Source organism: Gossypium raimondii, chromosome 8 (assembly GCF_025698545.1).
Source record: "Gossypium raimondii isolate GPD5lz chromosome 8, ASM2569854v1, whole genome shotgun sequence".
NCBI classification, from domain to species: Eukaryota; Viridiplantae; Streptophyta; class Magnoliopsida; order Malvales; family Malvaceae; genus Gossypium; species Gossypium raimondii.
The window spans coordinates 25,082,346-25,154,434 of NC_068572.1; the positions used below are offsets into that span (position 1 = coordinate 25,082,346).

Below are 72,089 nucleotides of genomic sequence, written 5' to 3' on the forward strand. Positions count from 1 at the left end.
AGCTTCCAACTTAGGTAGTCCTACAAGATTTTTCTAGTGCCTCATGGCCCTGCGAAATTCCATTACTTTCTATTTCCTAGCAGACTTTATTGATCATTCAGCCGTGAGTTGAAATTTCCTCCCTTGAATACTGTGGTCGGTCTACTCATTTTTTAGCTACCTTTTAGTTGTTTACCCAATTAAGATTTTATCTGCTTATAATTTATCTTATATCAACTTAACCACTACGGGTTCCGCGACATCTCTGGCAGACTTTTTTTGGTAGACATCATGTTTATCATTTTGTTCTAAAGAATCTCTTCCTCCGTTCATGCATAGCTAGGTTAAGAAACTTCTTAGGCTTCGCTCATCATTCCTTTTTGAGGAATCCCCTTATTATCATGTGTTCCCAACGTGCCAAGTCCATTTTGTCTAATGAATCATCACGCGAGTCACACTGTGACTTCTTCTTTATACCCTGACGAGGCTTCTGGTTTATTGATCTGTGAACTCCATATGTTGTTATAGTCGAGCTATGCTCCTACACATTATGAACCCACGTTCAATGTCCTATCGGGATCCATATGTTGCCATAGTTGAGTTATGGTCTTACATAATATGAACCCATTTTTAATGTCCTAGTGGATTCCATATGTTATCATAGTCGAGTTATGGTTTTAAACATTACAATCACATGTTTAATGTCCTGGCAGACTCCATTGGATGCCATATTTGCGCTATGGTCTTACACATTTACCCCACTTTGAGGTGTTGCCCCAAAAGACCTTACCACTATCGTAGTGTCGCCCCATAGAGTCTGCTGACCGTCATTGCAGTGTTGCTTTACAGAACATAATAACTATTGTTACAGTGTCGCACCGAAGGACCAGCCAATAATCATCATCAAGGTCACTCTAGCAAACTAATAGATAACTATTCCGTGATGCCGCCCAACCACCCTAAAATTCCCTTATTACACTAATTATTCCTATATTCAACTATCTCGTCAAGGTAAATTCCCTCCTTAATCTGCATATGTTACTCAAGCATATCTTTCAACCATCATATCTAATAATCAATTAACAATCATAAAACAGTCAACAAATAATCTCACAATGTTCATACAATTATTGTGCATACCCAACCTTTCCTTTCATCAAGTGAACTAACACGATGAACTCAAACAAACTTTGTGCATACCCAATGTGATTCATGCAAGCAACAAACATTATCTATCACCCGAAAGGTCAAGGTATAGAGACTCACTTGACTTCCTTTATCCTCACCAGCTTAGCTTGTTCAACTGCCATAGCCTCCTCTGTCCTAGCAGCTAAGCATGAAAAACATTTATCGATTAAACTAAAAGTGGTAAGTCTTTACAAGCCCAAAATCTTTAAATTTTACAGAAGCTTTTAAGAGTCCTTACTCTACTTCTTCTTTTAATCCACAAGCATAGAGAGATAAGGAAGCATACCAGTCCCCCAATTTCTCTACTTCTAGACTTCAATTTACTAGAAGGTTGCCACATGCAGAGCTTTCTTCAGCTATATCCTCTTCTTCTTCGAAGTGATTGAAGAAGACGATGCTACAAAGAAAAAATTGGTAAACATAAATGTGAATAATTTTTTATCCACGTGATCTGCAGCAATTGGGTGTAGCAGATTAAACTAATTTTGGCGTTATAAGAGCTTGAAAGTAAGCATTTTCATTAGGTTTCAATTATGTTGTTTTCTAGTTTTCTTAAAGTTAATAAAATGTACAAATTGAGTCTTTTATTTACCTTAGGGGCTAAATGAGGCCTAAGGGGAAGCTAATGAACTATGTAAGTGTGTAGAAGACCATTACAAGGCACAATAAATAGATGCTAGTCGTTATGTCGTAATAAGGAATGATCAATTTCGCAACATCAATAGTAGAATGGAGAAATCACGAAACTACCTTCGATGCCGCGACATAGACTAACGGTGTTGCGACATACCCCTGAAGGTATCCCAAGAGGAGTGTATTGACTCCTATGTTAGCTCACCTAGGGTTAAGGACGAAGTCCACCTACAATCTATAAATAGGCTCCTTTGTCACATGTTATAGACATCAATTCCTTAGTGTAGTTTTCTATTTCTAATTCTAGTTCAAATTTTCTTTCTTCTAGGTTTTTAGATTTACTTCCAATATGCTCTTGTTTTATCTTGAGAGATATGATTTGTCGAGACAATCAAACTCTATGGATTCAAATTCATCTTTAATACAAATAAGACATTTTCTTAAAGCTTTACACTTCAATTAATTTACCATGTTCTCTCTTTACATCAATTCCATATTGTTTATGAAAACCATGAGGAACTAATCTCTCTATAGAGGATTAGTGAGTGGAGGTATGATCTGTTAACTATTTTATAGGATTATTCAATGAATCAGTTGTTTCGAAAATGAAGAACCTAAAAGTGGTATGGCCTATTTGTGAACACATTGATCATCCAGACTGTGAGGTCAGAAGATAAGTAGTCCTTGCTAACTCATTATTTTAATGGAAGATCCGAAGATCCTACTGGAATAGTGACTAGTTGATTGATAAGGAACATGTAGCAATAGATGATGGGGATTATTGAAGCGAGCTAATCACCCATAATCAAATTTGATTTATTCTATTCTTTGATCTCTTGAATTTTATTTCTTTATGTTTTTTTTATTTTGTTATTATAAAAATCTTAAAAAATCCTTTTATTTTACTTTTTTACTATGGCTAAATTAAAGTACTAATTAGTTCTTTTGGTGTTTAGGTTAAAATTGATCTACCACTCACCTCCCTTAGGTACAATCCTCGGAGTACTCACCTACTCCGTTGTAACTATATTACAATTGGACCCGTATACTTGCAGACACTACCTCATATATCTATATCTTTACTGTAGTATTCACACTCTAGACGTTAGTACGTCTAGAGGCGGTTAAGTTGTTGGCACCGTTGCCGGGGAGGCAACGTCACTAGTTTAATTTTAATTTATGCACTTCAAAAATACTAATTAGGAAATTTTGAGGTTATAGATATGATCTTTACTTTATTAAACCAACTAACCTCACCATTACTTATCTATTTTTCTTAGGAAGACCTTAGCGCAAATTCTAAATTAGAACAACAACCGTCGCAAATAAAGGAGACCATTCAATAGGAAAACGAATCATTTTTATTACATGTAGTCAGACGAAGACTTAGATTCTGATTTTAATATTTACAAAGAGAAGCCTATGAGGACTGAGAGATACAGGATAATCAACAATTATTAATGCTAGAATTAAGTCAACTCTGAGGAGAAGCTTCAACTCTTTCCGAAGATGATAACGACCACATTGGTACACCATCAAAGAGGCATCTAGATGTGTTAAGTCTGGAACTAAGCATAGGTGGGAATACCATTAGAGAGGCTTGAGGGGGAAAGGAACTCTTAGACTCTTATTCGTTCTAGCAAATAGAAGAATATCCAAATAAGTTAAACGAAACAACAACAAAAGAGGGTATAGAGCTAGTAGGAGAAATGGCTAGTGAACCAAATAATCATATAAGCATGGAACTCATTGTTCCAGCAATTTCAAGTCCTATTGATAAGGCTGGAACACAAGAGCAGCGTAACATAGACTAACTAATATAGACAATGGTAGCCATGACCAATCTAATAGAAGAATACATATCGATTTAGGAATTCATAGAGCAAAAAAAAAAAAAAAAAGCATTCCAACTGATAAGCTTGAATTGACTATCTTTTGCATGTCCTTAGTTTTAAACTAGGCACCCCAGAAATTCAATGATTTAGGAATTTTCTAGATGCTGAAAAGAGTTGAAAAAATATATATTGAGAAGACTTACAACCGTCTAACAGGCCTCAAATCAACTGGACAATAGACGAGCATAGACATCAAGCTGTGGGCACTACAAAATGTTCGATCCTCACAATAGCCATTCAAGAGAATTTGCTGCAACCACATTGACATATTCAGAATCCTGTAGAGTCAGAATCCAATTGACATAGTGCAAAATTCTTTGTCAATCCCTTTTTCAATCATGTAAAATAGTACTCCTGAAAAGCCATTCTTGATTGGTGAGATGGACAGAAACACAACGAGTGACAAGAATGAACCACAATTGTCAACCTTCTTACGAAGCAAGAACACTAAGCACAAACTAAAGTGGTTGTGTGGTTATGTGGTTATTCAAATAATTAATATGATTTGTAAAAATAATTGTCAATGATTAAGGTAGGTAAAAAAGGCAAGTTCAGAGAGAGAGACAATCGTAGATGAATAGAATGGCACGATGGGTGTTGGACAAATATAGACAGAGATAATATAAAGGGAACACCTAGGTGTATATTGATGGAGCTAACAGATGAGTCCGGTAGCAAGACCTAACATTTTTTTATGTACAAGTTCTTACTGACTGTACAAAATAGTATATTTTACGAACCAATTAATTAAAATATTACAGTTAGATCAAAAATAGAGATACCAGACACTTGAAAGCACTCTGAAAATAAAAAATTTGGGAAACCAATATCAACGTCCTGACACAAACATTTTGTGTCGTAACACCTCGGACAGTAGTGAAGAATTACAAAAATCATATCAATATCGCGACACCACTATGCTATGTCGCGACATGGAAGACAGTCTCCCAAAGAATTTCAAAGCTACAGGGTGTGTTACGACAGCGAACCTCGGTGTCGTGACCTGAGCAATCTGCTAGGGATGTCGCGACATGGAACCCCTATGTCACAACATTGCTGTAATTTTCTAAAGGGCCAACCAGACCCAATTACACAACCCGACTTTTTAACCATTAAAATACCCAGATTTTAACCCTAAAAACAATAGTTTTAAGCATGAAAATAGCCTATTAAATTAACCAAACATAATTTCAGCACCCAAACCCTTCTAAAACCTCTCTAAAGCCTCTAATTTCCAAACCCTTTTTCTACCAAAAACCTAGGTTTTCAATCCTCCATCCCAAATTTTAAAGGTCACATTGGAGGAAGCCATCATTGATCGATCGAAGAGAAAATGCATACAAGTCCAAGGAGATTAGGGTTAAGTACTCTCGATTCTATTTTAGTCTTCCATTGATTACTATTCATCTATATTGTTAGAAACTTTGATTGTAGAATGCCTCCATGTAAGATAAAGAGAACTATGGTCCAACAAACACCAGATGTTTCAGACCCAGAACGGTTCCATAATTTAATTATGGAAAAATATTTAATGGAATTGCAAGGTATACCATTAAGTTAAGAACGAGGGTTCAAACTCTCCATGGTCCATTGAAAAGAAATTTGGACTTTGGTGCAATACCATCAATAGGAGCAGTTGTGTCACTCCCACCGGCAATACAGTAATACCCGTAGTACAAGAATTTTATGCATCCCTCAAGGATCAAATAATTAGGGGCGGGTATGGTGAGATCACAAGTGAGGTAACAGTGTAAGGGGAGGAAGTCCAAATATCCCCTAGTGATATTTGCGAATTTTATAACATACCGTATTATAAAAAAAGACTTTATTGATGGTGTAGACTTAGACAAATTACAAAAGATTGATATGGAAGATGTTATGAAATATTTAACTCAGGGTATGGGTAGCTGAAATTATAGGCAAGATACAAGGCTGCCAACAAATTTCAATCAGGCGATTATGTTTCCTGTCACCAAGATATGGATGCAATTCATTGGCACCAGAATTGCACCCGCATTAAATGTTTCTAACATTAATGTCTTTCAAGCTATTTTGCTATATGGTATTTTACAGCGTAAACAAATCTGTGTAGGATGTTCGATATTCTGGGAAATGAAGCGATGCATACAGAGCTAGAAAGTTGGACTTTTGTTTCCTCATCTTGTGACAGCACTATGTTGAAAGGAAGAAGTGCCAATAAGCAAAAATGAGCAATTCATGAAGCCAACAAGAAGCATAATTTGAGATACATTATATACACAATACATTGAGCTTTAACGAAAGCAAATTACCAAATGGAACCAAAGGAGGATGGAGAGAATATAGACATTCCAAAATTGCTAAAATGGAGAGAACAGTCAAAGGCTAGAAAAAGAGCTCGGGGAAGCATAGAAGCAAAGGTCAACGGAATGATTAGATGGATGCAAGAGACAAGACCAATGCTCCAAGATTCATGAGAATGAATGGGTTATGAGCTTCGAATTACTCTCCGAATATGTTCAGTCCAGTACCAACTTATCACAATGTGGAGGCTGCTCTTAAGGAAGAACGTGCTGCTCAAGAGTACCCCGAGATAGAGGCCGAGTATGAGGTAGCATTCTGGCCACAATACTCTACAGAAAAAGGGCTTGTTATCCAAAGCCCGGCAAGACAAATGCATTCGAGTGGTGGGAGCTCCCACCAACATTACAACTCAGGCAAGGGTAAGGAATCGATGGAGCAAAGGCGTGCTCCTCCTTTAAATGATTCAGAGGACGATTGAATTTTAGTGACATTTTTTACTAGATTATACTAACTTTTATGGATGATTTTTAAATTTATTTTTTGAGTGAGTAGGAGTAATAGTAAATTTTTAGTTGCTTTGTATTTTATTTAAATTTTCTACGTAGGAACCCAACACAAAGGAGACAACAATTTGAGCTAGTAACGAACAAAAGAGGAAGCACCAACCATTAGCAGTTGGAACTACCACAATTAATTGGGTAACCATTAGCAGTAAATTTTTAGTTGCTTTGTATTTTATTTAAATTTTCTACGTAGGAACCCAACACAAAGGAGACAACAATTTGAGCTATTAACGAACAAAAGAGGAAGCACCAACCATTAGTAGTTGGAACTACCACGATTAATTGGGTAACTTCTTTCCGTATCTTTTTATGGGCTATAATTGAGGACAATTTATCAACTTAAGTATGGGGGGTAACATAGAAAATTTTCTTTAAATTTGTATGTTTTTCTTTGATTTTTCTTGTCTTTTGTGTGCTTGAGATTGTAGAAATACAAGCGATTGGTTAGGAGCATGTACATAGGTTGCTTATGTTTACAAATAAAGTTTGCATGATGATAGGTGATTTTAATTTTTTTTATTAGGCTACTAAGTTCTATATATTACATTATAAATAGGCATTAAGTAATAAATTGTACCAAATGATAGAGAAAATACAAGGAAACGAGCATGCTAGTATAAATAATAAATGCTTGAATTTGAGTTTATTTGGTCGATTAAATTTGTGCCTCTTGAGATACTAAGGGATGACCTAAGGCATTGTTTGGAACACATCCAGAGCCCAAAAATGTCCTATAATTCATTCATCTTTAGTACCAATTTTTGAGCCTATTGACACTTCTTGATAAACCTTATTACAAAATCTGAGCCTGAAAATGTTAATTTGTATTTATCATTTTTCTTTGGTCTTGCACTACACGACTATAGACATTTTACCATACGTATTGAGGGTTAAGTAGATACATTAAGGCAAATTTTGTAAAAATAGAGTGAAATAGGAAAGATGGGTGTGATATAGCAACTATAGGTTAGCTTAAAAGTACGAAACAAAAGAAAAATCCATAAAGAAAATCAGTATGAGTGAAAAATTTCTTGAATAGAAAAAAGCATTCGTGAGTGAGATAAATTAAAAAAGAAAAGTGGCAAAATCACAAGAATAAGAAAAACTCATCTGTTAGTGTATAGAAGCTTGTAGGCTAGCTGTAGCTACTATGTCATGTTATGATTTCCTATGTGGAGAAACAAGGAATGTGAGAGAAGGAGAAATAAGACAGTGAGCGGGTAATGGTCACTAAGGGGGAAGAATAGGGATTGAAACAATGTGCCAAACTATTTTTATGTTTGTAACCTATTTTGATGCTTACTATTTTTGAATTTCATACATGTCCTAAGCTTCAGAACGTTACAAGTCGAAAAGTCCCATGTGACCTAAATATCTTTATGCATGAGTGAACATTATGTTAAACAATTGTATAAATGACTAATTATATTCTGCTCAGATAATCAAATTACTTGTATGATTTATTGATGGATCCCTACAGGTGAGACCCTTAATGTTTGTATACTTTGTAATATACTAAACTTAGATGTTTGTGGTCAAAACTGGTAAGTCAATTATTCATCATGTTAAATTTTTTTGTGAATATGAAATAACTAGTCATGTGCTCCAAAGTAAATACTTGTATGCTATTTGCTCAAGGGACGTCTTTTTTATTTTGTGTTGCTTGAGGACAAGCAATGACTTAAGTGTGGGGGGTTTAATCTACCATAATTCGGTGTAGAAGATTAAACTAATTTTCTCACTCTAAGAGCTTGAAAGCAAGCATTTTCATTAGGTTTCAATTATCTTTTTGCAAGTTTTCTTAAAGTTAACAAAATGTACAAATTGAGTCTTTTTTTTACCTTAGGGGCCGAATAAGGCCTAAGGGGGAGCTAATGAACTATGTAAGTGTGCATGAGACCATTAGAAGGTGTCATAAACAGATGTTGGTCATTATGTCACAAAAATAAATTATCAATGTTGCAACATAGGGAGCAGAATGGAGAAATCACGAAACTGCCTTCGATGTTGCGACAAAGACTAATGGTTTCAAGACATACCCCTGAAGATATCCCAAGTGGAGTATATTGACTCCTTTGTCGTGACACAGGTCCTAGTGTGTCACAACTATAACACCCTATACCCAGCCTAGTCGCCAAGCCCAAATACGAGATGCCACACCACCATCTCATGTCACATACATCAAATAAAAGTTCATTCTAAATGAAATGTCTTCCATTTTAGTATTCGTATAGCTTTTAAGTCAATTATACTTGTTAGTTATCAATGTTACATGCTAGCCATACATCAAATAATATTATAAACAATTTTAAACAAGCATAAGGTCCATTTAGCAAAATTCCTAAAATATGTTCATAAGTATCGATACTAAAGGAGTGGTATTGATATTTTCTTAAAGTGGTATTGATATTTTCTTAAAGTGGTATTGATACAGCATGAAAAATCGATACCAAACATGCATTCTGTTTCTCACCAAAATTCTTAAATGTCGAAAACTATTAGTACCTTTTGCAATGTATTGATAAATTTACCCTAAGTATCGATACTCGAGAAAAGGTATCGATACCAAATCTCTATTTTGATTTCTTGTATGTTTCAAAACATAGAGGTATCAATTTTAAAACCCGATAATCGATACCTTTGCACTAGACCTCAAAAATACAACATTTTTAAGAATATAAGTCATTCCAACTCGTACCAGTTCAACATGCTATCATATCATCATCAAATAAACATTGAAACGGTCAAAATAATAGTTTCAAACATCAAAAGCAAATCCGAGCAATAGTCAACATATTGCGAAACAAATCCCAAAATCCTAAGAGTAACTAAATCATAGAGACAACTCAAAATATCATATCCAATAGCAGCACAAAGGCTACCACATTGCCTTATTCCTAAAACATAACCAAATAATAAACACCTATGAATAATGAAAATGGACTTGCTTGGATCACCCCTCGGAAAGCCACACCTCTCACACCGGCACACTACTGATCTGCAATGGTTTAAAAGGAGCGGGTGAGCTTAACAAGCTCAATGAATGCCTAGAACAACTACCATGCAAACAGTTCATCAAGTATTAACGAAACAACCATCTAGCATAACCTTAGCAGTTCCAACTTTAATGTCATAATATACTTACTCATGCATTGTTTTCTAGTTCTTTTATATGGTAAAAATATTCACCTTTAAGCATATACCATAATACACATATAATCACCTAACATAAAAGCATACCATAATACTCATATAATCTTATGACATTTGAGCATGTCACATTACTCGTAAAATCACATAACATTCAAGCAAATACCATAATACTTTAAAATGTCTTTTGAGATAATTTGCATAATGGTAACACTTCATATAAACATATCAAAATACACACATATTCATAAGTTAAGATAATTTTCATAGCAACCACATACTCATTTAGGCTTATATCACATCACACATATATACATTTTAAGATAGTTTGACACTTGAGCTATGAAACATAAAAGTAAGCTCTACCATCACTCATCAGATACGTGATCTCCAGCACACCAAACATAGACTCATAGAGTCTAGCATGTCCCAAAAATGAAGCATAAAGCTAACACTTTCCTTTTTTTCCCCTCACATGTCTCGTTGAATGGAGCTTAGCTCACATTCCTTTATCCCTCCAACATGTCCCTGGGCTTCAACGCCCAAAATCACTATACATATAGGTGAGTACTCACAATCCTATGGCATGCTGACTATATCCAATGGTTTCAATAATCACAAGACCAAAATATCTGAAATCAAACACACATCACTTGCCTATTATCCGTGCACAATCACTTCATATTTGCATATTTATCAAAACACTGTCACTAACGTTTAACATATACATAACATGTACATATTTGCACTTTCACAATAGTTATCATAAGCACATATCACATGCTATATCTTCTCATCTTAATTCACATATTTACAAACACAAAAGCAATTTATTCACAAGATAACATAGGAATGAGAAAGCTTACACTCAAAATTTAGAGTAGCCATTTAGGCAACTACAAAATTCCCAAATAACACATTGAATCATGCCCACAAGCAATTATCTCAAATACTCATGATTAAACTTTCATCTAAAGACAGAAAGCTAAAACTAGCTTTTCCTTGCCTTTGTCTCTACTCGTAGAAGGTTTTATCAAATTCAAAACTTCAACACAAAAAATTCACACAATAATACATCTAAAAATCAGTCAAGGACTAATTACAAGCATACAAAACATAAGCCTAAACTATGTTCTCATGTAATCGAAACCTTTAACACAGCCAACTTAAAACTCAAATGTCTCGGTCTATATTCAATCTTTTCACGTAAAACCAATTCTTTTCATCGTATAATGCACCTACGACTAATTCCCAACCTTTAAAATACAATAAAATACTCAATTCATAGTATTTACTTTTTTTGACATGTTTTATGGCTATTTTTTGAAAATTCATTAAAACTCAAGAGTTCTTTAACAAAAATTCAAAGCAAGTTTAGAAAGCTTGTAATTTGGTTAAAACTAATTGAAAAACACTTTAAAATCACGTGTTTATGCAAAATCCCTAAATCCACCATTAACGATCTAATTTTCAGCTTTTATTCAAAACATGTGATTTAATAGCTAAAAACTTGGTTTTAAAGACCAAATAACATTTAAAACTAATAAAAAGATGAACCATTACCTTTTTTGAGAAAAAATTGAGTGTTTGATTAAAAACCCAAAAACTTGACAATAAAGGAACTATGGTATTTTTGGGTGTTTTTCTTGGTCTTTTATAAAGGTTTAAGGTTCAAGGGTGATAGAAATCAAAGAGGATTAGGAATTGGAGTTCAAAATTGATTGAAATAGCAAGAGAGAGTCAAGGGGTAGTAACACTAGTTTTGGGGAAAAGTTGGCGTGAAAAACTATAGGTGGGAAGAAAGAAATAGGTTGGTTTTTAAATTTTGGTCTAATTGCTTCTTAAAAACTCAAAATTTTGACACTTTTATAAATCAGTCCTTTTTCTAAAATTTAATATATTTACAATTCTTTTTCACAAATTTATTTAATTTTCTGAAAAACATAATTGAAAACATTATCAGTATGCCATGTCACAAAATTTCGAACACTCTAAGGCTAAAATTCATAAAATAGCCCTAAAACTCTAAGGCCCTATTTTGGGGTGTTACAACAACATCTACTCTGAACGGAAACTCACACGAGCCATGGGGCATTTTGGTCTGGACAATCAAACATAAAGCTCAAGAACGTCAGTTAACCTAGGGTTAAGGACGACGACCAGCTGAAATCTATAAATAGGCTCATTTGTCACATGTTATAAATATCAATTACTTAGTGTAGTTTTTCATTATTAATTCTAGTTCATATTTTCTTTCTTTTAGGTTTTTAGATTTATTTTCAAGTCGTTCTTGTTTTATATCGAGAGATCTGCTTTGTGGAGACAATCAAAATCTATGGATCCAGATTCATCTTTAATACAAATTAGGCATTTTCTTAAACTCTACACTTCGATTAATTTATCATGTTCTCTCTTTACATCAATTCTATATTGTTTATAGAATCCATGAGGAACTAATCCCTCTATAGGGGATTAGCGAGTGGAGGTATGATCTGTTAACTGTTTTATAGGATTACTCAATGAATTAGTTGTTTGGGAAAGGAAGAACCTAACCCTAGGCCTGACAACCATAGGAAGTCTTCAACGTAGGAATTAACCCAAAATTGGTATGGCCTATCCGTGAAAACCTTCACTCCAAACCGGTCTAGAGTGAGGTCGGAAGATAAGTAGTCCTTGCTTACTCATTCTTTTAGTGGACGATCGGAAGATCCTACTGGAATAGCAACTAGTTGATTGATGAGAAACCAGAGGCGACATATAATGGGGATTATCGAAGTGAGCTAATCACCCATAATTAGATTTGATTTATTCTATTCTTTGATCTCTTAAATTTTATTTTTTTATGTTATTTTATTTTGTTATTATAAAAATATTAAAAACTCCTTTTATTTTACTTTCTTACTATAACTAAATTGAAGTACTAATTAGTTCTTTCAGTGTTTAGGTTAAAATTGATTTAGCACTCGCCTCCCTTGGGTACAACCCTTGGAGTACTCACCTATCCGGTGTAACTATATTACAACTGGACCCGTATACTTGCGGATACCGCCTCGTATATCTATATCTATTATTTCAGTATTCACACTCTAGAGGTTAGTACGTCCGGAGGTGGTTACCATGCAGCTCGGTCTTCACTTACCATTACAATCATTCATCCATAATCATTTTGTCTCCCACATAGGGCCAACCTGTTCAATCCTAACCGAACTAGAATTGTAATTTAATTATTTTCTTGTCAAGCACAAATCTTTCCCAAAATTTCTTATAGAGTCCATCATCTTACCATGTATTCGATTGGATCCCGAAGTTTCTCTAAATTTGGGTCCTTCAAGATATCCGGTTGTGATAGATTGAATATTATTCAAAAGAGATTAAGGATATCCTATGAGCTTAACACACTTAGAACAAGGTCTGGACAAGCAATAATCAAGTTACTTTAATAACAGTATGCTGTTGGGGAGAGCCTAATCACAATACTATAGTGGAATGGCTTCGTGACTAAATGAGTTTATAATTAATAGGCGAAAAACTTAAACTTAATTATAAATTATTTAAGTCTTAATTGCATATGATCAATCGATCCCTCCGTTAGCTCCTTGAAACCAGAAATGAATTGCATGTTGAATTGAATGAACATAAATGAATAGAAATTGTGAAAATGGAGAAATAAGAAACATTTGGATATGATTATGGTTTTCTCTGAAAATGAACCTGAAAATGAAAAATGTACATGACCTAAAAAATGAATTTATGTTTTTTGAATTAAATAAAGTTTGAAAATGGAAATAAATCATTTGGTTATAGTGAATCATTAAATGAAGAAATATTAAATTTGTTTTCTCATAAACTTGTTTACGATAAAGTTGTCATGATTTTAACGGAATTGGAATTGGGTTGAGTAGATTATTTAATTGGAAATACATTGAAGTTTATTTTGGGAAATAAAAAAATAAATTTTGGGTTGGATCAAATTATAAAGTATTGAGTTAAAAGTCCAGGAAGTACTTGTAATTGGACTTGATATGGGAGAGGCCCTGAAGCCTCTCCTGTTAAAATTGGTGGACGACAAACCCTAGTAATATTAACTAGGGTTGCTACCACCCATACTTCTGGTTAGACTAGGAGTTCCTCTTTCTAGTTGAAATAAACTTCTAAAATTCAACAAGGGTTTTACCTTCTCTCCCTATAAATAGATTCCACGTTAAGGTTATTTACACAACTTTCAAATATAGTTATTCTACTAAAAAATAGAGACTTCTATTCTCTAAGAATTACAGACGTTTTCTAGAATAACAATTTTTACTACACCAAAACAGGTTTTTAGCGGCGCTTTTCCCACAAACGCTGCTATAGACCATGACCTTTCGCGGCACTTTTCCCACAAACGCCACTATAGACCATGACCTTTCACGGCGCTTTTTCCACAAACGCTGCTATAGACCATGACCTTTCGTGGCGCTTTTACAACAAACGCCGCTATAGACCATGACCTTTAGCGGCGCTTTTACCACAAACGCCGCTGAAGAACATGACCTTTAGCTGCACTTTACCCACAAACTCCGCTAAAGAACATGACCTTTAGCGGCGCTTTACCCACAAATGCCGCTAAAGAACATGATCTTTAGCGGCGCTTTTATCACAGACGCCGCTAAAAGTACATTCTTTAGTGGCGTTTATGGAAAAACGCCACTAATTTTGGCAAATTTGTAACATCCGATTTTCATCCATATACAGATCCTTCTTGTAACATAAAATCCAACCAAAAACGACAAATTTAAATGATACTTCAAATTCAATGAAAGATATATGATATAAATTGATAACTGAATTCTAATTCACAATAATATTAAAATTAACAATGTTAAAAATATTCTTACAATAACTAAAGCACACTAAAATGTTTACACAATCACCTCCCAGAAACAGGTGCAGCAAAACCACAAGAAAAAAAGAAGGAAAATACACAAATCCAGAAACAACAGTTTTTGGCAATCATATTTTCAGGAGTAATACCGAAAAAATAACCCCCTGGTTTCAACAAAAATGACACATTACTTAAGAAGTCTCCTTGCTTTGTCTTTAGTTTCAAATCTTAACTGCAAATAGAAGAATAGAAATGCATTTCAGATTCATCATATTTGTCACATGACAAATCAAAACCCAATGTTCACAACTTAAACTACACAAAATACCTGCAAATGCTGCAAGCAACATACTAGATCAGCCTGAATGTCCTCTTGCAACAAGGTTTCCAAATTATCCTGTCAAATGAATGTGCTGTCAATCAAAATCTTGTTAGATGAAACATATTTCAGTAGGTCTTTATGGGAGAAATGAATGTAGTTTGTAACTCATCATTTTTCAGCAAGCCAGGCAGTTTGACTTCAATAATGAATTTTTTTATGTAAAGTCTAATTGAAGGTTGTGCAGTGAACACCTAGCTAATTTCTATTTATGCAGCAAATTATAGTAGACTAATGCATGCTTCAACCCTAACAAACTTTTAAGAAGACATTTATATAATGTATTAAACAGGTTTTTAAAAAGGCATAACCTTTATTTTCAGATAAGGTATATATCCCACATAGGTATGCTCAACTTTTTAAGGATTTTCATATATTTAGAGGATCGTGTTCATGTATCCATGTCCAAATATGCATCAAACACAAGTGTCAAACATTAGCACTTCAGAAAAAATGATGAGTTAGAGTAACATATATATAGTAGCATAGATCCCCCATGTCAACACTCAATAATGATTAATGGCTAAGAAGGAAAAAAAGAATTAGGTACCTTAATTTCAGATATTGTGCCTTTTGTCAGATTCAACTATTCTAGAATGAATTCTTCAAAAACCTCCATTGAGACCTTATTAGTCACAACTGAGTATCTGACCATAGATGAAAAGCTAGAAGCAGAGAAGCTCAAAAAATCCAGTAGCAGCTGCAAAATTAAGTTTACCAAGATAAACAGAACTTTTAAGATAATAAGAGATATTAAAGTAATTTCAGAATTGAAGAAATATCTTTACAAAATTAATGTTACTATAGGTGAATATATATATATATATATATATATATATGAAACAATCATGACCAAAATCATCAAAACTCCTAGTTGACAGCAAGCACTCTTCATTTTATTTAAAGCACCCGTGTCCAGTACATATGCAAACAAAGGTACTGGGATATGATCCTCCAAGGACATATCCAAGTCTGAATAACATAGCATATTATAAAAAATATATTGATTTTAAACAACTGAACTGGGAACCCAATATAAAGTCCTCAGTTAATCATGGATTTCTAAAGCTTAATCCTACCATATTTATTAAATCATCCAAAAAAAGCATTTTAGGAAGGAAAAACAAAAATAACCTTAAAAAATCCAAATCAACAGGAAAAATATTTTCTGAAAACTTAAGATGATCAATGTAAAAAACCCCACTATTTTAACTTGAAGCAGAACCACTTTGAAGTTTAACTATAAATCTAAAATGGAAAAATGAAAAGAAAAGACAACATAGACTCCATATCCAATGAGGTTAAAGAGACAAATAAAGAGGATTGAGGCAACAAAAACAATATAATTTTTTTCTTTTTAAGAAAATGAAATTTGTCCCACATTAGAAAGAAATATGAAAATGCTCAAAAACTCAATGTGAAAGTGAAAACTGAGAGCTAAAGCTAATATTATAAAACATATATATAATATAAAAAGTTAAGAAAGAGAGTAATTTTGTGATATATGTGTCTTTTGCATAATGTGATATATGTGTGTGTACAAGTCCAAGTAAAAAAGAAACCTGAGTCAAGAGCTGAAAAATTTTATTTGGTGTCATTGAAAAATCTTAGGAGGATGGTGATATATGAAGCAATATTTCTCCCTCCAACTCACAAAAATTTCAGAAGCATAAGAGCAAATAGAAAAGCCAAGAATACATGCCTGCATTTTAGTGTGAGGAGAGGAATGGCAACTTCAAATGAGTTAAAAGTGAACAAATATCAATTGGATGCAGAAACTAGTAGTTAATGGAATATGCAGATTACCATGTCAACATTGAATCGTTCAATCCCAGCTAGAATCTGTGGTGCTAGAAACAGATCTGCCTGCAAACAAAGTCAACAGGCCATATTTATGTATTATTCAGAACATTTTAAAATAAATAGTTTCAGATATTTCTTATTCTACAGTACATTAGGAGTGAACTTCTAAAAGGTTTTCATAACAAGCAACAGATGATGATATTAGCTAAGTCAAACAGAACTTAGAACTATGGCTAACTCATTTCATCTGAAATCCAAAGGCATATATAGTTCAGGGGCAGAATGGCATCTAGATGATGCCTGATTTACATTTTCTTAATCACATATTGCTGCAGGAAGCACCCCCCTCAAAAATAAAAATAAAATTAAACCACATTAATTCAAAGGCATGTATAAATAGGAGAGAATGAAACTAACCATGGAAACTTCATCTCCAGTCGCATATTTTCCAGCATGATATTTTAACAGCTTCTCAAGCACTGAAACAAAGAAGCATTAATCAAATCGATAAGCTAGATCTATTAGAGGAAATAATAATCCTGATGGCATTTAATCTTAGTAAAAGAGTAAAAGTAGAAAACTATGAGACCCAAGAATAACTTGAAAATTGTAGAACAAAACAAAAAGAAAACAAAAAGAAAAATGAGGAAAATAACATTCTATCTTTACCCTTTGTTTGGTCAGTAGGAAAATGGAAACAAAAAGAAAATCAACGAAGCAAAACCCAAAACTTTCAGCTACTTTTTTCCTACACTTCCCACTTGATTTCACCACACCAGATGAAGGTAAAATTACACCTGAAGTAAATGAAAGCATAGCTTCTTCGTTGCTCCCTCTTGAATTAGGCGACCTCTTCTTGTTCTCCACGAAGAATAGAGAGTTTCCTGTGAACAAATTCCCATTCCCACTTCTCTTACTCTTACCAAAATTCAATATCTCTCTGGGTTCAGGTTTCAACAAATGAGAAGATGAATTCCCATTCCTCACACTGCTACTCTCATCAAAGAAGATGAATCGTCTTTGGTGCCTCCATTTTAGGGGGAAATTTTATGATTTTTTCGTTTTTGGGTTTTAGGGGGGAAATTTGGGGAAAAATCAGCGCAAATTTTTTTAAGTAAAATTATTTCATTTGGAATAAAACGATACTATTTTGCTATATAAAATGACGTTATTTTTTTAAAGTAAAATTAAACGCCGCAAAAAATTATTTCATTTGGAATAAAATTTTTATTATTTTTTTATAAATTGAATTTTATAAAAAAAATCAAGTACTCTCAAAATAAATATCGATCTTTTAATAAGAAAAAATGATTAAATGGTCAGTAATTAATTATTAAGTTAGAATTATCCAATGTAAGCAATTAATCTCGACATATCGATTTCTATTAAAGATTGAGACGTTAATCATGATTTTATATTATTCATTTCGATCTAATCTCCATTTTATTAGAGATATTTCTTCCTAACTAAAATATAATTGTTTTGCTAGATGTTCGATGTGGAATGATTTTAGTTTTGTATTTTATTTTTATTTCTTATAATTCGGTCCTATATATCCAAAATAGATAGTTACCTATCCGTATCAATTTGTTACATTATTTATTTATTAATTTTTTAAATCTAATATTTAAATATATCAAATGGTTTAGATTAAATATTTTTAGTCATAAACACCGCTAATGTTACATTTTCCAAATACATGTAAGAAACGCCACTAATAAATTAAATTCTTGTAATGAAACGACACCGTTTTGGAAAATTCTAATACATATTAGCGGCGTTTTTGCTATATTTTACAATTTTTTATATTAAATTATTGTATATTGCATATCAATTTTAAATTAATAAACGCCAAAGCTCGCGTATTTTACAATTTTTTATATTCAATTATTGTATATTGCATATCAATTTTGAATTAATAATCTTTACAATTTATTATTATCTCTTTTACAATTATATAAGAACTTATTTAATATATAAATTAAAAAATACTAATTAATCTAAACCTTAAACCCTAACCCGACCCCGAATCTTTAAACCCTAAATCACTAACTCTTAATCCCAAACCCCAAACCCCAAACCCCTAACCCCTAAACCTTATTTAATATATAAATTAAAAACACTAATTAATCTAAACCCTAAACGCTAAGCCAACCCTAAATCCCTAACCCCTAACCCCTAAACATTATTCAATATGTAAATTAAAACACACTAATTAATCTAAACCCTAAATCCTAACTTAACACTGAATTCATAAACCTTAAATCTCTAACTTTAACCTCTAACCCCTAACCCATAAACCTTAAATCATAACCCTTAAATCGAAATCCCTAATCCATAATCCCTAATTCCATAATCTATAAACCTTAAAATTGTAACTCTTAAACCGACCCTAAATCCTAAATCAACCATATATATACCCTAAACCATATATATTAAACCCTAAACTATAATGATAATTAAATTAAATATTTTAAAATTAATACTATCGTATCTTCTACAATTATATTTGAAATTATTTAATATATAAATTTAAAATCAATCAATCATGTACCCACAAATCTTAAAATTATTTTAAATAATAGTATTTTAATTTTTCCATTTTTAACAAATATTTTTCTATGTTTTTTATTTCAAATTATTTCTACGTGTCATTATTCAAATTTATCCATTTTTAACAAATATTCACTTAAAAATAAATTGAATTTTAATTAATATAAATAAACAAACTAAATAGTAAATAGACAGATAAAATGTTTTTGTGGTGCTTTTTCAAAAACGCCGCTAAAGCCCTGAGCATTAGTGGCGCTTTTTCAAAAATGCCGCTAAAGATCTGAGCATTAGCGGCGCTTTTTTTTAAAACACCACTAAAGCCCCGAAAGGTACAAAACAATGTTGTTGGGCTTAGGTTTTTCGCGGCGTGCTAATGCTCATTTTTTAAACGCTGCTAAAAATGCCGCTAAAAGCCTGTTTTGCTGTAGTGTTTATCTGTTTCTATTTGAAAAGAGAATTTTCACTTTCACTCTAAAAATAAAGAAAACTAGTTCTAGTTCTTTGTTTTTATTTGAATCATTCGAGCCCACACTCGTAGCAGTGTGTGGTACAAGAATAGTGGAGAAGACCCTTTGGTTGAAAGCCGAGAATGAAAAGTATCTGTCTATCCAAAAACACGTGTGCAAATTAAGTCTAGGGTTTATTGTTATAAATGTCACAGACCGAGTTGATTTTCAAAATTTTTATTTTCTGCTGTGCAAGAAAACTATTTTTGAACTGAATTTTTTTGAACAAATTTTCATTTAATTCTCCAATACAATGAGTCATTTTATAACCATGTCAGCCCTTAAGGCTCATAATAAGTAGGTCATATGATCTTTCACACACCAACTTTTACTCACTTAACATTAGTATGCATGATACACATTTCATGAATACATTCCATGTCAAATGTGAATAAACAAGGTACATGTTTTTTAATACCTATTAACAGGACACAGGCTCAAGATGGATACACAAATCATCTGACCATCACACTAATATATTTGGCACTCAGTGCCTCATCGGTACATCCAAAGTATAATATGTGATCTACACCTCACAGGTATTAACTGAAGTATATAAATGTGCTTAGCACCTCATCAAAAAGTCAGAAGTATAATATGCACTCCGCGCCCCATTGGTATAAACCAAAGTAAAATCATGTACACTAATCATATGGCATGTCAACTATACCTGACTCTGCCCGAGACCGTTAATAGGATATTCAATTATTCAAACATATATACATGGTCACATATCATAGTCTAACACATTAGCAATTCACATATACTCAAATCAATTTCATACCATTACATACCACCATATGCATACTATCTTGTTTTTCATAATTTACTAACAATTTCATACTTACCTATTCATGAGACAAGTGAGATCATTACCTTAAACAAGCTAGTTTTAACAACCAAGTACATATGAATGACACTCAATCATGAAAGCACAAACCGAGATAGCTACTCATCTACGACCTTTGCCTTTCCTTTATCACGAGATGGCCCAACATCATCTTTACCTACGTACAATAATTTAGTTATAAAAATAATATCAGTTTCACAAAAATACATGAAAACACAACAATTTAACAAAATTTGCATTTCTTTCATTTCAGTCATATATTTGAAATGACCATATTTTCCAATATTTAGTATCTAATCAAAATTAAAATTCATATTATTTCATTAGGGACCTTGTATTTCTAATCAGTAGCACAATTTCTTATCAACTTTCAATTTATTCATTTATCCCATAATGTCATAAAATTAACTATAAAGCTTAGTTAAATTTCTAATCAAATCTATCACTTTTCACTACCTTCTAACTTAGTCCTAACATAATGTTAAACTAAGCTTTATTTGATAAATGTTTTGATATAGCAAAGATAATGTTTTGAATAAAACATGATGAATTTCAAGTGGCAATTTATTTCAAAATATTTCTATGAGATAAAATTTTAAATCTAATCTTCAAATACTTAGAAAATATTTTAAATAAGTTCAATTGAATATCAAAATTTTCAAACATGTTTTTAACAAGTAAAAATTTCTCCCTAACCTGAAGTATCAATACTTCTACCAAGTATTGATACCAATTTGAGCTTCAAAGTTCAGAAAAAGAGAGCAAAAATCAAAAGTATCGATACCCATGATCTGGTATTAATACCAATTTGAGCATTGATGTTTTCGAAAATTGAACAAAAATCAAAAGTATCGATACCCTTAACAAAGTATTGATACATTTAAAACATTATTGGTACCCCTGCCTAATACCGATACCATTTTAAAGTTCGATGATTTGAAAACTCAAAGAAAAATTACCCGAGTATCGATACCCTCCCAAAGGTATTGATACCTCATAGAAAGTATCAATACAGTCCTTATTGTATCGATATTATATGCTTTAATAGTCACTAAATTGAGACAACTTACTCAATTATGAATTTTTAGAAATAATGTACATTTAAGTGAACTTTTTTAAAATTTTTATTTTATATAATTATAACTTTAAAATTATTGTTTATAATTCGATAAAATAAATTATGAATTCTTAGATTTTTATAATTTATTGATATATTTAAATTTGTTTAGAATTATTGTTAAACAAAAGTTGTAAAATAATTGAATATTTTAGCTATAATTCAGCGGTCAAATTAGATATTAACCCTTGAGTTAATGTGTCGTGTCATCATTCGTTTAAGGAGGATAATGATAGTTAATAGATGAGTGATTGAAACAACTTAATAACGTGGATGAACATATTGTAATATTTGATAGTTGGGTGGCAAAAATAAAAACTTAGCCTTTGTTTAGTGATTAATTTTCGTAGTTTACCTTTTTTTAATGTGAGTAGGTGATGACATGGCAAGATGCTCAATTATGAGTTTTAAGATTAATCTCATTTTCTGCAAACTTAGGCCTCGAAGGGATTTTCTAATATTTGTCAAGTATTAGTATCTGGCTTATGTGTTGGTGCTTTCAGTTTGTCGAAAAGTTTATAGATATTGATGTTTTGTGATGTTAAGGAGTGTGCTTGATTTTTTTTGGTGTTATTTTAATTTTGCGTCTGTTGTTATGTAATTGAACTTTGGGCACTTTTATAGAGTATTTTTACTCCAATGTTTTGTTGCTTTCCAGAGTTTTCAAGTTGTTTATATTAAGCAACGGCTTGCTTTTTTTTTTTTTTCATATTTAGCATAACGTCTTCAATACGTTTTAGCATTTGTCAAGTGTGATTATTACAATATTTCTACTAACCATTTGGTTAGTTATAACTTTTTATTTTAATAAAATATTTAACATTTTTGTTACAATAACCATTTGATTATTACAATAACTTTTTATTTTAGTTAATTAAAATAACGAACTTCAAACTCGAGTAACGATATTGCTTTAAGGAAATAAAAGCCTAAGCACACGTTTGTTAGATTCTGTTTTTGAGGGTATATGCTTACATTTTCTATGTTCATGTCATGGGGCAACAATTTACATCCAATAAAACGTCTGAAAATGGTGCAATCACTACACCAAAACAGGCTTTTAGCGGCACATTTTGCGGCGTTTAGATAGAAAACGCCGCTAAAAAATGAGAAATAACGGCGCTTCATATAAAACGCCACAAAAATATAATTAGTGGCGTTTTTTTAAAAAACGCCGCAAAAATCGAAACCCAACGACGCCGTTTTCTGACTTTTCGGGGGCTTTAGCGGCATTTTTATGTAAGCGCCGCTAATGTTCTGGGCTTTAGCGGCGTTTTTATGTAAGCGCCGCTAATGTTCTGGGATTTAGCGGTGTTTTTATTTAAGCGCCGCTAATGTTCTGGGATTTAGTGACGTTTTTAGTTAAGCGTCGCTAATGTTCTGGGCTTTAGCGGCGTTTTTATTGATGCGCCGCTAATTCGCAGGCCTTTAGCGGCGCTTTTTTAAAAAACGCCGCTAATGCTCTTCATTTAGTGGCATTTTTGGAAAGCGCCGCAAAAAAAATTATTTACCTATTTATTATTTAATTGATTTATTTATATTAATTAAAATTAGATGTTTTCATTTAAGTTACCATTAAGCTGTTAAAATCGACGCCGGCCATATGGCTGTCTCAAAACCCTTTAACCCTAAATTCATAATTCTTAAAACCCTAAACCCCTAAAAATTTCAAAAAAATATATTAATGTAAAAGCTTATATATGTTTATAAACATGATGTACATGTATATTCATAGATATATATATTAATGTAGAAGCTTGTATATGTTTATAAAAAATTGTGGAAGCAATACTTAATATTGATTATAAATTTTGGGGTTTAGGGTTTAATTGATGGTTTAAGGGCTATAGTATGTAGTTTAAGGGTTTTATAGTTTAAGGTTTAATGTTTACTATAGTATGTAGTTTAAGGGTTTTATAGTTTATGGTTTAGGGTTTGTTATATTGAGTTTGTGATTTAGTGTTTTAAAGTTTGGAGTTTAGTTTTTATAGTCAGAGTCTTAGTGTTTAATTATGGTTTTAAGGGCCGGTTAGGGTATTAGGGTTTAAGGGTTAGGGATTTTGGTAAAAAATATAAAGTTATTTTAGGGTTCAAACAAGCAATAAGATTCTTTTTAATTACTTTTAATTGTAACTTATAATATATATTTATGGTTTAAAGTTTATGGTGTTAGGGTACATTTTGTGTTTAGTATTTTAGGTTCAGTGGTTAATGTTGTTATTTGGATTTAGGGTTTACGATTTAGGGTATGGTTTATGGTATAGTTTTTAATTGTTAGTGTCTTATTGTTTATGGCTGTAATGGTTTAAGGTTTATAAAAAATGACAAAAATTAATTTAATATTAGTGTTTATGCATTAGTGGCGTTTTAGTAAAAAATGCCACAAATATGTCACAGTATGCAAAACGATGACGTATTATTTTGTGTTTCTAGTGGCGTTTATAGAAAACGCCGCAAATTTGTTTCAGAAATGGCAAAACGTTGCGTTTTGATATGTGTTCTTAGTGGCGTTTTCTACAAAACGCCGCAAAAGGATAGAAATTAGTGGCGTTTTTTTAAGCTGAGCCACAAAATTTGTGCCTGATACTGCAAAACGGTACGTTTTGATGCAAAATTTTAGTGGCGTTTTTTCGTAAAACGCCGTTAAAGGACTATGCTTTAGTGGCGCTTTAGCAGAAAACGCCACAAAATAGGTTTTAATAGTTTCTCAAACGGTGCCATTTGTTCCTATGATTTTAGTGGCGCTTATTAAGAAACGCCACAAAATTCAATTAAAACTAACATAAACGGCATCGTTTTATTAACCCTGAATTTCCTTTAATTTCCCCCATGTCAGATTTCCCCGATTTTGAATGTTCACTGCTTGTTTGAATATATGGAGAGTAATTTTAAAAGTTGTTTTGTATTTATATATATATGTATACTTTTATAATATAAAAATGAAATGAATAATAATAATTTAATAGGGATGAATCTAGTTTAAGTTTAAAATGGCATTAATAAGGTAAATTATACAATCGGTAATCCAATTTTTATAAGTTTTCATTTTAATATCTTATTTTATCTTTTTTCAATTTTAGTTTTTATGTTTTGGCTTTAATTTCAATTTTATTTTTTTATGATTCAGAATCAAAAATAAAATCGTTCAGGATCGAATTCGAGTCCTCATGTCTAAAAATGAACCAAAGTCAAGGGAAACCTTGGATTTTATAGGTACAAACTTGGATTTTACAAGGAATTATTTGAATTTCTACAGAAAAACCAATTTATATACGTATTTTTATAATTTCCCTTTTTTTAGAAATAATTTTATTTTAGTGTTTATTAAAAAAGACATGTGGAATTGATTTTATTTTAGTGTTGATGCATTAGTGGCGTTTTAGTAAAAAACGCCACAAATATGTCATAGTATGCAAAACGATGACGTTTTAAATTTTGTTACTAGTGGCGTTTATAGAAAACGCCGCAACTTTGTTTCAGAAATGGCTAAACAGTGCGTTTTGATCTGTGTTCTTAGTGGCGTTTTTACCAAACGCCGCAAGAGGATAGAAATTACTGGCGTTTTTTTAAATTGCGCCGCAAATTTAGGCCTTGATACTGCAGAACGGTACGTTTTAATGCAAAATTTTAGTGGCGTTTTTTGTAAAACGCCGTAAAAGGACTATGCTTTAGTGGCGCTTTAGCAGAAAACGCCACAAATAGGTTTTAATAGTTTCCCAAAGCGGTGCTAGTTTTCTTATGCTTTAGTGGCGCTTTTAAGAAACATACAAAATTTAATTATACTAACCTAAACGTCGTCGTTTTATTAACCCCAATTCCTTTACTTTGTCCCCAATTCAGATTTACCGATCGACAAAATTTCCCCATTTCCTTTCATTGTTTCCCTAAATTTCCCTAGGTTATTCTTCCCAAATTTTTTCCCCAATCCCAAACTTGCAATCCCATTGTGATCCAAACCTCAATTCCCCAAATCCCATTATTTCTCATCCGGTTCGTCCATGCTACTTCCATTTTCTCCCAAACCAAATCTGTTTCCTTTCAAAATTTAAATCTTCCAATACGCCAGTAAAGCTCGAATCTTTAACCCGAAGGTGTTGGGCTGCGTCGCATACAAGACAGAACAACGCCACATTTCTATCTCGTTCTGCATTTGACCCTTGCTTATTCTCGATTTTGGGGTGTAAGTGTTCTTCCTTCTTTTTCCTTAGTATAGAATTTTAATTTAATTTTGTTGAATTAGTATTATCATTATAATAATCCCTTCTCTGTTATAAATATTGGTTGCAGTTAATTAGTTAAATGTTGTACTTAATTAAATTATTATCTACAACAATCCGTTTGTGTAAAAGTTTATTTTTATTGCAATGAAAATATAGTTCATCTAATATTATAAGTTTAGAGCGAGTTAAGCGCATATCAATTTTGAGTAAATTTTATCAAAAACCTAATACTTTTACGATTTAAAAATTGAATTGTAATTTGATTTTTTAAATTTTAAAAACACCTTAGAAACACTTCTAAGCATCTGTGGACAAAAGTCAAACCTCTTATATTTCATTTTCGGTAAAATGACAAGTAAGAAAGGTTCAAGTAAGTTGTAGCATGGTGCCTTGCTTTCTGCTTTAATGTAATTATTTTGCTGATGTTTAAGGAAATTGTTGGTTCTATTTATAAAACTGTATTTTGCTGATGTTTAAGGAAATTGCTGATGCTTTAATTGTATTTTGTATTTTGGAAATCGTAAAACTGTTTATTTGTTATTGGCTATTGTTATTTACCATGTGTAGGTCTAAGTATATCATAAAACTAGAGGCATTCAGATGTCTATTTTATATGTTAATAGGAATTATTATTGAAGTTGCGATTGTTTATGCATCGAACTACCGAAAACAAATACTATTTTCGTTTGACTAAGTTTTATCTTAGTAGTTTTCTACCCTTAGATTTGACTAATTTTTATCCTCTATAATATTTTTCTATTCTTGTATATATTCGACTTGTTAATACTTGCTCTGACCTCTCTCCGCATTTAATCGATTCTCGCTTCTGCTCCTCCTGCAACTATATTGGTTCAACTGAAGCTGGCATTTAATCTTCGAATTGTGGAATGGTAGTGATATTAATAAAGTTTTTATATTTGGTTCAACTGACTTACATAATATTTTCATGTGCTAATCGTATAATCTTACATCTGTTCTAGGTACTATCGAGCACCTGAATTAATATTTGGTGCAACCGAATACACCTGAATTAATATTGCTTGGGCAGGTACACGATTCGTTGCAAAATTTATTTGCTTATTTATATGCATTTTCCCTTTAAATTACTCAACAAATACCATTTTTCTGACTGCAGCCTCTGTTTGCCAGTGAGAGTGGAGTAGTCCAGGGTGTTGAAATTATTAAGGTACCTTTTAGTTCAAAATTCTAATCAATAATAGTTTTATCATGATGATTTCTAAAAATTTAATCTTTTGGGGCTCCGATTATGTATAGATTTAATTGTTGGATTTCCTTTCAATTATTTGGACTAATTGATATGGTGGTATTATGGTGGTGCATGCTGCTGCTGCCGCTTCTTTTTTAATATATAATCATTCATCTATTACAAGTCTCTATTTAATTTATTTAAGGAAAGAATGCACATTTATTTAATTCACCCAAATACTATAAATATTTTGGGAAAAAATGTCTCAGATAATGGAGCAAATTTAGACAATAGTATAATGTGGAATATTTGATTTGATTTTGTATAGATTTTGTATATTAATGTATAGGGACTAATTGATGATACTTTTACTAAAGGAATCTAAATATAATGTTTTCATGTGCCCTGCCATCAGCATTGCCGTTAATTACGACTTGATTCTTCGTGCATAGGATTCAGATGACCCAAATTAAATAAATAATTAAATTACATAATTGTATAAAATTGGGAGTATCCTTTTCTAATCTAATTTCTTTTCACATTTAACTTTCATTCATATCGATTATGATACCCTGTTTAAATCTTCTTCCATTTGTCAACTATTTCATTTCCAAAATCCATTTGTCAACTATTTCATTTCCAAAAATATATTTTGGTTTGTTCTCTTTTATTTTTATTTACCTAATTAAATAAATTTTATTTAAAGTTATATTTTAAATATTTTAATCACGAATTTTTAAAATATATTTTTTAAAGTTCAAATTTCAGTAACTTACGTATTTTACATAATTTACATAATTCATAATTTACAAAATTTAAATATATAATACTTGGTTCTACATAACTTATTAATATTTATATATAGTTTTAATACATATAATTTTAAAATTATATATCCTACATAATATCCTAACTTACATAGTATCGTATATAATAACTTACAAAAATTTACATAATAACCTACATAAATTAAAAAGTTCTACGATAACACACAAAAACAATAACTTACATTACTTAAATAACTTAAATAACTTACATAACTTACATAAACTTGCATAAATTAAATAACTTGCATAAATTAAATAACTTACATAACTTACATAACCTACATAACTTACATAAATTAAGTAACTTTACTGAACTTACATAACTTACATAACCTACATAACTTACGTAAATTAAGTAACTTACATAACTTACATAACTTACATAAATAAAATAACTTACATAACTTACATAACCTACATAACTTACATAACTTACATAAACTTGCATAAATTAAATAACTTACATAACTTACATAACGTTCATAACTTACATAACTTACATAACTTACATAAACTTACATAACTTACATAACTTACATAAACTTACATAAACTTTCACCATGAATCAATGGAACCATTACGGAAGTAAGTTGTAGAAATTTGATAAATATTCATCAATCCAAAATTGTTTATATTCTAACAAAGCGAACATTTTTTTAACATAGTTAGTACAAACAAATATTGAGATCTCGTTCGCGCTCCTGAAGAACACAACATCGAGATATCAATAAGTTGTTCACTGAAACTTTTCATGAATGGTTAAGCCAAACGGTATGTAATTGGAGCTTCATTTAAAAATAATAAAGTTTTCTCATTACATTTTTAATTACTTAGTTTACTTTCCATTCAATAGGTTTGGAGTGGGAAGAATGTGAATGACGAAGTTAAATGGCTTTCCCAAGGTCCAAATCGAGTGGTTAAAAGATATAGTGCGTTCCTCATCAACGGATTCAGATTTCATACAAAATATCGCGAGAGATTGAGGAGAACGCAAAATTGTGGAATAGTGGTTAATTCCTCAATTACAAGTTATGCTAGTGCTAGGGACAATAATCCTGTCCAGGGAAATGTGGAATATTTTGGACTTCTTACTGACATAATTGAGTTAGATTACTACGGCAAATGGAAAGTTGTCTTATTTCGAGGTGATTGGGCCGATGTTAATACTGCTCGTGGAATTAAGCAAGATCAATTTGGTTTTACAATGGTCAACTTCGCTCGATTGATTCACACAGGACAACAACTGATAGATGAGCCGTATGTATTCTCATCTCAAGTCAGACAAGTTTTTTACTCAAAAGATCCAACCGACGAGTGTTGGTACGTTGTACTTCGTAACATCCCTAGAGAGTTGTTTGACATGGGCAGTGGAAGTAGAGATAATATCGATGATAGATCAGAAACTGTGCCCTTTCCGGAACAACACTTAAACGAAAATATCCCTAGTACTAGTACGCAATTTCAATGGGTTCGCCAGGATGCAGATGAAGATATTTACGAATAATGATGTAGTAAGAATATATGATTGTTTAATTATATGTATATCATAATTTAAATCTTGGTCTTATTATATATTTCGACTATTTGATATTCACTGTTACTGTTGTAATTAGTTACTAAGTTTTCAACTATTTTATATGTATTACAGAAAAAATGCCCAGAAGAAAAATGCGAGAGGTAGGCATTGTTCAAAGTGCTCCAAACTCGGCAGAAATAAATAGTGAAGAACAGACAGGAATTGGATCTTCGAATGTTCCGATTATACCTGAGGATCCTACAGAAGTTCAAAGTAATTTTACATTTAATTTACATACGTGTTGACTTGTAATTGGTTTATTTTTCAATTTATTTATATTATAATATACCATTTTTCAGCTGAAAATGGTAGGACGCCTTGAGGTCGAGGTCGATGCGCTACTTAGCGAGTTCTACGAGTTAGATCCAATGGCGTGTCAAAGTATGCTGAAAGCAGCTTTTGGTCACTGTTGGAATGTAAGCTCGACTATTAGCAGGATACATGGGCATTTTAGCACGAAATGCGAATATGTTGCCTATCAACTACGACTCATGGCATCAAATGCCCGATAGTAACAAAAATCAAGCCCTCGATAATATTAAGGTAACAAAACGTTAATGTCATCTGTAATACTTGGGAATTAGTTTCACTTATATTTACTTTCTTAACTTGTGTTCTTTTTAGGCGAGGTTTGCCTTAGAGGTCTCGGATGCCTATGTAAAGAAGGCATTGGGAAAAAGATGGAGAGACCATAAAAGTACTTTAAAGAGAGATTATTATAAGGTAAAAACAACCCTCGATGAGAAATTGCAAAATGTCCCGCCGGGTATACTGAGGTACCAATGGGAAGATGCGGTTAGATTTTGGCATTCGAAGAAAGGCGAGGTATGATGTACTTCTAAACTCTTGTAATTATTTTGGTTTATTATATTTACTATTTACGTACTAATAATTTCATAACGTAGGATCGTGAACGGGTTGGAAAAAATAGCAGGGAGAAACAAAAATTCACGCACACAGCCGGGTCGAAAAGTTTTGCTTGTGTAGCTGAGGCTGAGGTATTTTTAATTTTTTAATACTGTCAAATATGTGTTACTTTCCATTAAATAATATTTTTACTACTATATTGTAGGAACGGTCGTCCGGTCAAAAAGTTGGACGCCTTCAACTTTTTGAGATTACACATAAGAAGAAAGATGGATCTCCTATGACTCCTGAAGCTGCAGAAATAATTGTACGTTTACTTAATACGATTTTGTAATAGTTTAATTCATTGCTTGTAATGCTACTATTGTTAACTTGTGTTGCATTTGTTTTTTTAATATATATTGTGTTCCTAAATATGTGATTTATTTATTAGGAGAAACTAAATAATAAAAAGGCAGAGTACGAAGCGATTGCTTCTAGTGATAGTTCTGTTCATCTTGAAGACATTGATAACCGGATTATTACTGAAGTTATGGGTCCTGAAAGGTATGGCCGGGTTCGATTTCAAGGATCTTTTGTTAAGCCCAACTCAATATTTTGGATCCAGCTTGCAGCAATACATGCGTTCGGGGAGTCAGGCTCAAGCTGAAGTTCAGAGGTTAAAAGACCAGATGGCTCAGATGCAAGCGACCATAGTTGAGGTTCAAAAGAAATATGAAGAACTCCACTACAACTTAGAGCGAGATCTGGCAATGAGAGAAGCAGAGGTTCAAAAGAAATATGAAGAACTCCAATGACAACTTAAAGTCGATCGGCATCCAGAGAAGCAGAGGCTACAAGAGAAGCGAGCGAAGTAAAAGTATGATTTAACTCCAACAACAACTTGAGTATGATGAAGATGTTTCAAGACTCCCAACCTCCGTCGTCATAGTGTATTGTATAAATATTTTATCATTTTAACATTTTGTGAAAATAATAGAATATTGATATTAATATTATATTATTCGTTTAATTTGAAATATTATCTAAATTTATTGCTATTGGTGGTATAGATTTAGTTGCTTTTGATTTGTTGCTACGGGAGGGTTGAAAAAAATTTGGTATTTTTAAAAACCCCAAAATTAGTGGCGTTTTTAAAAAGCGCTAAAACAACCAAACAAAAAGTGGCGTTTGTGTAAAAGCGCGCTAAAGAACATTAGCTTTAGCGGCGTTTGTGTTAAAGCGCCGCTAAAGAACATGTTCTTTAGCGGCGTTTAGAAGTGCCGCTAAAGAACATGTTCTTTAGCGGCGTTTATCAAAAAGCCGCTAAAGAACATAGTCTTTAGCGGCGTTTATAAAAGCTACCGCTAAAGAACATGTTCTTTAGTGGCGTTTGTATAAAAGCGCTAAAAGAACATGTTCTTTAGCGGCGTTTATAAATGCTTGCGCTAAAGAACATGTTCTTTAGCGGCGCTTTTAAAAATAAACGCCGCAAATATTTGTGGCGTTGTCATTAGCGGCAATTTTAGTGGCGCTTTAGGAAGCGCCACAAATACTTTTAGTGGCGCTAAAAAGCGCCGCTAAAGGCTTAAAAAACGCCGCTAAAAGCCTGTTTTGGTGTAGTGAATCAAGTCGCACCACTTGGCACGACCGCAACTTTTGTAGTGGACTTTATCGGACAAAAGAATGTAACATGTCTAGTTATAGCAGCTATCAAGAAAGCTGGCTTATTGCATCCCGTCTTTTTAGTGGTTGTAATGCAAAACTACATGGTTTGAAAGGATGGAAATTGAATAGAACTAGAAGGCAAAACCTAAAGGCGAATTTTTGGATTTGCACTTAGTTGACTTGAAAAAGAAATAATTACATTGTGTTAATTTAGGAAGTGAAATGAATCTAGTCATTTTATTCGTAGCTTTAGCATCTAATTACTACTGCTTTTTAAGTTTGCATTTGCTTTACTTATTATGACAAAATTGATGTTGCTGCCTCCACTTTGTCTTTGTCTGCTGCTTTGGATTTTATCAATACTTTTGACAAATTGGAATCAATAATAAAATAAATAAAAGTTGTCGAGTGAAATTTATTAGATTTCTTTACATGAATCAATAGAATTAAGTATAAGTAATCATTTACTTTATCTTCATACTAACCAAAAACGAGTTTTCATTTGAAATTTTTCTTCAAATTCAGTTTATGCCTTTTCCAAAATGAAACTGTGAATTGAAGACCACTTAAGCCTGGGTTTTTTTATGCAAGCAATCCATTACAATAGCAGAAAGAGGGAATAAATTACAAACAAAAAAAAATCGAATGGTTTTAAGTTCAGGTTTTAGTGTGAAAGATGGCACTGTCACCAAATTAAGATGTCCATCGATCAAATTAGAGGGAGCATTTCGACTTTTTGGAGACTTATCTGATAGTGCTTTTTTTTTTTTTGGGGGGGGGTTCTCTTTTTGGGTTTTTTGTCTTTAGTAGAGGAACGGGGAATGGCAATTCAGTTGAGAATTGTTTTATTGGTAAATGGGACCCCCTTTGCACCACTCTAACATTGGCCCAAACTTGAAGGCACATTTTGGATTCTTTTGGTTGTAGAAGGTTGAATTGACGTTGACTGTTGAGGCCGATGAAAAGTCGCTTCAAGTATGTAAAAGGAGACGTGGAAAATTGGAATCTTTTAAACCGTTAACGAGAAATTACTAAAATAGAGTTTTCTATAAATACTCTTGACCAATTTTTAACTGATGATGTATCAATTTACATGAAGAAAATGATGGTGTACCAACTCACATACATTTTGAGTTTTAATTGATTTTTAATTATTTTAGAGTGTTTAAGTTATTTTAAAGATTTAAGTAAACAAATTTTAAAATATTATTAACATATTATGTAAAACTTAAAAATTATAAAATTATTAATATTATAAATAGAAAAATTAATAAAATGATAAAAAGTATAAAAATTGATAAAAATTATAAAAATTATTAGAAAGTTATAAAAATAAAAGTTTTATTACTCTGAATGCTTGGAGTCTTTGGTTTAGGTAATAAGGAAACAGGAAGCTTGAAGGACAATGGCTATGTCACTTGTAAAGGGCATCAAGTGAGGAGTTTGAATGACAATAAGTTTAGGGTTTAGTGGCTTAAGATCGGCGATGAGTAAGTACTAATTTTTGTTGAAGAAAATTGATAAGGGTCAATTAAGTCTTCTATGTCGCTTCCACATTAATGTTACGTTAGTCATCATGTCAATACTTAACGTCCCGTCAGAAGCTTCGATAAGAAACTATTTTAGAGACTCAATTTATTACAATTTTTTTGTTAGAAACTTAATTGATTTTAAATATTTTACAAAGTTCTAATTAATGCCTCCACATTAACTGTTGACGTTGAAATAAAAAGATTTTTAAAGGATGACAATAGTTGGATTCTTTATAACAATAATACTAAAAAAATTAAATAAAAAATGATACTAGAAATAGATTAATTATGAAAATCGGGGTGTTTGTTATAGTGTATATCGATGACGCCAGCCAGTCAGATGGCACCACCCTACTCTTTCCCAAGGGCAAAGCCAGAACAATTTTTTAAGGGGGTCGAATGAAATTTTAATTTTTCATAGTGTATATCTTTATAATGTTTAAAGGATTAAATTGAAATTTTATAACTTTAGGGAGGCTAAAGTGAAATTTTATCTTTACTAATTTAAAATTTTTAAAAAATTTAAAGGGCCTAAATGGTAATTTTTTATTTTAAGGGGGTCGAGGCCCATGCCAGCCCCCAAGAATTGCATTGCTCTTTCCTCAATCATCATGCAATCATATCATTTACAAAATTAATTTTTTATTTGTGTTGCCTAACCAGTGGTAGCACTGGTATGTATTCTTTAAAAATACTTGAATTTTCACGGGTACATATAGTGGTCTAAAAAAAATAAAAAATTATTGGTGTCATGTGACGCATCGGCGACACAACTTTAATTTTTTTAAAAATGGCTGAAAAAAAGGTTGTTGAACTAAAAAAAAGATTGGTTGATGTTAGATGGTGCCGCCGATGTGTCAGGCAGCATCAGTTTGAAAATTGAAAATCTTACCATTTAAATAGGTTCCCCACACTATCAGATGGCACCAACCCTTTATATAATACCCCATCCCCGTACCAAAATACGATTTTCGTCAGTTTAACAAAAAAAAAAAGAAAAAGAAATTGTGTTTAGCAAAATGGGAGATAATAGAAAAAAAAGTGAATTTTTTTTCTTGTTTAGCAACAGGGGATAGCAAAAAAATTAGTTTAACAAAACGAGAAAAAAAAAAGAGTTGTTAGAAATCAAAATTGAATATCAACAAATTTCCTTTTATTTTAGATTTCAAAAATCAAGTTTGAGTTTATAAGGTTAGCTTGTAATTATTTTTTGTAATTTTATTTTATTTTATTTTGATAATTAGTAATATGAGATGCAACTTACTTATATTGTTTGATAAAATGTTTTCTTTTTAAATGGTATGGATTGTTTTATTAAGAACTAATATTTTTATTTTTAATTTATTTTACTGATTTAGTATTGAAGATGAATAGTCAATTCTTTGTATACTTTCATTTCGATGGGATAATTTTACAAATAATAGTTGGTTGTATATTTGAATCGTGCCATCAAATAGGAATGATCTTTAACAAGAATGTAAAAGTCAATGAAACAAAACAAAAAATTACTGCAAAAATTTCTCGACGTTATGGGAGGAGGATGTCTAGACTATTCTACAAATTTCTAGTTTTGTCAAATCTATGCAAATATAGGAAGATGAAATTTGTAGAGGATGATGACATGGAAACCATGATCGCATTATATTTCTTGCCTTGGAACGTTGAACCAGTTGAGTTGTTCACTGAGTTAGCGGATGTTAAGTTCGTTCAAAATGTCACTCCATTAAATCAACAATATGGAGTTCAGTACTTGAATATAGAGGTTTCGAGATTATCAGTCAATAGGTGATCGATCGTCTGTAAATGGGTTTGACTTTGATATAAATGTTGGGTGGGTAGAATGGTGCGATTATAAAGTGACATCAACATGGGCCGAGAATCTACACAATGCTTCGACTATGTATAACAACCCTAATTCGGGTTCTCGTTTACAGATACATTCATTGGTGATTGGTTCCAATGCAGATGGTAAAGAAGAACTCGATGATGATGGTGGTTTTGATCACCAAGGTGAAAATTTTAGTGACTCCGATCTCGATAATGTCCCAAAGTCAACAATGAAGGCACAGGTGGTGATGATAATGTATACATCCCTCCGCTCAAGAACCCGACTCGTTTCATTGTCATATGGAAGGACCCTAGGGCCCACATGTGGAGCGTGTAGATCTTGGTGTTGCGCATGCATCTGAGTTCCCAGAATAACTAGATATAATACCTTTGCACATGTTGGTGGTAGATTTCGAATCAGAAGAGTTGGTTGTAGGTCAATAATTTGCAAAGAATGAGGAATGTGTATTTATCATCAAGCAATAGAACATTGATTGCCACTAAACGTGTTATCGTTTATAGAGAAATATCACAAAAAAATATATATTAAATTGAATCGGTGGTGTCCGCAAGCGTACGAGTCACATTGTAATATAATATCTGTTACTACAGAACACATATAAGTTTTTCGAGGATCGTACCCAAAGGATTGCAAATTGGAGAAACTATTATTAAATTAATTATAGAAAATAATTACTAATATAATCAAGTCGTAAATTAGTAGTGTCAATATAATTTGGGATTTTAGTTAAAATAATTAAATTAACTAACCTATGAAATTTCCTATTCCTAGTGTCGACAATGAGAGCCACTAGTCTATGATTGATTAAATTCCTAATTAATAAACAAAAGATTAACTAATTTCAAAATTCAGGTTTTAATGTGAATTAGCTATTAATTAACTAGTATTACCTCCCAGGTCTGCTAATTTATTAATTGTTGGATACTTGCTTATCTCCCGACCTCATTTTCTCCATCAAGATAAACTATGATTTTCTCGGATTGACTAGTCTCCCCACCTCGTCTCCTCTATGATTACTGTAATACCCCTTACCCGAGACCGTTCCTGGAGTCAAGCACGAGGCGTTATCTGATTTAACTTACCAGTTTGGAGCATAAAAATTTGCTTTTAAAATTAATTCGCTCACGTTCAATCAATATGTCCCTAAAAATGACCCTCAAGACCCTAAAACATGCAACAAAAATGATTTGGGTCCAAACCGGAAACACTAAAAAATTTCCGAATACTTAGACAAATCAAAAATAACTTATATCACTATTCACAGTAAAGCTGTCCACTCGTGCGATAGTCACTAATTTAATTATAACTTGAGTTACAAAACTAAAAAATTAGATCCGTAAATTTTCCCTGAAACTAGACTCATATATCTTCTTACTATAAAATTTTCAGTATTTTTGGATTAGCCAATTAGTACAGTTTATTAGTTAAAGTCTCTCCTATTTCTCTACTCGATAGTTCTAACCTCTCTATACTAAAACTCAGTTTTCTCATTGTACAGAATTCATATAATGTTTTCATTTGTTTCTTTTGAAAATAGGCTCACTAAGGATTCTAGAAATATAAATTATGAATCATAATTCTTTTTGTATAATTTTTAATGATTTTCTAAAGTCAAAACAAGGGACTTCAAAAACAACTCCGACCCTGTCTCACTAAAATTCAAATATCTCCTAATATAAAATTCCATTTGCCTACACTGTTTCTTTGTGTGAAAATAGACTCGATAAGCTTTAATTCTGTATCTCATTCACTCTTTAATTTCATTTCTACTATCCTTGGTGATTTTTCAAAATCACATCACTGCTGCTATCCAAAAACTGTTCCATTGCAAATTTTTACTCTTTTATAATTTCTTTGTATTTACTATCATTTAGGCATCCATAACACCAAACATGTTCTTAATTAGCCATTTCAATAGCTAACCATTAGCCATACCATATAAACAAACTGAAAATGACTAAGTCCCTATACATGCCATAGCTTTACACGTTTCAAAATCACATAGTACCGAGATTTCTGTAGATAGTGTGGGACGAACTCCGACGTCCTTGTGATCCTCGAACTGACTTGGCGATACAATAAAAATAAGGAAAATAAAGAAAGTAAGCATAAAGCTTAGTAAGTTTACAAGTAAATAAATAATAACATTTATCATAAATAATCATACTCATAAATTTCATCAAACATTAGAATCTTTACTCGCTTCTTTACTTACTTACTTTTTTACTTACTTGCTTACTTAAATAACTCATGATTATAACTTACTCCTCCCTTACTGAAATTTCTTTCTCAACTGATAACTGAGATATTCTCAATCCTTGTAACTCACCTAAATTTATTATTATGCTTTTTTCTGAACTTTCATGTAACATGGTCTATTTACTATCCCGTTGAATCACTTGGAATACTAAGGATACTCGGGTCTCCTGTCTGATAAAACATGCCAAAGCTGTGTCCCAGACATAGTCTTACATGAGATGTTTTCTGTACTACCAATGCCATATCCTAGATATGGTCTTACATGGGAGTTCTCATATCGGTGCCCATGGCATGTCCCAGACATGGTCTTACGGGGGACCTCTCATCTCGGTGCCAACGACATGTCCCAGACATGGTCTTACATGGGACCTCTCATCTCGGTGCCAACGCCATGTCCTAGACATGGTCTTACATGGGACCTCTCATATTCTCAATGATGCCAATGCCATGTCCCAGACATGGTCTTACATGGGATCTCATTCCCTTAAGGTCATGACATTTGTATCTGATACATTCCCAATGTTTCAACGGGGCTTTTATCACTGATTCTCTATCATCTCATACTTAAGTCAACATTAAATAATTTTATGAAGTAAATAAATAATTGCTGGAAAATAACAATATTAATAATAATTATTGAAATATTGCATTTATTTACCGTAAAGTTACCTCGGTACAAAATATGATCAAATCTAGCACTTTAGTCTTCAACCTTTTTCTTTCCCCGGTCTAACTCCGGATTTAGTTCTTCTTAATCTATAATAGCAAATTTATCTTATTTAATAGTCACATTCATCAAAATAATCATTGACTCGAACTTTGGAAAAATTACGATTTTGCCCCTAAACTTTTGCATAATTACACTTTTTCCCCAAAGCTCGAGAATTAAATTTCATCCCTTATTCTTATGATTTATGACATGCTGAACATTTTTCCCTTCTATGGCAACATCAAATTCCCACTCTAACACTTACTTATGAACATTAGGAATTTTTACCAATTATGTCGTTTTACTCGTTTTCACTTAAAATCGCTTAGCAAAAGTTGTTTAACATAATTCCAAGCTTCATATTCTACCATAAAACATCAAAGTAAACACATTTCACCTATGGGTATTTTTCCAAATATGAACCCTAGGTTAAATTATTGCAAGAATAAGCTAAATCAAGTTACTAGGACTCTAAAAACGTAAAGAACATTAAACACAAGGCTTGTGATCACTTACTATAGAGCTTGGAAGCTTCAAAACCTTAACTATGGCTTCCCCCTTGCTAAATTCGGCCAAATGAAGAAGATGAGCATATTTTGCCATCTTTTCCCCTTTTTAATTCTTTTTTATTACTAAATGACTAAAATACCCTTCACTTAAAAATATCCTATTTCACTTATCTCATGTCCACTTTTGTCCACAATTTAACCAATAGTCTAATTGCAATTTAAGGACCTCCAATTTAAAATTTCATAACAATTGGACACCTCTAACATGTAAAACTCAACTTTTTCACTTTTTACAATTTAGTCCTTTTCACTAAATTGAGTGTCCAAACGTCGAAATTTTCACAAAATCATTTTGTGAAATTGTAGACCATAAAAATATAATAAATTTTTTCCTCATCAAATTTGTGGTCCCGAAACCACTGTTCTGACTAGGCCCAAAATTAGTATGTTACAATTACTTCTTATGATGGTCAAGTTTAGGGGTGAATGGAATTCACTCATGAAGCTAAAACTTTTAACGTAGAAGATGGATGGAGTAAACAACTACCTCCTTAGATACTCAACTTGATACTATAGTGGAGTGCCTCTAATTGTCTTTTTTCTTTATTATGCTTTTCTAGCCAACAGCACAATGGGGCAAACAAAGTGTTGCTGACCTATTTGGTAATTATAAGCATTTGAGTGTCTACTGGTAATTCTTTAAGTAATGCTTTGGCAATTTTACTAAGTTTAGCTTCAAGAATCTCCAAAAAAAATAAACTCGCTATAGTCTAATTATAATTGAGGTTAGGATATCTCATTTTTAGGATACGATTCTCAAGCAACCTAACTTAAACTAAATTCACCTAATCCACTGTCCCATGTTCTCAGTTTACTGAACAATTAAGCTCATCATCGAACATCACAAGTGAAAATTGTACTCATCATAGTCTAACCAGTTCTTGGTAGTTACGTGGCAAAACAAATTTGGCTATACTACAATGCCTATACTAAAATGAGCGTACTTACAAAATACATAATGCATCCTAAAAGCTCGATACATCCCCAATCCTAAGGGATGTATTGTCCTCAATGCATGAACATCTATGTAACATGAATGCAGGAATATACATATACAGAGAATGTCATAGTAATAAAAAATAAAAAATGCATGAATGGAGTGGGTGATTGTCTCTTCATTGTTTGTGGGTGGATTTACGTGCACTGTGCTTATAGCGCAACTTCCTTTTTATTGAATGGAGTGGCACATCCTTCCCTTCTTTATTAGACTCAGTGATGTCATTAATGATGCGATCAATTTCATAGTCTTGGGTAGTCATTGGTTTAGGTGGTGTGGGTGGAATAGTTTCTTTGCCCTTCTTGATGGCTTTAGCAGTAGGTGTGGGACCATTTTGCTTATGATTGTCACACTCAATATTTAGAGATTTTGTTTTCTCAGGCTCCTCCTGAGCTAGTTGCACTGTGTCAGGAGTAGCTTTTATGTTTGAATATTCAGCCTTGTCAAAGTGGGTTTTAACTAGTTCCTCCTCAACCTTGGAAAATTGTAGTAAAGCTTTTGGGAAATCAGGGAAGTCAAGCATAGGTTTTGTGAAGTTCTTCTGCAAGGACCATTTTAGATCCACATTTCTATCCCTCATATAGGACTAGTAGCACGCCTGATGTTCTTAGGCCTTTGTCATCTCCGCAGCAAGTTGAAATTGCTGAATTTCAAACAGGGACTTTCTTTGCTCCAGTTGCTCTAATGATTGCAACATTTGTTTTCAAATGAGCCCTAAGTTGGTAAGGCTTCTGCTGTGGGAAAGTACTTAGCAGAGGAGGTGGGTGCCTTACTATGCTGAGGTTGTTTTGATGTCTCCACTCCTTGGATTTTGGAAAATATATCCCTTGATATTCCTCCCTTGTTTGGTGTGACGTCCTCATTGGCATTTAAAGGTACTTGAGCTATTTTGCAAATAGCATTGATGAGGGAAGGGAAATTAAGGCTATCGACATTCTTCTCTGCACTTCATAGAAAATGACCTGACTAATTTAATTCTTCGATCCATAATGATTGAATGCAATAATAGAATTTTTTCCTTTGATACTATGGTGTTGTGGGTGGATGGCAGTAGTCAACTTTTGAGGAAGTGGTACCAAACTTTACTTATGGGCTTCAGGGAAGCCCTTTCAATTGTATGACATTCTTGGCTTAAGATGGTCTATTGAGTGCTTGAAACACACAAATATTTTAATACCTAATTTAAGCAGTCAGCAGTGATGGTTTCAGTGAATGGAGTATTCGTCTTGAACATCATTTAACCCAAATCGGGCATTAATGCAGTCTTCATAAAATGGGATTGAGGTTCGATGAACATAGATAGAAGGATTGTTAGGAGAAGTGATGTGCACATAGAACTCGTGAATGAATTTCCTTAAAACATCATTGGGATGTAAACAGAAAATTTTTCATCCATGTTTCTCAAAAATGAAGGAAACTGACTCATCATGTAACACCCTTAACCTGAATCCGTCGCCGGAACAAGGTTACAGAGTATTACCAAAGTTTACAATTTAAACGAACAAAAAATTAAAACATTTCATAACATATAGCATTCATGTCAGAAACCAATCATAATTATGCATATTGTCCTTAATACGAGCCCTCGAGGCCCAAAATACACAATAGAAATAAATCGGGACTAAATCAAAACTTTAGATAATTTTTCAAAAACTTATAAAATTTTCAAAACTACAGGGGTCACACGGCCATATAGCCAAGCCGTGTGACTCACATGGCCAATAGACTTGCATCTGTCTTAGGCCATGTAGACATTTGAAATGGGGACACACGACCGTGTCCCAGCCCGTGTTCATGCCCGTGTAACTCATTGACTTATTCCACACAGCCAAGCCACACGCCCGTGTGTTAGGCTGTGTAAGCATACTGACTTGTGCTCTTTAAAAGATATAAGGGACACACGACCGTGTCACTTGGCTGTGTGTCACACATGGCTGAGACACACCCCCGTGTCTTTGCTCATGTGGACGAAAATAGGTCATTTTACAAGCCACATTTCTCACCCAATTTGGCATCCACCTACATTCAACATCTTGCATATAAACAAGTCATAATTAGGCATCCAAAACGAGTCAAAATCAAGCCTTAAACATGTAAAATAATCACATATAGCCAATATGCCCATAGGCACCTCAAATGACAATATGCAAACATGTCAACCATGTATCCAAATTTACCTAAGTGGCCAAATAAATATATACTTAATTGTAGCAAAACCTATCATGTAGGTCACTTATCAAGCTCACCCATTTGGTACCCAAAATACCAATTCACAAGGTAAATCATTTTGCATCATTTCATGTCACTTAACTTACTTACCAAAACATACCAATATTTCCAACTGGTACCAAATATACCATTCTAACTAACATCAATATACATATAAGTTTTCCATAACAAAGCACTAAATCACACCAAGGTATATAACATATCTTATATGCATATTCAAACCACATTTTACATTCCATCATTCTACCATAACAAACACACATCAAATATGATAAGGCGACATATATATACACATCAACACAAGCCATATAAGTGACTAATCTCAGCAAAACACTTACATACCAACATTGGCCAAATTAACCTATACATGCCATTATAGTCAAAATTAAATAACTGAACGTACCAAAAGAGCTGATGGATAGTGTGATATAGCTCCGACAAGATTCCAACCTGAACGAGCTTTTGAATCACTATAAAACACAAAAAATAAGTGTGATATAGCTCCGACAAGCTTCCAACCTGAACGAGCTTTTGAATCACTATAAAACACAGAAAATAACACAAAGTAAGCATTGAAACTTAGTAAGTTCGTATAATAGAGAATTCAACTAACCATTTTAATCACATTTAGGGTAAGTAAACCCAAAGCATATCTCAACTCAATTTTGCCAAAAGGCTAACACATATTCATCAACCATGTTAGCCATGTAATTCATATAAGGACTGATAATCATGTATGAGTTCAACAACTATTCAAACTCCATATACATGTAACATCTATACCATGTATCCATATATCATATACAAACCATTTCCATATAATTCATGTAAATATACTAGTTCGTATCGAAATCATATGAACTCATAACAGAACTGTGCCCTTTGAACCATTTAGAATATCGTTGGATATGCGGGTAGTACACACGAGGTGTACTGAACTGTAATTCGTCAATTCATGTACATGAATGCTCATATGAGCTGTAAACGGTAAGCTCCTCTGAGCTGAATAACAATAAGCTCATATGAGTTGAGTATTGGTAAACTCATAAGAGATGAAATCGATAACCCTAATGACATGTCATTTGTATCCTACGAATTCCTAAGGTTCAACAATTTTACCACAAAATTTATCACATTTTTCAATTTAATCCCTAATTGATAATTTCATCAAAAATTCCTTTGGAAAAGTTATTTATCTAACAACAACCATTTATTTTCTACCATTAAACTTGAAAACCCTAACATGTTAATCAATGGAAAAACTCAAATACTTTAACAATTTTACAAATTAGTCTCTAGGCTAGCTAGATTAAGTTACAATGATATCAGAAACAAATAAATTATTGAAAACGGGACAAATATGACTTACCAATCAAAGAAATAAGACTAGCCAAACCCTAACTCAACAATGGTTTCCTTTTTCTTCAACTTTTGGTTCAAAAAAAGAAGAACAAAATGATACTTCACTTTGGTTTTATTTAATTTAACATGTAATTGCCTTTTTACTAATTTAACCTTTTAAAATATTAATAATTACACAATTGCCAAGCCATGTACATCCATTATCAAATTAAATGGTCTAATTACCATATAAGGACTTCCACTTTAAATTTCTATAGCTATTAGACACCTTTAGCTATTAGAAGACAACTTTTGCACTTTATGCGATTTAGTCCTTCTTATCAAATTGAGCATGTAAATGGTAAAATTTCTTAACGAAATTTTTATACGGTAATGCTACCATGCTGTAGACCTTAAAATAATAATAAAATAAATTTTTTGACTTCATATTTGTGGTCCAAAAACCACTACTCTGATTTCATTAAAAACGAGCTGTTACACATCATATCCCATATAAAACTCATCTTTGAACAGAAAACCTTGTTCGAAGCAAAATGGTCATTTGGAGATGATATTGTTGTACTTCGTAGCAACATCACTGTTGAAGAAGGCTTTAGGTTGGGTAGCACCTGCTTGTGAAAATTCAGCACCTTTGAAAGTAGTTTTTACTCTTGCCATTGAAGAATGTTTACAAATATTTAAGAATGGGATTTAATTTAGACGGGAAAATAACACTAATCAAGAGAAGTTAAAGGAAGTTGAAAGTGCAAGAGGAAAGACTAAGGAAGTTTAGGAAAAAGAAAGGGTAAACGCGAAAGAATTGTGGAAAATGAAAGAGGCATAGCCAGTTGAAGAGAAGTAAATGAGCGTAGTGGTGTTGATGATTCAGAAAAACTTGCAGAGTAAGTTTTGTGGAATGGAAGAGGAAAATAATTTTTTTGGAGGGAACCCTAGAATAACCTAGCCCTAAATCAACACGTTTGGCATTTTCTTCATGGGCTACCTAATTGACAGAATGCTCCGAACTGTCTAGAATCTCTTCCTTGAACAGTTTTTTTGTCAACCCTCATTTTCTCTTGCTCCAATATCCAATAACCCAGTTTACCGTAGCATAATTCTCTTCGAAATGTTGGGGCAAACACCCTTTGGTATTACATTAAACAAGCTTGCACCTTTACTCTTTCCCTACAATTCTTGCTAAAGCTGTAATTTATCGAAATTATAACCAGAAACAAAAATAACTTTAATTAATTAAAGAAACTAAAAAAAATAAAGATAGAAAAGATTTTGAGCTTAAACATCTCGAAGGTTAATGGATTGTTTGTCTCAATCCACATGTGCACCCCAGTAGTGCTTTAAACGTTGTCCATTAGCCTTAAAAATTACCCAAATCTTGGTATATTTGATGTCCACTACGCCATGAGGACAGGCTTTGATCACATCAAAAGGCCCCAACCATCTTGATTTCAACTTACTAGGGAACAATTTCAATCTTGAGATAAATGGCAACACTTGTTGCCTCTGTTCAAATTGCCTTGGCATGATCCTCTTATCGTGCCATCGCTTAGTCTTTTCCTTATAGAGCTTAGCGTTCTCATAAGCCTGGTCTTTGAATTCTTCCATTTCATTCAACTCGAGAAGTTTATGTTCGGTGACTATCCAATCCATATTCATCTTTTTAATGGCCCAAAATGCCTCGTGCTCTAAATCAACAGGTAGGTGACATAAATTACCATAAACAAGCTTAAAAAAACGACATTCCTAACGATGTTTTGAAGGCAGTACGATAAGCCTACAAGGCTTCATCCAATATTAAGGATCAATCCGTTCAATTTGGTTTCACCACCTTTTCTGGAATTTTCTTAATCTCGTTGTTAGAAATCTCAACTTGTCCATTTGTTTGTGGGTGATATACTGTCGCAAGTTTGTGCTTCACCCCATACCTATGCAAAGCATTAGCGATGAGTTTGCAATCAAAATGAGACCCCTCATCAGTGATGATGGATGAAGGTGTACCAAATCTCGTGAGGATGTTCTTGTACAAGAACTTCATCACCGACTTGGCATCATTAGTAGGAAGGGTTACAACTTCTACCAACTTGGAGACGTAGGCAACTGCCACTAGTATGTATAGGTTTCCAAATAAGGGTGGATGTGGACCAAGAAAGTCTATTCCCCATACATCTAACAACTAAACCTCTAGAATGTTTTGTAACGGCATTTCATGTCTTCTTGAAATATTACCAGTTCTTTGACATTGATCACATGCTTTATAAAAGCTATGGGCTACCTTGAATAGACTTGGCCAATAAAATCATGAATGAAATAATTTTGCAGCAGTTCTCATTCCTCCAAAGTGTCCTCCATAAGGGACTGAATGGAAATGTTGCAAAATCTTGTGTATTTTGGAACGACGAAAATGTACAAGTGTACATAATCGCAACAAGTAATAAAGTGACAAGCAAATGTCGAGTTATCCTACCCACAGGGACTGTGAAAAGAATTATTTATGAATGCTATTTAAAACAGTTTGGTGAAGAAAAATATTTTGTTTGAAGAGGGTGATTAAAAAATAAGATTTTAAACTAAGTGAACTAAATAAATAAATCTCAAATGCACGATTTCAAAATACAATTTTAATCAAAATGACATAATTGTGTTAGATTAATTACATTTGTTAACTTAGAATTATTAAACTCATGTTTATATTGTTATGAATAAGTTCACGGCAACTCGCTAATTTGCTAACTTATGAACATACTCACCTATCAAAACCCATTTATCTGACTATATCTCTATGTCAATTGAATCGATTGAAGAAATCTTAATAGGCAAATATGTTATTGCACATACATACTTATTAAATCGAAATAATCTCTTGTACATATCCCATAAAAGACTATGTGAGGTAACAGAGTATCCTTACCTTGAAACAGTTTAATCACAATAATTTTGCAAGTTATGCAAGGCAAATGTATCGTCAGATACCGTTACTAATCTAACCCTCAGCTACCTTAGATGATTAAACATGCACTGATTAAGTACTCTATCCACTAATTACAATTTCAATCAGTTTAAATAATTAATTCATTAGTTACCTAACAATTGTAATGCAAGAATAACTTAGTCATGATTTTACTTAATCAAGCATCTTACCGATGCCTATAACAACATAAACACAATTTCAATAATTTTAAAAAATGAAATGCAATCAACCTAACACGAATTAAATTCAAGCTAAATTGTTTAAATTAACCATTCTTACAACATAAATATTCATAGATATGTTAAGCATAACAACAACAAAAATTAAAGAGATAGGGAACAAGAATCAAATTCGGTGTTTCTCCGTGGCTTGACTAGTTGCTCTGTTCTTCCTTCTCCCTTGTCCTCGTCGACCAAGGCTACTATGAACACTTAATTACTACTCCAAAAAGCTGATGAATGCCCTTTTCCCAACAGGAGAAATCAACAAGAGAGCAAGGGAATTTTTAAATGGAAAAGAAGAGAGAAAGTGGAGAGAAGAGAGGAAAGATGTGAATGCTTGAGGTGTGTTTCTAAAATGACCATCCTATGGGGGTTTTTATAGCTGAGGAGGGATGCTAAAAATAGCTAAAATTATTAGCCAAAGAGCCCTCCCTTGGCCGGCCACACATGTGGCAAGGTTGATAGTTTCAATTTTGCTAATTTAGGCTTGGGGAAAATCTATAAAGCCACCAATTGTGGAGAGGTTTGAATGCAACTTGAACAAGTCTTAAAGGGCCTTTTTGCAAGCTTAAATAATCAGCTAATAAGCTAGTTTGGGTCAGCTCTTGGGACAATTTTTGGGCTGTACATTTCTTAGTTGGTTCGGTTCACTCGGTTCAGTTCAACTGGACCACTTTTTCAGAATTAATTAATAATAATTTATTAACCGAAATTAAATTGGATATAAATTAAAATTAATTAAATTATGAATTAATAAATATAATTTTGGACCGTCTTAGGCTGATATTTAGTACACCTCGATACTTCAAATTGCTTCTCAATTTTGTGCTTCTAGCAGTGTCTGCCGAGCCATTTTTTGCCCTTTGTGCAAATCTGTCGAAAATAACCAAAAGTCATCAAAATTAATTATAAAATTAACTAAAATTCAACATGTTCATATTTTAAGTGCACTTTAATTATTTTGTAAAAATTAATTTTTTTGACAAGTATTTAATCGAAACTGTATAATTTTATGTTAAAAAGGGGTATGTAAAAATGTCTAGCTTTCTGTATGCTTGTCATGCCATTTCTTGAGTCCCTTCTTGAGTAATTTGGCATTCTCGTATGAGGACATTTGGAATTCTTCTAACTCGTTAAGTTGAAGCATCCATTTCTCTTTGGCACTTTTAAGATCCAAGTTGAGTCGTTGGAGAGCCCAGTAAGCTTTGTGTTCTAACTCCAAGGGTAGATGAAAGGCTTTCCCAAAGACTAACCTATAGGGTGACATCCCTAGAGGTGTCTTGTATGCTGTTCTGTAAGCCCATAAAGCATCATCCAGTCTTTTGGACCAATCCCGTCGGTTCGGGCAAACTACCTTCTCAAGTATGCCTTTGATCTCCTGTTTGCCAGTTTAGCTTGCCCATTCGTTTGTGAATGGTAAGCTGTAACGACCTTGTGTTTCCCTCCATGTTTATCTAATAACCATTTCAACCAATTGTTCACAAAATGGGACCCTTCATCACCGATGATGGCTCTTGGGGTTCCAAATCTTGTGAACACATGTTTCTACAAAAACTTTCTTACAACCTTAGTATCGTTTGTCGGATATGCCTCTGCCTTAACCCACTTAGACACATAGTCTACTGGTACTAATATGTACTTGTGACCAAAAGACGGAGGGAAAGGACTGAGAAAGTCAATACCCCAAACATCGAAAAATTCTACCTCAATGATATTTGTTCGAGGCATCTCATTTCTATTGGTGACAATTTCGACCCTTTGACATTGACCACAACTCTTTACGTAAGCATATACATCTTTGAATAGTGTTGGCCAAAAGAATACGGCTTGCAATACCTTGGCTACAGTACATGAACCTTCGAAGTGTCCTCCACTTGGCGCTGAGTGACAATGGTATAAAATCTTATGTACTTCATGTTCTGCCACGCATCTCTTAATCATTTGATCTACACACTTTTTAAACAAATATGGTTCTTCCCAAAAATAGTACTCCACATCATGAAGAAGCTTTTTCTTTTGATGATATGTCTTATCAATCGGCATCAAACCACAAGCGAAAAAGTTAGCAATATCAGCAAACCAAGGGGTATTATGGACATTATTTACCTTCAGTATTTGTTCATCTAGAAACGTCTCTCAAATTGGTATAAGAGGAGAGTTCCCTTCTTGCGGCTCCAATCTGGACAAGTGGTCTGCTACTTGGTTTTCCACTCCTTTTCGATCTTGAATTTCTAGATCGAACTCTTGAAGTAGAAGTACTTATCGGATCAGTCTTGGCTTAGCGTCTTTCTTGGCAAGTAAATACTTAATTGTCGAGTGGTCCGTATAAATAGTCACTTTGGTACCTACAAGATAAGATTGAAACTTGTCAAAAGAAAACACAATAACAAGTAACTCTTTTTCTATTATTGAGCACCTATCAGAGTCCGACTCGCATAGTAGATGGGATGAAAAACTTTGTTCCTTCGCTGACTCATGACAGCTTCGATCGCGAAGTCACTTGCATCACACATCAATTCAAATGGCAAATCCCAGTCTAGTGTGACTATTATGGGTGCCGGGACTAACCAACTCTTCAAATCGTTGAAAGCTCTTAAGCACTCCTCATCAAATTTAAACACCGTGTCCTTCTCCAATAATTTGCATAAGGGTTCAGCAACTTTAGAGAAGTCCTTGATGAATCTTCGATAGAAATCGGCGTGGCCCAAAAAGCTCCTAACACCCTTTACATATATTGGAGGTGGGAGTTTCTCAATAACATCTACCTTTTCTTTATGTACCTCGATTCCATGTCTTGTTATCTGATGCCCTAGAACAATACCTTCTCGTACTATGAAATGACACTTTTCCCAATTAAGTACAAGGTTTGTTTCTTCACATCACCTTAGTACCTTGGCTAGATTGGCTAGGCAATCATCATATGTATCTCCGAATATTGAAAATCATCCATAAAAACTTCCAAATATTTCTCAACCATGTCAGTAAAAATAAACATCATACATCTTTAAAATGTAGCAGGTGCATTAAATAAACCAAATGGCATGTGCCTAATGCAAATGTACCGTACAGGCAGGTGAATGTTGTCTTGTGCTGATCTTCTGGTGCTACTGTAATCTGATTATACCCCGAGTATCCATCGAGAAAACAGTAATAGTCTCGCCTTGCGAGTCTATCTAGCATCTGGTCCAAAAATGGCAAAGGAAAGTGATCTTTCCTAGTTGCCTTGTTCAGCTTCCAATAATTGATGCAAATTCTCTATCCCGTAACCGTTCTAGTTGGTATCAACTCATTATTCTCATTTTCAATGACCATGATACCTCCTTTCTTTGGCACGCACTGGACCAGACTTACCCATGAACTATCTGAGATGGGGTAAATTAGACCCGCATCTAACCAGTTGATGATTTCTTTCTTAACTATGTCTTTCATGATGGGGTTCAGTCTTCGTTGTCCATCACTCGTCCCTTTTTTTCCATCTTCTAAGATAATCTTGTGCATGCATACAGATGGACTAATTTCGTGAATATCAGCAATGGTCCATCCGATAGCCTTCTTGAATTTTTTGAACACTGGGATGAGTTTCTCTTCTTGCTCAGTAGTTAATTCGGCTGAAACAATCACAAACAGAGTAGAAGAGTTACCTAAATAAACATATTTCAAATGTGAGGGAAGTACCTTCAGTTCTAATTTAGGTGGCTCTTCGATTGACGCTTTTGGTTGGGCATAATCCCTTTTTCTCTAACTCTAAAGATTCAAAGCGGGATTGCGGATTAAATCCCCTTTGATTAGCTTCTAACAAAGCTAAGTATTCATCATCTTCTTTATCATTTAGAGGATCTGATGTCAAAATTTGTTCCAATGGGTCCTTAACATAATTGAGTTCCTTCTCCACGATTAAATCCTCTAAATCGGACACTGTAGAATAATCCTTAATTGTGTCAGGAAATCGCATCGACTTAAAAAAGTTAAATGTTACCTGATAATCCTGAACAAGCATTTTAAGCTCGCCCTTCTCCACATCAATAAGGATCCTCCCGGTTACTAAGAATGGTCTTCTTAAGATGATTGACACCTCTTTGTCTGCTTCAAATTCTAGAATCACAAAGTTAGCAGGAAAAATAAATTTGTCTACACATACCAATACATCATTGATTTTACCTTTTGGATGTGCTAATGACCGATCTGCTAATTGAAGTGTAACCGTAGTAGGTCTAACTTCACCTATCCCTAACTTTTTAAATATTGACATGGGCATCAAGTTGATACTCGCACCTAAATCACATAGTGCCTTACCACAATATGTTACTCCAATATTGTAAGGTATGGTAAAACATCCAGGATCCTTCAATATTATGCACTACGTTCCTTCGTTAGGGCTTCCGTCTCAAATTCTCCAAGCCTTCATTTTTTAGACAGGATATCGTTTATGAATTTGGCGTAGTTCAGCATTTGTTCAAGTCCTTCAACCAACGGGATGTTGATATGAAGTTGCTTGAGTACGTCTAGGAACTTCTTGAATTGAATTTCCTACTTCTGCTTCTGAAGTCTTTGAGGGTAGGGTGGTGGCGGTTTCTTTACTGGAACTGGTTGATTCGTTTTTTGTGGCAATTCTGCATCTAACAGAGTTATTAGTTTTTTAGAATTAGCTGGTCCAGAAGTTACCTTGTACGATTTTGCAGATTCAATTTTTGGTGAAATTGGAATTTCAACACTCGATTGAACTTCCTCTGAGTCTTGAGCATCAGCTGGCTCCTTCTCAACTTCGACGAAATTGGGCTCTAATGTCTTTCCGCTCCTCTATGTTAACGCTTTACAATGCTCCTTCCCTGGATTCCTCGAATTCTCCGTATCACTAGGTAAAGCACCTTGTGGTCAGTTTCTGAATTCAGTTGCAAGCTGGCCCACTTGATTCTCCAAATTCCTTAGAGAGGCATCAATTTTCGCCATGTATGCCTTCAATAGATTCTCTAGGCTATTGGATGGTTCAGCTTGGGTTGGTTTCTGAGCTTGTTGGGAAAAACTTTGTGGCTGGGTCGATCTAGGTTGGACATAATTGGAAAAATTCAAGTGGTTTCGCCATGATGGGTTATAGAAATTGGATTGCAGCCCTTGCCTTCTTCAATTTTGGTTATGGTTACCCATGTAATACACTGATTCTGGGTTCGATAGACATTCTTCGAACAAATGTCCTTCCCCACAATAAAACAGGCTACATTTTCAAATTGATTCAGTGGCTGTGCTGCAAAACTATTACACCCATTAGTAGTAAGATTTTTTAACATTGAGGATATTGATGATACTTGAGATGCGAGTTAAGTAAGAGTGTCTACTTCATCTATTCTAGCAACTCGTCTTCTTGACGCTGCTTGATTGGCTGGCCATTGATAATTGTTGATGGCAATCCTCTCAATGATTTCATAAGCCTCATTATAAGATTTAGAAAGGAGAGCACCATTAGCAGAAGCGCCCACTACCATCCTCGTGTGAGCATTGAGACCATTATAAAATGTCTCAAGTTGTATGCAATGTGGGATTCCGTGATGAGGGCACTTTCATAATAATTCTTTGTACCTTTCCCATGCCTCATATAATTACTCATCATCCATTTGTTGGAAAGCAGTGATCTCGTTCCTCAACTTAGCATTCTTGCTAGGCTAGAAATACTTTATAAGAAATTTTTCTGCTAACTCTTGCCATGTTAAAATTGAGTTTGGTGGTAATGAGTTCAACCAAGCTCGAGCTCTGTCCTTTAGTGAATATGGGAACAACTTCCATCGTAATGCATCTTTGGGTACTCTGGCTAACTTAAAACAATTGCTTACCTTCATAAATAGTCTTAAGTGTAGGTGAGGATCTTCGGTAGGCATTCCACTAAATTGACCCACTGTCTGAAGCATCTAGAACATGACTGGCTTCAACTCGAACTGTTGTACCTTAATTTCAGGTCTCCTAATACCCGGATTAAGATCATGAAATACTAACACGACATATTGTCTCAAAGCTCTATCACTATCATCAGCAATAAGGATAGGATTTTGAGCAAGGTTTCCTTCTCTGACTTGCTTGTCTTCTTCACTGTTGAAAAGTTCATTCCATCTCAGGGTCTACAGGGAGTGAATTGATGATTTGGTCAATACTCATAAACACCTGAAATAATCAAAGAAAAATTAACTAATTTATAATTTGAACAGAAAAATAAACCAAAATGCAAAACTAACAACTTCACAAATAATGACTTTTTTTAAAACACAGTCCCCGGCAGCGGTGCCAAAAACTTGGAATGATGAAAATGTGCAAGTGTATACAATCACAAAAAGTAATAAAGTGACAAGTAAATGTCGAGTTATCGTACCCACAGGGACTATGAAAAGAGTTATTTATGAATGCTATTTAAAACACTTTGGTGAAGAAAAATATTTTGTTTGAAGAGGGTGATTAAAAAATAAGATTTTAAACTAAGTGAACTAAATAAATAAATCTCAAATGCACGATTTCAAAATACGATTTTAATCAAGATGACATAATTGTGTTAGATTAATTACATTTGTTAACTTAGAATTATTAAACTCATGTTTATATTGTTACGAATAAGTTCACGACAACTCGGTCATTTGCTAACTTATGAACATGCTCACTTACCAAAATCCATTTATCTCTTGACTATATCCCTATGTCAAGTCAACCGATTAAACAAATCTTAATAGGCAAATATGTTATTTCACATACATACTTATTAAATCGAAATAATCTCTTGTACATATCCTTATGTCAATTCAAACAATTAACTCGATTCAATAAGCACATAAAAGACTATGTGATGTAACAGAGTATCCTTACTTTAAAACAATTTAATCACAATAATCTTGTAAGTTATGCAAGGCAAATGTATCGTCAGATACCGTTGATAATCTAACCCTCAGCTACCTTAGATGATTAAACATGCACTGATTAAGTACTCTGTCCATTAATTACAATTTCAATCTGTTTAAATAATTAATTCATTGTTACCTAACAATTGTAATGCAAGAATAACTTAGTCATGATTTTACTTAATCAAGCATCTCACTGAGGCCTATAATAACATAAACACAATTTCAATAATTCTAAAAAACGAAATGCAATAAACCTAACACGGATTAAATTGAAGCTAAATTGATTAAATTAACCATTCCAAAAACATAAATATTTATAGGATATGTTTAGCATAGCAACAACAAAAATTAAAGAGATAGAGAACAAGGATCAAATTCGGTATTTTTCCGTGGCTTGACTAGTTCCTCCGTTCTTCCATCTCCATTATCCTCATTGACCAGGGCTACTATGAACACTTAATTGCTGCTCCAAAAAGCTGATGAATGCCCCTTTCCCAAGAGGAGAAATCAGAAAGAGAGCAAGGCAATTTTGGAATGGAAAAAAAGAGGGAAAGTGGAGAGAAGAGAGGAAAGATGCGAATGCTTGAGGTGTGTTTCTAAAATGACCAGCCTAAGGGGGTTTTTATAGCTGAGGAGGGCTGCTAAAAATAGCTAAAATTATCAGCCAAAGAGCCCTTCCTTGGTCGGCCACACATGTGGCAAGGTTGATAGTTTCAACTTTGCTAATTTAGGCTTGGGGCTAATAAGCTAATATGGGTTAGCTCTTGGGACGGTTTTTGGGCTGTCCATTTCCTTTTCGGTTCGGTTCACTCAGTTTAGTTCAACTGGACCACTTTTTCATAATTAATTAATAATAATTTACTAACCCAAATTAAATTGGATGTAAATTTAAATTAATTATATTATGAATTAATAGATATAATTTTGGACCGTCTTAGGCTTAAATTTAGTTCACCTCGATACTTCAAATTTCTTCTTGATTTTGTGCTTCTAGTAGTGTCTATAGAGCTATTTTTCACCCTTTGTGCAAATTTATCGACAATAACAAAAATTCATCAAAATTAATTATAAAATTAACTAAAATTCAACATGTTCATATTTTAAGTGCACTTTAATTATTTTTAAAATTAATTATTTTTTGGCAAGAATTTTATCGAAACTGTATGATTTTAAGTTGAACAAGGTATGTAGAAATGTGTAAATTTCCATGTTTTCATATTTCATTATCAAGGACATACTTTCTAATTATATGATCAACACACTGCTAGAAAATGAAGGGTTCATCCCAGTAATAATATCTTGCATCATAGAGGAATTTCCTTTTTGTTTGGCTTTTGAGATCAAGTGGCAACAGGCTACTTACTAAGATGTTCACTATATCGGCATACCAAGGTAATGAAGTGGCAGCCAATAGTTGCTCATTTGGGAAGTCTTCTTGAATAAGCTTCATATTGCCATTCTCATTTCCAGCTTCTGACCTGGATAGATGGTCTACTACTTGATTCTCTATTCCTTTTCTGTCTCGAATTCTTGTAGTAAAAGAATCCACCTGATCAGTGAAGGCTTTGCATCTTTCTTAGCAACTAAGTATTTAATTGTAGGGTGATCGGTATACACTATGAACCTAGTGCCTACTAGATATGATTTAAACTAATCAAATGCAAACACAACAACCAATAAATCATTTTCAGTGGTAGTGTAATTTAACTGTGCTTTTGTTAGAGTGCGATTCACACAGTAAATACTGTGAAAATTCTTACTTGTTCGTTGCCCAAGCACTACTCCAAGAGCAAAATCACTCAATGTACATATAAGCTCAAATGGCAGGGACCAATCTGGGGCAACTACTATTGGAGCAAGCACTAGTCGCTTCTTCAGCTCCTCGAAAGCAAACAGACAAGCGTCATCAAAAAGGAAAGTTTTATTTTGCTCCAACAAGGTACACAAGGGCTTAGAGATCTTAGTGAAATCATTGATAAATCCCCTATAGAATCCAGCATGCCCTAAGAAGCTTTTAATTCCCTTAACACTCGTTGGAGGTGGCAGCTTCTCAATTACTTCAATTTTTTCCTTATCAACTTCGATTTCTTTATGAGAGACCTTATGCCCTAGCACGTCTTCTCGTACCATGAAATGACACTTTTCCCAGTTTCGAACTAGGTTAGTCTCCTCACAGCATTAAAGTACTAGCTCTAAATTGCGCAAAAAACCTTTGAAGTCATTGTCGAACATAGAGAATCATCCATAAACACTTCGAGGAACTTCTCAACCATATTTGAGAATATTGACATCATGCACCATTGGAATGTTTTTGGTGCACTACACAGAACAAAGGGCATTTTTCTGAAGGTAAATGTACCATATGGATAGGTGAATTTTTTTTCTTAATCCTCTTGGGCGATTTCAATTTGATTGTACCAAGAAAATCCATTGAGGAAGTAGTCAAAATCCTTAGTGGCTAGTCTATCTAACATTTGATCAATGAAGGGTAGTGGAAAATGGTCTTTCCTGATGGCTTTGTTGAGCTTGCGATAGTCCACACACACTGGCCATGCCATGACAGTTCGTGTAGGTATAAGCTCATTATTATCGCTACTGACCACGGTGACACCTTCATTCTTTGGCACACATTGGACTGGACTCACCCAAGAGCTATATGAGATTGGGTAGATATTTCTAACATCCAACCATTTAATTATCTCCTTTTTCAATACCTCTTTCATAATAGGGTTCAACCTCTTTTGTTTCTCAATGGAATTGCCATGGCAATTTTCCAATGCGTACAGATTGTAAGGTTGATTCCTTTAATATCTGGAATTTTTCAGCCTAATGCTTTTTTGAATTTCCTAAGTATAACTAATAATTAAACCTCTTGCTCATAAGTCAACTCAATAGATACAACCACAGGCAGTGTGTTATCCTTCCCCAAATAAGTGTACTTTAACTATGTAGGTAGAGGTTTCAACTTTAACGTAGGTGGTTTATCTATAAATAGTTTAGCAGTGCTAAAGGTTCAAGCAGATAAATCTAATGGTGTCCTAAGGGATCTTCATCATCAATATCAGCTGTATCCAATTCACTATTCTCTTTGTCATGGTATTTTTTTTAAATTCCTCTACCACAACATGACACTCTTCTATATCATCAACACATTACCAAGTCGAAAAACATTAAAAGTGATTTGTTGATTGTTCACCCTTATAGTTAACTCAACCTTTTGAACATCAATCATAGTCCTACTTATTGCAAGAAAAGGTCTACCCAGAATAATAGACACATCTTTGTCAGCTTCAAAGTCTAATACAATGAAATCAATGGGGAAAATGAATTTATCTACCTTTACTAGGACATCTTCGATGTTAACTTGTAGGTATGCATATGATCGATCTACCAATTGCAAGGTCACAGTGGTAGGTCTTACTTCACCAATTCCAAACTTTTTGAACATAGACATGGACATAAGGTTTATGCTAGGTCTTAAATCGAATAAGGCCTTCCCAACATATTGGTTACCAATTGAGTAAAGTATTGTGAAGCTTCCTGGGTCCTTCAGTTTTGGAGGCAATTTATTTGTCAGCATAGCAGTGCACCTTCAATGAATGTGACTGTTTCCAATCCTCTCAGTCGTCTCTTCTTTAAAAGTATGTCATTCATAAACTTGACATAGTTAGGCATTTCCTCCAAAGCTTCCACCAAAGGTATATTGATGTGAAGTTTCTTAAAGGTATCCAAGAATTGCCAGAATTGTTGGTCTTGTCTGTGATTCTAAAATCGTTGGGGAAATGGTGGGGATGGGCGAACTTCAGGTTGCAGTGATTGTTTTGCCATGGCATTGTGTTCAGCAGTCCTATCTGAGTTTGGTTTGGCATTGGTTTGTCCAATTTTCTCATTTGTGGTGCTCTTCTTGTGTTGTTTAAGAGTTTTGCTTTGATCAGATGTTGAATTCACTATTTCATCAACAACACTCTTGTCAAGTCTATCTACCAGTGTGCCACTTCTAAGAGTGATTTCTTTACAATGTTTTTTTCTCATGTGGTATTGCATTCTCAGTATCACTAGGCAAAGTTCCTTATGTTCTTGAGTTCAAAGCATTAGCTGCCTATCCTACTTGGTTCTCTAAATCTCATAAAGATGACACTTGGCTTTGGATCACAACATCGTTCTTTGCCATATACTTCTTAAATAGAGATTCAATAGATGAGGAAGAGGATGAAGTCTGCCTTTGTTGAACTCATTGTTGAGGCGGTATAGATTGATGGGAACCAGGTGGGACATTCATGGTATTAGGTTTGACAACTGTGTTGGAATTTCTAACTCATTGTTTGTTCTACCTAAAATTTAGGTGTTGTTTTCAACCAGGGTTATACGTGTTGGAATAAGGGTTGTTGCTTGTATTGAAGTTGCCCATATAGTAGACAGATGTTGGGTTTGAGGGACACTCTTCTAACACGTGATCCTCACCATAGTAAACACAAGATAACCTAGTTGCTTTCAAGTTTTTCACCTCACTAGGCTTCTACATGGTCTATATCATGTTGGCTAAAGAAGATACCTGATCAGTAAGCGATGTAATCGCATCAAATTCAAATGATCAAACTACTCTCGTACTAGTTCCAGCTCTTATTGTGGGGTATTGATAATTGTTATTAGAAATTCTCTCCAAAATCTCGTATGCTTTATTGTAGGACTTGTCCAACAGAGTTCCATTAGCTGAAGCATCACCCACCATCTGTGTCTGTGTATTCAAAACATTATAGAACATCTCCATTTGAGTCAAATGTTAAAATCCATGCATAGGACATTTCCTAAGTAGATATTTGAACCTTTCCTATAGTTCTTACAGTGTTTCATCCTCTAGATGCCTGAAGGATGTTATGTCATTTCTCAGTTAGCATTCATGTTAGGTAGGTTATATCGTAGTAGGAATCTTTGACAGAGATCATTTCATGATTCTACTATTCCAGATGGCAAGGCATTGAACCATGTTCTAGCATGATCTCTTAAAGAATAGGGAAACAACTTTAGTTTTAAGGCATCTTCAGAGACACCTTGCTATCTGAAAGAATCATAGACCTCCAAGAAAAGTCTCAAGTGGAACCTAGGATCTTCAGTTGGTAAGCTACCAAACTGGCTAATTGATTAAAGCATCAGAAACATTACAGGTTTTAGCTGAAACTAGGCGGCTTGAATTTGTGGCCTGATTATTCCAGGATTTAGGTTGTCTAAGATAGGAACTACATGCTCTCAAATTGGCTTATCCCAATCATCAAAATCTGAGCAATATGAGGATTACCATTGCCAGCTCCCAGATTAAGTAACTCATTCAGACAAGGTTGATTATTACCACCTTGATTCATTGCTTTTTTGTTCTCTTCTCCTTCTTTGCAAGGTTCTTTCAATTTCTAGATCCAAGGGATAGAGTTCTTCAACAGGAATGCCTCTACACATACAACTAGTAACAAAGTTTTTATGGTCACGATATAAACAAATTAACAGCTAAAAAATTATAAAATTGTAATAACAAAACTAAAGTTGCCAATCACCAATCCCCGGGATCGGTGCCAAAAACTTACCTCATGTGAATATGATGTGTGAATTGTGTAAGTATACATGTCGAATCAAGTAATAAAGTGATGAGTGAGTATTGTTCCCATGAGGATTGGATTAGTATTCTTAGTCTAAATTATCACAATTGAGTAGAAAAGATAAATGAATCAAATGATATTTTGAGAAATAACAATGCGATTAATACACTAAAAATGAAAGTAATAAAATATACTATTGTAGATTACAATTGTATCAAATTGAATAAAAGCACTAAGGATTTTAGCAAGATTGGAATATTGATTGTAAAGGCAGGGATTACTAATGGATTAGTAATAAACCAGGAACAATGCCATAAAAAAATATGGTAACCTATTACTCGATTGGGTCCTAACGTGGTCTACCTTTATCGAAAGCAAGACCTAAAGCTTCTCACTTCTAAGACATTATGCATCTACATGCTAAGAATTTGCAACAATGACTGAAGCACAATCCTCTAAATCGTATAAGGTAAATCTCTATGTCTAGAGTTTACACAAGCAATTCACTCAACCCTCTCTTATATTACCCAATTTTGGTCCAAGCAACCTAACTTATTAAGTTACTTTCAGACTTATCAAGCTTTTTCTTTGGTCGAAGCATGTAAATAGAAATACACATTCTGTAAAGTAGTAAACTGAATCATATTTATCCAATAACATTCATCATAGTTAAAAATCAGCAAAAGTAGTCCCCAACTGTGCTATGTTAACTCATGACTGAGCTATGAAAATTCAACTATTTTAATATCATCAACATTCCAAAATAAAAGTTTAAATCAACAGATTTAGAAAAAATTAGAGAGGAAAAAATCTGGGTTCAGAACACAAATTCCCCCAACTAGGCGTCTAGTGTGCGCCTTCACCCAAGCTCTTAGTAGCTTAAATTACTCTCCTTGTCACAAAGAGACCTCTATCGAAGCTTCGTATTTGCAATCAACCGTACCTTCCGCTCTTTTCCAAGACATACCTCCCTTTTATTCATTTATACTTAGGTCCTCCTCTAGGGTAAAAGTCGTCAACCAATGATTATTTTTTCCCTAATTTTGAGGTGAATAATTTCCATTACATGTGCATGTGGGGGGCCAACTACCGAATGCTCTATTTGATGATTGTGTATTTTTTGTTTTCCTCAGCATTACCATAACAATATCTCATAATGCCTCAAAAAATCTCCATCCTTTGTTATCTTTCTTCCTCAAACATGTCACTCAGCCACCACAAATCCTTTCCACCAACAATTAAAGTGCAGATGCACTAAAGTAATCACCAACCCAAGTTTTTACATGAAATGCTCGATTAACTAAAAATAATCATGCAATTACCTAAAATGAAACTAATTTTACTTGAGTACAAGCAGTTTAGTAAGTCTAAAAGTATGAATTATAACTCTTTTCAAGAGTTATCATGAGTACATATTATTTATTATAGAGGTTGGCAAAATTGTATATCTTTAAAATTGTGAGACTTTAGGGGTACCTGTTTCTTTCATTTCTTATTGGGATCTTTATTTCACGTCTCGATTTTGGATAAAGCTACATCAAGCCCTTGGTACAAGATTGAACCTCAGTACCACTTTCCATCCGCGGTCTGATGGACAATTTGAGAAGGTTATCTAGATTCCCGATTATATGTTGAGAGGTTGTGTGATTGATTTGTGAGGTAGTTGGGAAGAACATCTACTGGTTGTCAAATTCGCATATAATAATAGCTTTTAGTTGAGCATTCAAATGGCTCCTAATAAAGCTCTCTTTGTACGCAAGTGTAGGACACCTCTTTGCTGGACTGATTTGGGGGAGAAGAAAGTATTAGGATCGGATCTAGTGCAAGAAACTGTAAATACTGTGAATATTATTTGGGATCATTTGTGATCTATACTAGATCAACAAAAATCTTATTCTGACTTTGAGAGGAAGGATATAGAGTTCAGTGTTGGTGATCGAATCTTTCTTAAGGTTTTGCCTTGGAAGAAATTGTTGGGATTTGGCTGCAAGAGGAAATTGAGTCTGACGTTCATCCGACCTTATCAGATCATTAAAGGAGTGGCATCAGTGGCATATTAGGTAGAGTTATCTCCAAAGTTGGATCGTATCTATAACATTTTTCACATGTCCATGTTGGGGAGATATCTATTTGACTCTTCTTTATTGAGGAGATTGAGGTTCTCATAAAATTTTTATGGTAGAATCATGACTTTAATGAGGATGAAATTTTATAAGGAGGGTAGAGTTGTCACATCCCATGTTTTTATTAATATTTGCACAAGAATGAGAATAAGGAATGGAGTGGTCTAGTGGCTTAAATGCTTCTTAGCTATCCTAGTGGTCTTACATTCAAGACTCCATGTTCACACTCCTTTTATTTAATTTATAAGACATTTTTTCCATGTGATTTTGGAAACACAAAAATATATAGACTTTTTCATGCCCTTTTAAACTCAAATTCATGCAGTTTCATAGTAATTCTTGTCAAAAAATATAATATAATTATAAAAAAAATTAAATTTTACTTAAATTATTAAAAAATTGAATATTAATTAATTTTATAATAAATTTTCATAAATTTTGATTTATTTTCCACAGATTTGCACAAAGGGTGAAAATTGGCTCAGTAGACACTGCTAGAATCTCAAAACTGTGAAACAATTCTTAAAGCATTGAGGCGAATTAAATTTTGAGCCTAAGAGGGTCAAAATTATGAATGTTAATACATGATATAATTAATTTTAATTTTAATCCAATTTATTTTTGGTTAAATAATTATTATTAATTATATTATGGAAAGGAGACCCAGTTATGCTAAAACGAAAGACTGATCCAACCAAGCAAACGGGCCACCCAAACCCGTCCAACATGCTGACCTAATTAGCTCAAATTAGATGATTTATTGACTTGCAAATCATCCCTTGAAGTCTCCTTGAAATCACATTCAAACCCCTCCACTTATTATGCTTTTGTAGATTTGCCCCTAACTAAATATAGCAAGTTGAAATCTTCAACTTGTGCATGAGTGGTGGTCGGCCATGGGGGGAGTTAATGGCTGCTAATTATTTTCTATTTTTAGTAGCCAATATCAGCTATAAATACCCTATTCACCTATTCATTCAACACACTTCTCATCTCACACATCTCTCTCTCTCTTTAACTCATTTTGTCTTATTGTTTCTCAATTTTTTCCCTTCTACTTTCCTTTGCTGATTTCCCTCTTGCAAAAGAGCCCTTAAACCACCTTGAGTAGCAGTATTCAAGTGCTTATAGAAGCCTCAGTTCAATAGAACGAGTGGAGTAGGAGAGGAGCAAACTGGTTTGGTTTTGGAGAAACACCAGATTTGATTCTGGTTTCCTATCCTTTAACTTTTCTTTTTGTTGTTATGAACCTGTCTATGAATATTTGTTTTATTTTTATTCTTAATTTAATTAACATGACTTAAATTTAATTCGTGTTAGGTTGATTGCACTTCATCTATTTAAATTATAAAAATTATGTTTGTGTTGTTATAGGTCTTGGTAAATTATTTGATTAACTAAAACAATGATTATGTTATACTTGCATTATAATCGTAAGGTAACTAATGAATTAATTATTAATCGTATTGAAATTATAATTAATTAACACAATACTTAATCAGTGCATGTTTAATCTTCTAAGGTAGCTGAGGGTTAAATTAGCGATGGTATTAAACGAATAGCGACGGTATTAAATGGTACATTAGCCTTGCATAACTTGCAAGATTATTGTGATTAAACTATTTCAATGTAAGAATATATTGTTACTTTACTTAATCTTTTACTTGCTTATTTAAATTTATTAATTGTTTGAATTGACATAGTAATATGTTTAAGAGATTAGTTAACTTAGTAAGTCTTTATGTGCTATAGTTAAGAAATTACCAAGTTATTGTGAATTTATTCATAACAACATAAACATTGTTTTAGTAATATTAAGTTAAGAAAAGTAATTGATCTAACACAATTATGTCATATTGATTAAACTTATTTTTCAGAAATTATGCTTTGGAAATTTTACCTTTTAATTTTTCTTACTTAAAATCTAGTTTTATTAAACCTTTTTTCAAAACAAAAGATTTTCCTTCACCAAAGTATTTTTAATTGCATTTCATAAATATTTCTTTACACAGTTCTTGTGGATACGATAAATCGACATTTACTTGTCACTTTATCACTTGTTACAATTGTCTACACTTGCACATTTCCATCGTTCTAGTTTTTAGTGCTTGATTTCCACCCCTGTAGTCACCATAATTTTGAGGATTCCTTTCCTCATTTAAGAGTCAAATTTAGCTTATGTTGAGGGTGCATGATCCCCTTTTCACTCCATGTCTCCCTCCCTTGCCAAAACTTCATACCTTACCTTTAGTAAAGGTTCATTGAACCTAGTCATTATTGACCAAAAAATTCCTCTCACTCCCAACCCCTTTGTCATCCCTACCTCCCTCTCCTCCACATTTTCTCATGTTTTCTCCATACTTATATATTTTTCTCACTTTTTCTAAACACAACCTTCTCTCTTTTTCTTCTTTTGTTCCCTTTTTCCACCACGACCGACCCTAGCACCACCTGTCACCACACCTTTAGCCACCGTCCTTTTTCTTTTTTTGTCGTTGCTACAAACCGTCGCTATGATCACTGCCGCACTCCACCGCGGGTTCCTCTCCTCCTCTATTTTTATTTTCTTACTCCTTCCTTTTGTGCCGAACCCTTTTAGTTTCTTTCTTTCACTTATTGTCGGACCACTACTCCCTAGTTGTCAAACTACCGCTGTCACCGCCGTAGATGGTGACCAAATTTCTTCCCGTTTGTTCCTCCTCTATTTTCCTTGTCATTCCTTATATTGATTAAACTTACACACTCTATTTTCTCTAACAATTCTTTTAGATCACTCAACTCTCTGATCTCATTGCCCTTTCAATTTATTGTCCATTCCAATTTAATCAAGTTGTAAGTGTGGGTTATTTTAATTGTAAACTCCTCCTCTTGGTGATTTCATCCCTTGGCTGATTGGTGTATTTGTCATAGAGACAATTATATTTTATTTATTTATTTATTTTCGTACTAATACTATTCCTTACAATCATGAAGGACCAAACGATAATCATAGGGGAGACCCCTAAGTTTGCATTGGAAATCATCTTTTCGAGGAGTCTAAAATCATGGGGTAAGTGTTGATGAGGCTATAACTAATCAATCTATTAGTGATAAATTATTTTTAATCGAATCCTAATCAATAAACATTACTCATTTGTTAGATACGTCTTTCGAGTTAGATCAAAGTGAAATCATTAATTAAGATTGTCGCAAATCAGATTTACGATAAAAGGTGTGGGATTGATTCTACTTATTGTTTGTGATATAGTTATTTTTATCTATTAATAAATTAATTTTAACCAATCATGAGCACACTAAATAATCAAAGAGGAGTTGAAAAACTCTTTACAAAGAACCCAAGTAAGTGACTCTATCCGAAATACATTTTGTGTAACGCATAAGATATGTGATATGATGTGCTTATTGTTATAATAATGATGTATGTGTAAATCTCATTCTCATGACATGTGTTGTATGACTTATGTGATATATTTTTTGATTCAAGTATGTGATATATATAAGTATGTGAATATTGAGATATATAATCTAATGTGACAAGCATGACTAAACATGTTAAAGTGATGACTAGCGAAATGTGATTATGTAAGCATATACATATGCCTAAGTGTTAAAAGTGATTCACATGTGCTTAAAAGTGAAATTTCCATGTCACATGCATAGGGCGAGATTTTGTAAAAGGTGGAAGTAGTGGCAGTATATCTGCAAATCAGTGGTGGCTTGTCCACCAAATTTATCAGTGGTAGTATATCTGCATATCAGTAGTGGCTTGTCCACAAAAGTGTTATCAGTTGCATTTTATCTGCAAATCAATGGTTGCTTGTCCACAAATGGTGTTACAGATTGATGAGTTTTGGGGAACTCGTTATTTGGTGTGTAGCGGAGATGGGTAAGAACTTTTTATAAAATGTGCATCGTTTTCAAATATGCGTTGATATGTCCATGCATAGGTATTAGTGTTATAAATCATGAACATTATGATGTTTGATTGATATATTTTGATATGTATGTAAATATATTTGTCTTGATCTCACACTGAGCCTTTTAAATCTTGCTCACTTTAGTTGTGTGTTTTAGATAATTCTCGTGGTTAGGACTCGGAATCGGTTATCGAAGATGCTCTCAGAACATAGTTTTCATGCTTATGGATTTTTATTATGTTTTGGATTTTTATGGACTTTATAACTTTTATTTGGGATTTAATTTTGTGATATACTATTGAATCGTTGCATGGGATTTTAAATTTTGGACATTAGACAATTTGCATGGATTTCTATACTATGGATTAAGTAATTTGGTATTTTTTCCTAATCAAACCATTTTCCGCAAATTCAATTTATCAAATTTTAATTTGAGGAACATCAAGTTATTTTACAAATATTAAACAATGGTTCTTTCAAATTTATATTAAAAATACCATATTTAAGAGAATTACTATAACATGTTTTTCCAAAGGTTAAACCAATTAACATCAACTCAAATTTTCACCGTACTTATGGCCCATGTAATCGCTTAGATTGGGCTGTAATGTCCAAGCTCGATTCAAGGGGTTACATAGAGAACTATAAAAACAAGTATTGGATGAATTTAATCAAATCATTACAATTATTCTAGCTAAAACAATTTATGTCATCATCATTAATGGAAAAACAATCAAACAATATGCGAACATGTTTAAAAACTAAGAACAAATTAAAGATAAAGAAGAAGAAACTCTTGATGAATTTGATGATTCCTCGAAGACTTCATGGTGGCTTCCTCCAATTTTCGTGGTTGCTCCCTCGTAAATTGCTCCTCAAGGTGGCCGGCCAAAAGAGTTTTTCTTGAAAGGAAATGCTAACTAAAAGAAAATGGGAAGATGGAAAGCTTTAGGCGTGGAAAAGGGGAGAGAAATAACAAAGAATGTTGAGTGTTGAGGGATGCATTCAAAGGTGAATGGAAGGTGCTAGTTATATTTGAGGGGGAGCTTGAGAGCTTGCTAAACATAGATGCACATACCTTAAGAATATTCAATGCATGGTCGACCTTGAGTTTTGGGATGAGGGGTTTGTTAGTTGCTTAATTTGTGACCGATTCTTCCTTGATTCAAGGCGTGGGGTTGGACGGTAATCAAGGGACTTAGTTGGGGATGATTTGTAAATTTTCACACATGTAAGGACCTTCCTCCAATTGTTCCAAAGCTAGCTTGGGCTACTTTTTCATGTTTTTACCGAATTTGGGCTCCTCTTCCCCCCTATTGGACAGTTTGGCAACCCAATTAGAAAGTAAACTATTTCTTTTCAGCAGCCATCTTCCAAGCTGGGTTAGAGCAATTTTTGTGTGCCCAATTCATCAGCTTGTTGTCCATATTATTTGATAGCTAACTCACTTGCATGTGTTTCCTTACTAGCTCCCAACATTAAGTAATTTAGTGGTCCATACTGTAGCATTTTAAACAAGCAATTCTCATGTAGCATAATTTAGTGAAATTTTGTAAAATTAACACCTAATTATGTAAAATTAAAATTTTTACATAAATTATGCCCCAGTGTCTCAATATAAACTAAAATTACACAATTAGCTATCCACATGCTCGAGGTATGAAGAAATTCCAAGTCAAAAGATGCTAAGTAAACCTATATAATTTAGAATTATCACACCTCAAACTTGACCCATTGCTCATCTCGAGTAATGTTTCATGCAAAAAAAAATTAGGGTAATCTTACACAATATTTCAGTAGAATCAACTTTTCAGATATCCATGTATCAACAAATTTATGCTGACAAACTCTTCTTGTTGTTAAGTCGCTCATATGCAACTATTATTCCAAAAATTAAGTAAAAGAAAATGTCATCATAAGTCATAATTTGCATGCATTTCAAAGTCATATATAAAATCTACCATTCATCAAAATTTACTTATCTAATTAGACAAATGATCATAAGGTTTAATTAATGGTCTTCATATTTTGGACTTAGTAAATTCTCTCCACTATTATAGTTGGAAAATTATCAAAATCAGTAGGTCTTTTATAATGTTGTAATGGGGCTAGGCTCAAGGTTGGGATAAAGAGAACTGATTTTTTGGCTAAATAACCTTAAACTTGCCTTGGATCTTTGTAGCACAATCCACCTTACTAATTGGGTTAACACCCCTAAACTTAATTTTGAACTCATGCTTCTGAACACTTTAATCATAACACTTGATCATACATCAACATTTGATCATGCTTGTTTTAAGCATATACCTCCTTTTGACTTTTTTCTCAAGATTTCTTTTCACCAAAGCAAGTAAAGTTAAAACTAGTGCAAAGATAAGGTAAAACTTATGAAAAGAAGGTAAAATGGCTTATGATGTAGGTAAATCAAATAACAAAGACAATATAGCTCAAAGTAAGGTTTCAAGGGTTAATTATAAATATGGTAAGCTTGAAAGGCTCAAACGATCAAAGAAAATGTCCCTATATCATTTTCAGATTCTTATGCCTACTAGGATTTCACCTCAAGAAAGTTACTAAGACAATTCTAAAGACTTAAACCTTTATGAACGCCTAATTGCTAATGAAAAGTAAATTTAATGGAAAAAACTCTATAAGACTAATGAAAAATAGAAGCATCTCAAAACTGAACTAACATATAAAAAGAACTTAAATAAATTTAAAATGATGCTTGCATATGAGCTAACTTGTTAGCAAAAATATTCTCTGAGCATTACTTTATTTTAGCATACTTATGTGTGAAAATTGGCCCTTACCCCCTTTAAAAAGAAGCAGTGTCATCATTGCAAAATAAAAAATTAGTGAATGAGAATTGTACATTAAGTAGGATTTCAGAAAAGAGGGGTGAGTTAGGAAGACTTCTTAAGTACCATGTAACAACTCATTTTCAGTGGTGTCAGAAACAGTGGTTTCGGGACCACGATTCTTACCAATGAACCAATATTTTATGAGCTATTTATTATTTATAGGGTTGTTAAAATGTCATATTAAATTTTGGTTAGGAAATTTTAATGTTAAGGTAATTAATTAAGTAAAAAGGACTAAATCGTATAAGCTACAAAAGTCACTCACTAAAGGTTTAATGGCATTAAATAGTTATAAATCATGAACCTTGGGTTTTGATACGAAAACTATACATATTTGAAACATAGTGGACGGTTAGGTAGTGAGTTTAGGATGAAATTTAATTGAAAACCCAAGGTTAATTTGGTAATTTAATAAATAAATAAAAATTAAAAGATAACAAAAATATGTTGTCATTTTCATTCATATCCATCATTGAAATTGAAAGAAGGGAAACACCATTTTTATGAGTTTAGGTTTGGCTAAGCTTAGTTCACCTTGCATGGTACATTTTTGTTACTTATTTTTAGTAACTTTTATGTTTTTTATGTCGTTGTAGCTTAATCTAGCTAACCCGGGACTAATTCGTAAAATTATTAAATGTTTAGGATTTTACCATTGATGAATTTGTAGTGTTTTTGAATTTTAATGATAGATTATTAAGTTTGATACTTGAATAAGACTATTTTGTAAAGTGATTTTAGTTAATTTTAAATTTTAGGGATTTAGTTGTTAAAATTGTAAATTATCATGTAATACTCATAAAATTATGATGAATATAGGTCGTTTAGGGACCATAAAGAATTTGGTTAGCTTAATTTTAGTATAATTATGTTAAATTTGAAAGTTTTGGGTTAATGACTAACTTGAATAAAAAGTGAAAGTTTAGGGTAAATGTGTAAAATGTCATTAAAGGGTTAATTTCATGAATTTAGGTGTTTTAAGACGTTTAATTTGGTTAATAGAATTAAACTATTATATTTAGATTAAGAAACGCACCAGCCTGTTGATTAACGTGGGAAAAGAAAAGTTGTCAAGTAATCGTCGTTCAATGTCGTTAACTATTGTTGTTGGTAAGTTTGTATTACAATTACTATGCTCATAATTATTACACTTTTTACGTGTTTAATTAAACGTAATTGAAAGTTATTATGATTAATTGCTTGTTTTATAAAATGAAAGTATTAAGTTGAGTTGAAATGTCTTGGAAAAACAGTATAAACCTGTGTGAACTAAGAGAATAGCTAGGATAAAAATGACATGTACTAAGGATTAACATTTGGCTCAACTGTGTCAACAATATTTGATTCCATTCCTTGTTCAGGGTTGTTCGATTCGCCTTTAGATTCTTCTTTCTTGATTCATTTACTAAGTTAGCATCAGGTTCAGAACTAGTTGACGACTCTTCAAGTTTTGGTTCGTTTGGTTTAATCTGATTCAACTGTTCAATATTCTCCACTAACCTTTCAAGGTCATGTTTTTTTTTTGCAACATTGAACATATCGACCTTTTAGGTTTTCTTTCAATCGAACTTGTGCCCGCAAACAAAGCGAAGTAATTAATAATGGAAAATAAGCACTTCCTGCCTTTTTCTTAGCACAATCATGTATTTCTTTGAGAATAATTTTCTCATCAATGATTGAATTTTACTGTCATAATTGCATATAACAAAAACATTTGTCTCATTAAGATGGTGGAATTACGTGTGATAAGCATGAAGCTATATCGTACAAAGTAGAACCATACCTTAGCCACTGGTTTTAGGAACTCGCTTCTGCAAGAGTGACTGCCATATTTTCTTATGATCCATCGGGATCCCAGATTTGCAACAATGTTAAGTACTTCTTAAAGAAAATCCCTATTGATATTTCTCATCATGGTAGAGTATTCATCTTCTTCAACATCAGGTAGATTAAACAAATTGTTAATGGATTTAGAAGTAAATGTACCTTCTTCTTATGAACAAGAACTTCGGAAGCGTCTGGCACAGTTAAATTGGCGTAGAATTCTTGTACTAATTCCTCTTCGGGCAGTGGTCGTGCATCACAAAATTGATTCCACTTTAGAGCATTTATTGATTTCTGAATTAACAATGGCATAATCATCTTATCATTGTTTTCCAAGTTGAAACCTTTTTCTTGGAACATGGGTTGATTCTTGAAGATAGAATCAAATCTCTCCCTTGCTTCTTCTTTTAGAATCACAATCGGGTTTTCAGCAGAAGTTTTCGAAGATCTAGTTCTGTTTCGAGTCATGCCTAATTGACAAGGAGTTATGGTTTGACAATGGTGCGACGACGATAAAGTTGCAGCGTAGATGGAGTTACGGTGATAAAGGGGTAAAAAGCTTGCTACAGCGATGAGGCAGTGCAACGACAAAGAAAATTTTTGGAGAAGGTTTTAGGCCTTTTGAGGCCGACAGCAAGGAGAAAATTTTGTGAGGTAATTTTAGGCTTTTGAGGTCGACGGCTAAGAGAAGAAAAAGATGGAGGCTAGGGTTAAAGTTAATTGCTTAAGGGGTTTGGAAAATATGATGGTGGAAAGAGGGTTTTATAGTGTGAATTAGGGTAAATAAATAACAAAGATTTTGCTATGGAAAGACTTGGGCGGCAAGGCTTTGAGGGAAATAAGTTGGCAACAAATTTAGGGTTTTAGGGAACTTATAGGCGACAAAACTTGGGTATTTTTCTCCTCTTCACTGTTTTGGGCCTCGAGCCCAAACTGTAAAGTTTTATTTTCTATACTAAAATAAAACTAAACAAATAACTAGATTAGTACTTAGCCCAATTTTGACCCTCTTATTGAACATAAAATTAAAATTAAAATTAAAACTAAAATTCCTTTTAGGCTATTTAGAAAATTTTCTTAGAAAATTGCATTAAATTAAGTTTCCAGGAAAGGTTGGAGAGGTCAGAAGCGATCCCACTTAAGTTCCAATCTCGTTAGATAGAATTAATTTAATGTACTAATTCAAGAAAACATTTTCTAATTATGTCATTTATTCAAATGAAAAAATTTGAAAAATAAAATAACGACATGGAAAGTGAATAAAACTCGCTTAGTGTCATTGGTGATCGTCAGTGGCCGAGGCGATGTCAAACGACCGTTTATCATACCAATCATACCCATTTGGAAAGAAAGAAACAATCCTGCCTAGCAATTATGTTCAACATTTGATCAAGGAATAGCAACGGGAAATAGTCTTTGTACATTGCTTTGCTCAACTTTCTATCATTCACACAAATTTACCTACCCATGATTGTCCTTGATGGAATCAACTCATTACCCGTGATACCCTATTTCTTTGGTACAAGTCCTACCCATGAATTTTCATAGATGGGATAAATGATCCTTTCTTTTACCCATTAAGATTCGAGTTTCCCAAGATCAAATACTCAAGATTGGATCAAACTCTTCTGTCACTCGATAGATCCCTTTTCAGTATCTAATAACTTGTGAGTACAAAAAGAAAGATTATTAACTCAAATATTTGCAAAAGTCCACTTGATACCCTTCTCGTGCCTTTTCAAAATCGTTAAGTCTAACTTGGGCGGCTCTTCTCTTGATGATTTGGGTTGCTTGTTCTCTTGTGATGATAGCTCTACTGATTCAAACTGAACTTTTGAACTGAATCCTTTCGAGTTAACTTCTAGCAAGGCTAAACATGTATCATCCTTATCTTGATGTGGTGAGTCAAATGAAATACCTTCCAACAGATCATTAAATTCTACATTAAATTCTAATTTCTAGGAACCAGCGAATCTACCTTGGAGACAATAGAACAATCTTTAACTTCATCAGGAGATATTATGTCCTTGAGTACATTAAAGGTCACCTATTCATCTTGAACTCGCATGGTGAGTTCACCTTTATATACATCGATTATCGTCCTA

General features: G+C 33.3%; 1 protein-coding gene, 1 long non-coding RNA gene and 1 other non-coding gene across 5 annotated transcripts; 1 reads left to right on the forward strand and 2 right to left on the reverse strand.

Annotated features, from left to right (window-relative positions):
• Positions 1–14,498: 14,498 nt before the first annotated feature.
• Positions 14,499–17,849, reverse strand: LOC105791082 (uncharacterized). 3 transcript variants are annotated; one of them, XR_008198482.1, is made up of 6 exons: positions 17,407–17,849; positions 17,155–17,216; positions 16,497–16,800; positions 15,485–15,634; positions 14,884–14,968; positions 14,499–14,787 (listed from the first exon to the last, which is right to left on the reverse strand). It is a non-coding gene; the product is annotated as an uncharacterized LOC105791082 (long non-coding RNA). The 3 variants fall into 3 exon arrangements; XR_001132757.2 differs by having other exon boundaries at positions 14,884–14,952; positions 16,741–16,800; positions 17,407–17,843; XR_001132754.2 differs by having other exon boundaries at positions 16,741–16,800; positions 17,407–17,841.
• A 27,069-nt stretch (positions 17,850–44,918) lies between these two features.
• On the reverse strand, positions 44,919–45,645 carry LOC105793211 (uncharacterized). Its single transcript, XM_012622136.1, has 2 exons — positions 45,439–45,645; positions 44,919–45,353 (listed from the first exon to the last, which is right to left on the reverse strand). Exons 1-2 carry the CDS (start codon positions 45,643–45,645, stop codon positions 44,919–44,921), a joined length of 642 nt encoding a protein of 213 aa, XP_012477590.1.
• A 6,686-nt stretch (positions 45,646–52,331) lies between these two features.
• On the forward strand, positions 52,332–52,438 carry LOC128032084 (small nucleolar RNA R71). Its single transcript, XR_008188214.1, has one exon. It is a non-coding gene; the product is annotated as a small nucleolar RNA R71 (small nucleolar RNA).
• The last annotated feature ends 19,651 nt before the right edge of the window (positions 52,439–72,089 follow it).

Bases quoted from the DNA above. Each gene is read 5' to 3' on its own strand.
- LOC105793211 (XM_012622136.1), bottom strand. From the start codon at position 45,645: ATGAAGTTCTTGTACAAGAACATCCTCACGAGATTTGGTACACCTTCA. The intron at 45,354-45,438 runs GTGGTGAAACCA...AAACATCGTTAG, and splicing joins TTAAGAAAATTCCAGAAAAG to GAATGTCGTTTTTTTAAGCT.